General features: G+C 32.8%; 8 protein-coding genes across 11 annotated transcripts; 5 read left to right on the forward strand and 3 right to left on the reverse strand.

Annotated features, from left to right (window-relative positions):
- The first annotated feature begins 16,652 nt into the window (after window positions 1–16,652).
- On the forward strand, window positions 16,653–20,711 carry LOC125846855 (caffeoylshikimate esterase-like). Its single transcript, XM_049526531.1, has 8 exons — window positions 16,653–16,803; window positions 17,451–17,480; window positions 18,142–18,265; window positions 18,349–18,495; window positions 18,872–19,002; window positions 19,080–19,217; window positions 19,478–19,576; window positions 20,493–20,711. Exons 1-8 carry the CDS (start codon window positions 16,660–16,662, stop codon window positions 20,709–20,711), a joined length of 1,032 nt encoding a protein of 343 aa, XP_049382488.1. The 5' UTR covers window positions 16,653–16,659.
- Window positions 20,712–24,267: 3,556 nt separating this feature from the next.
- LOC125846857 (protein ABA DEFICIENT 4, chloroplastic) lies at window positions 24,268–27,383 on the forward strand. Its single transcript, XM_049526533.1, has 6 exons — window positions 24,268–24,475; window positions 25,075–25,306; window positions 26,029–26,129; window positions 26,410–26,538; window positions 26,619–26,707; window positions 27,078–27,383. Exons 1-6 carry the CDS (start codon window positions 24,428–24,430, stop codon window positions 27,226–27,228), a joined length of 750 nt encoding a protein of 249 aa, XP_049382490.1. The 5' UTR covers window positions 24,268–24,427; the 3' UTR covers window positions 27,229–27,383.
- Window positions 27,384–28,032: 649 nt separating this feature from the next.
- LOC125846853 (uncharacterized) lies at window positions 28,033–36,951 on the reverse strand. 2 transcript variants are annotated; one of them, XM_049526528.1, is made up of 11 exons: window positions 36,734–36,951; window positions 32,176–32,368; window positions 31,976–32,061; window positions 31,608–31,692; window positions 31,190–31,268; window positions 30,929–31,062; window positions 30,734–30,820; window positions 30,531–30,634; window positions 29,888–30,018; window positions 28,716–28,826; window positions 28,033–28,384 (listed from the first exon to the last, which is right to left on the reverse strand). In XM_049526528.1, exons 1-10 carry the CDS (start codon window positions 36,790–36,792, stop codon window positions 28,717–28,719), a joined length of 1,068 nt encoding a protein of 355 aa, XP_049382485.1. In that variant the 5' UTR covers window positions 36,793–36,951; the 3' UTR covers window positions 28,033–28,384; window position 28,716. The 2 variants fall into 2 exon arrangements, with proteins under 2 accessions (XP_049382485.1, XP_049382486.1); XM_049526529.1 differs by lacking the exon at window positions 36,734–36,951 and adding an exon at window positions 33,761–34,015.
- Window positions 36,952–37,544: 593 nt separating this feature from the next.
- LOC125846854 (uncharacterized) lies at window positions 37,545–40,682 on the forward strand. Its single transcript, XM_049526530.1, has 8 exons — window positions 37,545–37,984; window positions 38,332–38,376; window positions 38,542–38,671; window positions 38,794–38,875; window positions 38,959–39,007; window positions 39,262–39,359; window positions 39,934–40,072; window positions 40,200–40,682. Exons 1-8 carry the CDS (start codon window positions 37,646–37,648, stop codon window positions 40,359–40,361), a joined length of 1,044 nt encoding a protein of 347 aa, XP_049382487.1. The 5' UTR covers window positions 37,545–37,645; the 3' UTR covers window positions 40,362–40,682.
- A 613-nt stretch (window positions 40,683–41,295) lies between these two features.
- Window positions 41,296–45,327, reverse strand: LOC125846851 (mannose-6-phosphate isomerase 2-like). Its single transcript, XM_049526525.1, has 5 exons — window positions 44,721–45,327; window positions 44,401–44,568; window positions 43,501–43,713; window positions 42,033–42,299; window positions 41,296–41,654 (listed from the first exon to the last, which is right to left on the reverse strand). Exons 1-5 carry the CDS (start codon window positions 45,084–45,086, stop codon window positions 41,346–41,348), a joined length of 1,323 nt encoding a protein of 440 aa, XP_049382482.1. The 5' UTR covers window positions 45,087–45,327; the 3' UTR covers window positions 41,296–41,345.
- A 4,152-nt stretch (window positions 45,328–49,479) lies between these two features.
- Window positions 49,480–54,339, forward strand: LOC125846852 (elongator complex protein 5). The gene is made up of 9 exons (XM_049526526.1): window positions 49,480–49,737; window positions 49,829–49,921; window positions 50,013–50,179; window positions 50,289–50,335; window positions 52,271–52,340; window positions 52,900–53,126; window positions 53,201–53,290; window positions 53,464–53,539; window positions 53,651–54,339. The coding sequence occupies exons 1-9, from the start codon at window positions 49,571–49,573 to the stop codon at window positions 53,842–53,844; spliced, it is 1,131 nt and encodes a 376-aa protein (XP_049382483.1). The 5' UTR covers window positions 49,480–49,570; the 3' UTR covers window positions 53,845–54,339.
- Window positions 51,721–58,494, reverse strand: LOC125846860 (uncharacterized). Of its 3 annotated transcripts, none has more exons than XM_049526537.1 (10): window positions 58,047–58,494; window positions 57,071–57,166; window positions 56,682–56,766; window positions 56,358–56,479; window positions 56,202–56,226; window positions 56,025–56,108; window positions 55,921–55,950; window positions 55,734–55,839; window positions 55,585–55,649; window positions 51,721–51,863 (listed from the first exon to the last, which is right to left on the reverse strand). In XM_049526537.1, exons 1-9 carry the CDS (start codon window positions 58,137–58,139, stop codon window positions 55,586–55,588), a joined length of 705 nt encoding a protein of 234 aa, XP_049382494.1. In that variant the 5' UTR covers window positions 58,140–58,494; the 3' UTR covers window positions 51,721–51,863; window position 55,585. The 3 variants fall into 3 exon arrangements, with proteins under 3 accessions (XP_049382494.1, XP_049382492.1, XP_049382493.1); XM_049526535.1 differs by lacking the exon at window positions 51,721–51,863 and adding an exon at window positions 54,570–55,218; XM_049526536.1 differs by lacking the exon at window positions 51,721–51,863 and adding an exon at window positions 55,273–55,420.
- A 3,099-nt stretch (window positions 58,495–61,593) lies between these two features.
- Window positions 61,594–62,840, forward strand: LOC125846862 (uncharacterized). The gene has a single exon (XM_049526540.1). The coding sequence runs from the start codon at window positions 61,848–61,850 to the stop codon at window positions 62,508–62,510; it is 663 nt and encodes a 220-aa protein (XP_049382497.1). The 5' UTR covers window positions 61,594–61,847; the 3' UTR covers window positions 62,511–62,840.
- The last annotated feature ends 7,282 nt before the right edge of the window (window positions 62,841–70,122 follow it).

The raw sequence follows: 70,122 nt of genomic DNA on the forward strand, positions 1-70,122 counted from the left end.
ATGAAACTTAGCCAACATACTTAGTGCCATTTTTATTGATTTAGAGAAAAGAAACCTAAATCACGAAGAGAAACTTATCTAATCATCGGCAAATTAATGAAACTAACTAAGACATTTGGTGCTGCAAAGACGATAATATATTGGACAAATTACTTAACTACACTCTTTTACTTACCTTAATATCCATTTATCCCTACTTATTTCAAAAATTTCAAAAATCCCTTATTTACCTATGTATTCCGCATGTATCACGTGCACAACGCTATGTGGAATGTATCAAACGCTATGTAACCCGTGCACAACGCTATGTATCCCATGCATAACGCTATGTATCCCGCTATGTGGAATGTATCAAACCTAATGTATCCCGTGCACAACGCTATGTATCCCGTTATGTGGAATGTATCAAACCTGATGTATCCCGTGCACAACGCTATGTATCCCGCAAACATCATTTTTAAGGAATTTTTGGTAAATAGAAAACTAGAAGGGATAGGATGTTATTTAGTACTTATAATATGTGGTTCCTATAATTTATACTAATATATTACTAAGTAAAAATCTCCGTAGAAATGGATACAAAAACCCTAAGCAGATGGATGGAGAAGAATCCATTTTGTACCATCTTACATATTTTCAAATTGTCAAAAATTGTGAAAACCCATTCCGGTGCATTTATAGAAGACAATAAACAAAACTGATCAACCATCAAGCCAACTCCTTAAAAAAAATATAAATAAAAATAAATTGCTTAAGATGCATAAAAAATACATAGGAAAATTCAAAATCTTCTCTTTATTGCTAATTAATGTCTAAATATTTTGTCTTCTTTTTTTCTTTTTTCTAGTAAAATAATTTCCCTTATTGGACATGTTTTTATAGTCAAATGATCATTCAGCAGATAAAGTTCTTGTTATTTACCGTTCATTAAGGAAAATTCAAGCCATAACCAATCATAATTTGCTTTAATTGTTGATGATGATAAATAGGTTAATTGTTTTTCAGAATGTACCGTTCAGCTATAACATCCTCATAGAAACATGAATAATTAAAAAGAAATTTACACCATCAGTGCAATTCATTACAATTTACACCGTTATTGGATATAAGTTAAATCTGTTTGAATTTTCATTTATGTCACAAAAGCGTTCATTTGAAGCAGTGGTATGAAAAAAACACCGGTAGGATCAGTGTAGAAAAGACAGACAAGGTAAGTGGGATAGTTGGTAAGGAAACAGGTGATGTATATATACACTCAAGTTCTCTACATTGATGAAGTTTGATATGAGGAAGACAGTTATAAACATTTAAGGTAATGATAACAAATGGCTGAATTCTTGTATACATGATTTACACATCAATAACTACTATATTTCGATTTTCCTATGATTTACCCAGATTTATTCCACTCCATTTATTGATGCTTACCCTAGATTGCAGCATTAGACCAAAAAACACTTCCATTAGGATAGTTTGTAGCATTAGATGCGTTTCGAACAACCTTAATTCTTTGTAGATACCTCAGGCTAAACTTCCATGCATTAGGATAGTTTATAGCCTTTTTTGCAAAAAAAATTCTACGCAATTACTAATATTTTTATATAATTTAACAACCAAATGGAGGGGACATAAAGCCTAACCTTCTTTTACATCTTGGACAAGAAAGATCCTATCCTATTAAGATTATATATGATCCAGCCATCTTTACAAAATAGAACAACTATACTAATGCATTTAATTAATCTACAATTGTTAATGCATATAATGAAAAGTATTCAAAGTGGATCAAATTGTCAGGTATTAGTCTTCTTGGATCTTCTTTGGAAGATGGGAAAATCCAATTTATTCATCCTAAAAAGACCTTTAGCCACTTCTGGAAGATCAACTTCCTGCAAAAAAAAAATCTTCGAGTCTTGAATTTAAGTGACATATTTTGCTAGAGCATCCGCCACTTCATTTGTCTCTCTATGTTTAACTATAAGATTAATATAGTCATCCTAACTTAATTGGAATTGTAGTGTAGTTATTTTTGTTATTGTAAGTTTCTCGCGTTGATAATGAACTCTTAGTTATTACAGACTTCAAATTAATTATGCTATTTAAATTTAAACTATGTAAAAAAAATAAAACACACCATACATTTCTCATTCTGATTTAAATATTAAATGTGAGTATTTTATTTTTCTATATTTCTCGTGTTCATTTAACTTATCTGATCCATCCTATATTAGGCCAACTCATGAGTCATGTCCCTAGCTATTCCTCCGCCAACCTGACTAGCGAACAATCACATGTAAAATTTCTCAATTTGATCCGAAATAAACATGGCCTGAAAAGTAAATCAGAAATAAAAAAAAATACGACATTTCAGTTCTGATCTCTAAAGTTTTCTCAGGCTCGATTTAATGGTGATAAAAAGAAATAAACTTTGGACCTAATTCATAGCATGTGGATTGTACAAGACCAAGGACCTTAATTGCCCACATCAATTTGGGACTTTAACAGACGGTAATAAAAATAGACATACATATCATGGTGGATTTTATCATAGATTATAAAAGAGGAAGTCTTCATCAAAAGTACTGTAAAGTTCCCACATCCACTCCATCAGCTCGAAGTCAAAATCAGCTCCAGTGGTGAATGATATGGAATCTTCTGGTGGAGGAATTTCCATCCATTTTTCTAATCCCATTAATGATGAAAAAGTTGAAGACAGTTCCCTTGCAGGATCAACATAAGGAGTAATTTCCATTAACTTCTCTTCATCTTCAGGAAAAAAGTCAGGAAACATAGAATCAAAATCCCTACCAGCATTTTCGTAACTAGAATCCCCTAGTTCCCCCAAATCGATTATCAACCCAAGCTCCTCGTAATCCTTGATATCCAATGGCGGAATGTCCTCTTTCGAGTTTTCATCTGAAGTACTTTTCTCCAACTTTCTCTTTATTTCCTCCTCAACATTATCTATCTCTACTTTGACCTCCTCAATAATTTTAATAGCTACTCTCACCTCCTCAACACTGCCCTCGTCAATAACAGGCCCCATAACAATAGAGAGAAGAAGAAGAAAAAACGGAGGAAACATAGCAAAGGAAGAAAAAAAGAAGATTGTTTTGTGCTTCAATTGAGTGGTGAAGTGAGTGTATATATAGTGAGGGAAGCATCTTAGTATTTTTGGATTATATATCTGCATGCATGACTCAGCATATAATCAGTCACACTATTAGCAAGGTGATTTTCCTCTCACTGTATTAAAAATGTGATTATATGTAACTGTTAATTACAAGAATCCATTATTAGTACTACTACTAAATAGTAAGCTAGCTTAAATAATTAAGATTGAAATAAGGCATGTAGTTAAATAGTGTCTAAATGAAATATCCTCATAAATTTATAAGACTTGATTATGTATGTTGCTTTATTTTATATTTATAATATCAGCGTTTTTAAATTAAATCCTAGAAATATTTGATAGTTTAATTGTTAGACGAAGAAAAAGTGTTCAATGTTTTTTTCAAACAGGTCATTACATTTGCCTCAAGGAAACCAGCAAATGGTTATTGGTATTATTATTATTATTAAAAAAAAACGCCAAGATGAGAATGCAAACAAAAAATACTAACCACTTTTTTGGGGCATCTGAATGAACTACACAATGTGAAAATACTTTTTTATTTTTTTTTGGCATTTTGCTAATTTAAAGGTTAAAGATTTTGCACGCACTATACATGTGGCCTCAGTGAAGGATCTAGAGTACTAAAAGTGTGTTTTCTATTTTACTTAGGATCCGTTTGGTCATAGATTTTCCAAGTAATATTTGAGGGAAAAGTTAGCAAATAGTGTTTGTCCATACAATTTGTCATTATTGGCAAATATCCCAAATTTCCAAATACTAGTTTTTTCTAGTATTTGGGCCAAATCTCATTATTTGGGATCTTTTAAAAATTGATTTTTTACGCCAAACTTTTATCTTTTACAAAAACATCATCTATAGTAGTTGTTGCGTTGCATTACATAATTTTTTACGTGAACACCAAACTAGTGATGAAATATTTAGTTAATATGAAAGTGATGATATGGTTGTTGATGAAAATGATGAACAATCGGCTCAGGATAACAAAGTCATGTGTTTTCTCTACTTCACGATATATGGAATGATGCTTGTTGCACTCACTCCAAACTACCACATAATTGTTCTAGTGTCATAGACACTACTTGTTATTTGTTGCAACGAAAATTCAATTGACTTGTAATACAAACTTATGGTTAGTTTTGATAGTTTTTAAAACTTATGGATATAAATCATATTTTTCTAAAAAAGTGAAATATGTTTCCCAAATACTATGGTCAAACAGATGGTGAAATTTCACCCAAATAATATTTGCCAAGAATATTTAGAAATATATAGCCAAACGCTAGCTGAATGTTGGATTTTAAAGGTGTGAATAGGAAATATGGACCCGGATAGTTCTTTTCTTTTTCTTTTCATCTTCTATTATTTCTGATTTGCTAATCTGAATACTGGAGATAACACTTAACACACAAGTTAAGACACAATTACAGTTTGTTTGTATTTGAGGATGAAGTTTCAAGTAGTTTGGTATGGTGATTCTCTATTGGCATAGCGTTAGTCTTTTTTATTTTTCTTCTCTGAAAACGTATAGTGCAAGGAGATCAATTGATAGTGTGGCAATGATAGTGTTAATGTAAAATTATTTGTGTGCTTTTTTGTAATATAATGGTGACGGTTTCAACATTAATTAGAAGAGTTTTTTTCACAATGAAACAAGAAACTAAATTCGAGGGAAGTTTAAGAAAGCAATTTTATTTAAGAAATGTTTATCAGCTCTTTTAGAAATTAGGTAAATCTGGGAAGAAGCATTAAAACCCCTATTTTATTTTTCCGGGGTCATTTCTTTTTTGGTCACGAACATCCCTGACATAACACTTAGCTTCCGATTCTTCCATAGAATTAAGTTACGTCTCACTTCTTTCAGTAATTTAGGTTCCAACGAAGAGAAACCTATCTGCCAATTGGGCAAATTAATAAAACTTAAGAAGATATTTAGTGCCGTCTTTGTTGATTTAGAGAAAAAGAATCTGAATGGTTAAAGCGCCCAATTCATAATTGACGAATTCGCAAGTTCAATTCCTACTGGATGCACGCCAAATTCAGAAGAGAAACATATATGCTAATTCAGAAAATTAATGAAATTAACCAAGACATTTAGTGCTGCAAAGGCGATCATATCTTATTATTATATGAAGATCTCCGCAGAGAAAAACACGAAAACCTTAAGCAGTTGGATGGAGAAGAATCCATTCTGTACAATATTACACATTTTCAAATTGCCAAAAATTATGAAAACCCATTCCAGTGCATTTACAGAAGGCAATAAACAAAATTGATCAATTATCAACCCAGCCCTTACATAAAAAAAAAATTGCTTAAGATGCATAAAATATATACAAGAATATTTAAAATATTCCCTTTATTGCTAATTAATTTCCAAAATTTTTGTCCTCTTTTTTTCTTTTTCTAGTAGAAAAATTTACCTTATTGGACATGTTTTTAACTTTTTATAGTCAAATGGTCATTGATCAGCTAATAATGATGATGATTGCATTGCAGCTATATCATCCTGTTAAACCACATACGAACATGAATAATTAAAAAGAAATTTCATTGGATATAAATTAAATTTCATTAAACTTTCATTAAATAATCTTCAAATCTGTTTTTGCATCTGGACCTTCACATTTGCCAGGTAATGATTTCAGAGAGCTCCTTAGTCTTTCGAAAAGGATAGAAAGGTCATTTAGTAATATTGTTGGTGCAGAAAGTGAGAACTTAACTACACACCACTTTTAGATAATTGTATAAATTTTTCAACACTGTTGGTGTACACAATAGTTAATTATGCACCGTTTTAAAATAAATATTCGATTTTTCTTACACTATTAATGCAAAAAAGTTAATTAAACACAACTTTTAAATAGTTATATAATTTTTTTGACACGATTATTGCACAAAAATTAATTAAACATTGCTTTTAAATAGCTACATAAATTTTTTACACGATTGTTGCACAAACATTAATTAAACACCCTTAATTTCATTGATCTTCTCTATCTCTATCTTCATAGCTCATATTGTGTTACAATCTCCTCGACGACGTTTGGGACAAACAATTTGGGACTTAGGATTAATGCATAATTCATCGTCACAAATTAAGCTGCTTAATTTAAATTGTACATCGGAAAAAAAATTGATAGATGATGATAAAAAAAAATATAAACGTTGGACCTAACTCAAAACATGTGAATTGTCCAAGGCTAAGGACCTTAATTGACACATTGATGTGGGACTCTAACAGACAGAAATAAAAATAGACATACATAAATCTACAAGCTGAGGAATTTTGTTAGGACTGAAAATAAGTAGGTGTAATGCGGAAGCTAGCAAAACAAATCTCGAAAGACCACGAGTAAGAAGATAAATGAGAAATATACCAAAAGACACAAAGATTTAACGTGATTCGGTCAATCGACCTACGTCCACAAAGGAAATGAGCAATCCACTATATAAATATGAGAGTACAAAATATAGAGAGAAACAACCTCAACCAATTCACTCGGAATACATGGGAGGTTCACACAAGTGATAGTGTATCAAGCTTGTGACCCACAAATTCTCCCCCTAACCAAAACTCTCAAAGCGTTTAAGACTACATTGTGAATGTTAATTAAGTTAGAAGGAACAAGTCTATATTTATAGAGTCCTAAAACCCTTTCTTACAAGAAAAGGACTAGCTACTCCTAAACCTTTTTCTAAAAGAAAAACCTATTTATGGTAAGAAATTCAGGGCAAATAAAACCCAACAAAATTTATCCTTGATGATAGAAAAGAAGGTACCCATCATAAGTGTAAGGTTCCCAGATCCACTCCATCAGCTCAAAATCCTAGCTNACAAAGATTTAACGTGATTCGGTCAATCGACCTACGTCCACAAAAGAGATGAGCAATCCACTATATAAATATGAGAGTACAAAATATAGAGAGAAACAACCTCAACCAATTCACTCGGAATACATGGAAGGTTCACACAAGTGATAATGTATCAAGCTTGTGACCCACAAATTCTCTCCCTAACCAAAACTCTCAAAGCCTTTAAGACTACATTGTGAATGCTAATTAAGTTAGAAGGAACAAGCCTATATTTATAGAGTCCTGAAACCCTTTCCTACAAGAAAAGGACTAGCTACTCCTAAACATTTTTCTAAAAGAAAAACTTATTTATGGTAAGAAATTCAGGATAAATAAAACCAAACAGAATTTATCCTTGATGATAGAAAACAAGGTACCCATCATAAGTGTAAGGTTCCCAGAGCCACTCCATCAGCTCAAAATCCTAGCTTGCTCGAGTAGTGAACAATGATCCCTCTCCGCCCATCTCTTCTGGAAGGAAAATTTTCATCCATTTTTTCCAATTTCATTAATGATGGAATAGTTGAAGACGGTGCCACTACAGGATCAACATAAGGAGTAATTTCCATTAACGTCTCTTAATCTTCAGGAAAAAAATCAAATAACATAGAATTAAAATTCATACCAGTATTTTCATAATAGTGCTAATATAGAATTATGTATATGTGTTTTTTGTAATATAATTATGATTGTTTGAACATTAATTAGAAAAGTTTATTTTTTACAATGAAACAGGAAAATAAAATCAAGGAAAGTTTATGAAAGTAATTTTATTTAAGGACCTTCAAATCTGTTTTTGCATCTGGACCTTCACATTTGCCAAGTGATTATTCCAGATTATTCTTTCAAAAAGGATAAATAGGTCATTTAGTTTACCAGATCGGAAAATAGCATATAGTATTTAAACATGTAATCCTTAAGAGTAGAAAAGGATAAAAAGGGGCTTCTTTTTTTTTACATTTTTGGTACACAAAAGTTAACTACGCAACGCTTTTAGATAGCTGTATAAATTTTTTTGACACTATTGGTGTGCACAAAAGTTAAATATGCACCATTTAAAAATAAATATTTAATATTTTTTACACTATTAATGCACAAGAGATAATTAAACACAATTTTTTAAATAGCTACATAATTATTTTTTTGACATGATTGTTGCACAAAAGTTAATTAAATATTATTTTTAAATAGCTAATGCAGAGGTTAAAGATTTTGCATGCACAATATATAAGTCTTGAATGAAGGTTTTAGAGTACAAAAAGTGTGTGTTAATTTTATTTATACTTGACATATTTGAGGATGAAGTTGAAAGTAGTTCAGTTTGGTGGTCTTCTATTGGCATGACATCGGTCTTTTTTATTTTGCTTCTTTGAAACAGTACAACGATAAACTCATAGTGTGGCAATGACAGTGCTAATGTGAAATTATTTATGTGTGTTTTTTATAATATAATTGTGACTGTTTGAATATTAATTAATTCGAAGAATTTTTTTCACCAAAGTTAATTATGCAGCGCTTTAAAGTAAATAAAAATTTTTTGACATTATCAGTACATAAAAGTTAATCAAACACTATTTTTAAATATCTACATAATTTTTGGCGCAATTAATAAGGTAGTTTTTTTCCCACTCTACTAAAAATGTGATTACATGTGGCTAGCTGCTCTTATTTTATATTTATAATATTAGTGTATATAAGTTAAATTATAAATATATTGAATAGTTAAATTGTTACTTAACTTTTAGACGAAGAAAAAGAGTTCAATTTATTTTTTCAGACAGGTCATTAAATTTGCCTGAAGGGAAACCATCGCATGGTAATTGGAATTGAATCTTGTAACGCTAAAATGAGAAAATGCAAACAAAAAATATCAACCACTTTTTTTTTCCACCTGAATGAACTTTACAATGTGAAAGTTTGCTTTTTATTTTTTTGTGTTTTGCTAATGTAGAGGTTAATGATTCTGCATGCACAATAAACCTGAAAGAGTGATTCAATTAACTTCTCTTCATCTTCAAGAAAAAAGTAAAAAAAAAAACATAAAATTAAAATTCATACCAACATTTTCATAACTAGTATCCCCTAGTTCGCCCAAATCGTTAATAAATTCGAGTTCCTAGTAATTCTTTATATCCAATTGTGGAATTTCCTCTTTCGAGTTTCCAACTAAAGTACTTTTTTCCAATTTCCTCTTCAATATTTTCAATCTCTACTTTCACCTTTTAAATAACTATATAATTATTAACACGATTTTTGCACAAAACTTAATTAAACACTGCTTTTAAATAGCTACATTATTTTTTTGACATAATTATTGCACAAAAGTTAATTTAATACTGCTTTTAAATAACTAATTTAGAGGTTAAAATCCTACATGCTCAATAAATGTGTCTTGAATGAAGGTTCTAGAGTACTAAAAATGTGTGAAAGTTTTTTTTAATTATACTTAACATACAAGTTAAGAGATTATTACAATTTATTTATATTTGAGGATGAAGTTGAAAATAGTTCAGTTTTGTGGTTCTCTATTAACATTACGTCAGTCTTTTTTATTTTATTTTACAGAGAATAGAAGAAAAAAATGGAGAAAACAAAGCAAAGGAAGAAAAAGAAAAGATTGTTTTGTGCTTCAATTGAGTGGTGAAGTGAGTGTATAAATAGCGAGGGAAGCGACTCAGTATTTTTGGATTATATGCCTGCATACATTACTAAGCACATAATCACACACTATTAACAAGGTTGTTCTTTTTCCTAATGTATTAAAAATTGGTATTGAATCTTGTAACGCCAAGATGAGAAAATGAAAACAAAAAATACCAACCACTTTTTTTGGCACCTTGATGAACTTTACTGTGTGAAAAAAAATTATTATTATTTTTTTGGTGTTTTGCTAATTTAAAGGTTAAAGATTTTGTACGTACAATACATGTGTCCTCGGTGAAGGTTCTAGAGTACTAAAAGTGTGTCAATTTTGTTTTATACTTAACTTACAATTTAAGAGATAATTATAGTTTATTTTCCAATTTTCTCTTCATTTCCTCCTCAACATTTTCAATCTCTACTTTCACCTTTCAAATAGCTATATAATTTTTTTTACACAAAAGTTATTTAAACATTGATTTCAAATAGTTTCATTATTTTTTTAAACAATCGTTGCACTAAAGTTAATTAAACACTGCCTAAATAGCTAATTTAGAGGTTAAAGATTTTGCATGCACAATTAATGTGTCCTGAATGAAGGTTCTAGAGTACTAAAAGTGTGTGTCAGTTTTGTTTTATACTTAGTATATAAGTTAAGAGATAATTACAGTTTCTTTGTATTTGAGGATGAAGGCTAAGAGATAATTATAATTTGTTTGTATTTGAGAATGAAGGTTAAGAGATAATTACAATTTGTTTGTATTTGAGGATGAAGGTTAAGAGATAATTAAGTTTGTTTATATTTGAGGAAAATAAATTCAAGTGAAGTTTATGAAAGCAATTTTATTAAAGGAACCTTCAAATCTGTTTTTGCATCTAGACCTTAACATTTGCCAAGTAATGATTTCAGCGAGCTCCTTATTTTTTCGAAAAGGATAAAAAGATCATTTAGTTTATCGGATCGGAAAATAGCACATAGTATTTAAACATGTAACCCTTAAGAGTAGAAAAGGATAAAAATGCCTGTTTTTACATTGTTGGTGCACAAAAGTTAACAACGCACCGCTTTTAGGTAAGTTTATAAATTTTTCGACACTATTGGTGTGTACACAAGTTAATTATGCACCGTTTTAATATAAATATACAATTTTTTTACACTATTAATGCACAAAAGTTAATTAAAAATAACTTTTAAATAGCTACATAATTTTCTTTGACACGATTGTTGCACAAAAATCAATTAAACACTGTTTTTAAAAAAGCTATATTAATTTTTTTGACACGATTATTGCACAAAAGTTAATTAAATATTGCTTTCAAATAGCTAATTCAGAGGTTAAAGATTATGCATACACAATATATATATCTTGAATGAAAGTTCTAGAGTACTAAAAATGTGTGGCGATTTTGTTTTATACTTAGCATACAAGTTAAGAGATGATTTTAGTTTGTTTGCATTTGAGGATGAAGTTGAAAGTAGTTCAGTTTGGTGGTTCTCTATTGACATGACGTCAGTCTTTTTTATTTTACTTCTCTAAAACAGTATAAGGAGATAAACTCATAGTGTGGCAATGAAAATGCTAATGTAGAATTATTTGTGCGTTTTTTTGTAATATAATTGTGATTGTTTGAACATTAATTAATTAGAAGACTTTTTTTCGCAAAAGCTAATTATGCATCGTTATAAAGTAAATGTAACAATTTTTTTGACATTATCGGTGCATAAAAGTTAATTAAACACTATTTTTAGATATCTATATAATTCTTTTTGGCACAATTGTTGCACAAACGTTAATTAAACACCCCTAATTTCATTGATCTTTCCTATTCATGCTTTACTTTTTTCTGTTGCTTCTCTATCTTCATAACCCATATAGAGTTACAATCTACTCAACGATGTTTGGGACAAAAAACTTGAGACGTAGGACTAATGGACAATTTTCATTGTCACAAATTAAGCTACTTATTTATTTTATTTTAAGTTGTACATCATAACATACAAGGAAAAAAGAAATTGATAGACAGTGATAAAAATAAATCTACTTTTGGACCTAACTCATGACATGAGGATTGTCCAAGACCAAGGACTCTAACAGAAAAAAAAATAAAAACAGACAAACATAAATCTACAAGCTGAAAGATTTTATCCTTGATGATAGAAACGGAAGTACTCATCATAAGTGTAAGGTTCCCATATCCACTCCATCAGCTCGAAGTCCCAGCTAGCTTGAGTAGTGAATGATGATCCCTCTCCTCCAAATTTGAACTCTTCTGGAGGAGGAATTTCCATCCATTTTTCTAATTCCATTAATGATGGAATAGTTGAAGACAGAACCCCTACAGGATCAACATAAGGAGTAGTTTCCATTAACTTCTCTTCATCTTCAGGAAAAAAGTCAGAAAACATAGAATTAAAATCTATACCAGCATTTTCGTAACTAGTATCCCCTAGTTCACCCAAATCAATTATCAATCCGAGCTCCTCGTAATCCTTGATATCCAATGGTGGGATTTCCTCTTTCGAATTTCCATCTGAAGTATTTTTTTCCAACTTTGCCTTCATTTCCTCAGCATTTTCTATTTCTACTCTCACCTCCTCAACACCACCCTCCTTAATAACAGACCCCATAAAAATAGAGAGAAGAAGAAAACGGAGAAAGCAAAGCAAATGAAGAAAAAAAGAAGATTGTTTAGTGCTTAAACTTGAGGGAAGTAAGTGTATATATAGTGAGGAAGCAACGTTGGTGTTTTGGATTATATGCACACACTATTAGCAAGGTAGTTTTCTCTCCCACGGTATTAAAAATGTGATAACATGTAACCGTTACAATAATCAAGTATCATGCATTAAATTTAATGAAGTGTTCTACTACTATTAAACAGTAAGCTAGTTTAGATGATTAAGATTGGAATAAGGCATAGGTCAATAGTGTTTACATAAAATATTTTGAGAAATTTAAGAGATTGTTAATGTATGTTGCTTTATTTTATATTTATAATATCAGTGTATATAAGTTAAATCCTAAAAATATTGGGTAGTTTAATTATTAGACGAAGAAAAAGAGTTCAATTTTTCTTCGAACAGGTCATTAAATTTTGTCTGAAGGGAAACCAGTGCATGGTAATTGGTATAGAAACTTGTAACGTAAATGCAAACAAAAAAAAAACCACTTTTTTTGGCACCTGATGAACTTTACATGTGAAAGGTTATTTTTTTTGTTTTTTTGTTTTTTTGGTGTTTTGTTAATTTAGAGGTTAAAGATTTTGCATGCACTATACATGTGCCTTGAATGAAGGTTCTAGAGTATTTAAAGTGTGTCAGTTTTTTTTATACATAAGATAAAAGTTATGAGATAATTATAGTTTGTAATTGAGAATGAAGTTGCAAGTAGTTCAGTTTGGTGGTTCTCTATTGGCATGGGTGCATGGCGTCAGCCTTTTTGATTTTTTTTTCTATTGAAATGAAACAGTGCAAGGAGATTATAAACTGCTAGTTTTTATAATATAATTGACTGTTTAAACATTAATTAGAAGAGTTTTTTTCACAATGAAACTAAATTTAAGGAAAGTTTATGAAAGCAAAATTTTATTTAAGGAATGTTGATCAACTCTTTTAGAAATAGTCGAATCTGGGAATAAGCACTAAGAACCCTATTTTCTTTTTTCTGGGGTCATTTCTTTTTTGGTCACGGACATCCCTGGAAAAGCACTTAGCTTCCGATTTTTCGACAGAATTAAGTTATGTCTCCTTTCTTCCATTAATTTAGAGAAAAGGAACCTAAATCACGAAGAAGAAAAAATCTGCTAATTGGGCAAATTAATGAAACTTAACTAAGATATTTAGGGCTGTCTTTATTGATTTAGAGAAAAGAAACCTAAATCACGAAGAGAAACCTATCGGGTAATTGGGCAAATTAATGAAATTAACTAAGATATCTAGTACTGCAAAGGCCTTACTAGATGAAGATCTCCGCGGAGATGGATACAAAAACCCTAAGCAGATGGATGGAGAAGAATCCATTTTGTACCATCTTACATAGTTTCAAATTGTCAAAAATTATGAAAACCCATTCCGGTGCATTTAGAGAAAGCAATAAACAAAATTGATCAACTATCAACCCAGTCCTTACATAAAAAAAATTGCTTAAGATGCATAAAAAATACACAGGAAAATTCAAAATCTTCCCTTTATTGCTAATTAATGTCAAAAAAATTTGTCTTCTTTTTTCTTTTTCTAGTAAACAGTTTCCCTTATTGGACATGTTTTTATAGTCAAATGATCATTCAACTGATAAAGTTCCTGTTATTTACAGTTCATTAAGGAAAATTCAAGCCATAGCAACCACAATTTGCTTTAATTGTTGATGATGATAAACAGGTTAATTGTTTTTCAAAATATACAGTTCAGCTATAACATCTTGTTAATTAAACCACATACAAACATGAATAATGAAAAAGAAATTTACACCATCAGTGCAATTCATTACAATTTACACAGTCATTGGATATAAGTTAAATCTCTTTAAATTTTCATTATGTTACAGAAGCGTACATTTGAAGCAGTGGTAGGAAATAAAAACACCAGCAGGATCGGTGTAGAAAGGACAGAAAAGGTAAGTAGGACAGTTGGTAAGGAAACAGGTGATCTATATATACACTCAAGTTCTCTGGTAGTCCTACATTGATGAAGTTTGATATGAGGAAGACAGTTATAAACATTTAAGGTAATGACAACAAATGGCTGAATTCCTATATATTGAAGACTCAAGGCGTAGGGTTTTTTTGTATATCGTGTGATTTACACATCAGTAACTACTATATTTCGATTTTCCTATGATTTACCCAGATTTACTCCAGTACTCCACGTATTGATGTTTACCCTAATCTACTATAATAGGTTAACTACATTGATTGTTTAAAAAATCAGTATTTACAACTTATATCCATTAACTTAAGCATCAAAGCTATTTGCAAAAACCACAGTAGGCAATTTGCAACATTTCACTGATCAACTACCTTGAGGATGCTAACTTTCTTAGACTAGATTCATGACCTTATTAGCTCGTAAATCCACGCACACATATGCCTCTCAAATTTAAATGATCTTTAGCAGTAGTATTGTTCTCGCTAAATCCATACATCATTGAGATCTCTGATATATATATATATATATACTATTTTTGAGCATGTAAGATTGCATCTAGCTTGAAATTAACAACCTTTACCAGATGAAAATGTAGATTTCCATGGGTGTATCAAAAATAACATAACCTCTGTATCTCTATGAAATAGGTGATAAGATCTGATACACACTCTATTCTCCTTAGATCCATTACGTACACTAGGTAAATGTTGTTGTAATTCTCATCTAACCTAGCAGAGGTTCCAAACCCTACCAAAACCCTCAATTCCTATTGAGGTAAAGAGAAGAAAGCAACAAACAAAGATTTTTAAATCTTAAAATGCAATTTGCTCAGCCCAGAAATATAAAGTAGTAGTAGTAGTAGTAGTACCTGTTTGAGAATGAGATCCAAAATACTTATGCACGGACTTTTGAATTCAGGGTCTCAGCTTGGTTACCGCTCCTCCATTAAAACCCCAAATTAAATACAGAAGGTTAATTCACTGTTTAATGCTCTGCAATAAAAATTGACGGAGAGAAAGAGAAATCACCTGAACGGAAGCTTTAAAACTCATTTCGAGTTGCAATTTACTCGATGAGATTTGGGACAAGCAACTTGAATCATAAGATTAGTGCCACAATTGATCGTCAGAATCAGAAATTAATCGGCCGGGAAACCGATTTAATCGGGAAACAACGGGCCACGGCTCTGAGAAACATAAACAATTCTCCATAAACAAAATTTTGGCTAAATCTGCTTAGGAAAAATAATTATCCTCATCAATTTCTCCGTCCCTTTTTACTTGTCTATTTTGGACTTTTTACTTTACTTATCATTTTTCGACAAATTAAAAAAAAAGACAATTTTTTTTATCTATTACTATATCTCAATTTATTGACAGAGTTAATATTTTTGAAAAAGTAGAACTTGAGTAAATTGATTTTGAAATTCTATCAATTAATAGGGGCAAACTGGTAAACTCACCATGTCAATTACTCTCTCTGTCTCTAATTACTTGTCCCTGCAATTTAATTAACTCTTAATTTATTACACTCTTTGTCCTCTGTAATTCCTAATTATTTGTCCAATTTTTTCTTTTTTACTTGTCCCTAATTACTTGTCAATTTTGACAAATCAAAAAAGAAAAAAAAATTATATAATATATCCTCAATTAATTAATTTTGAAAAAGGTAGAACTTTTAACATTTTAATTCATCCACTTAATAATTAATAGTGGTAAAATAGTAAACTCATTAAGCCAATCTTTATTTTCTTAATAGGTGTGTCAATGCGTAATTAAGGGAGTAACTCATATCCCTTTTTTGTTTATTACGATAACATTAATCCATTTCTTCTACTTGTAAGTGATGATGATTAATAAAGTCATCCTAACTTAATTGAAATAGAGTGTAGTTATTATTGATAATGAATTGTTATTATGGATTTCAGATTAATTATGATATTTTAATATTTGCTATTTAAATTTTGACTATGTAAGAAAAAAAAAACACCATCCATTTCTCATTCTGAATTAAATATTACCATAGTCATTAAATTAATCCATCCTATATTAGGCCAAAGTCATATCCATATTCCTCCGCCAACCTGACGAGCGACCCATCACTTGTAAAATTTGTTCATTAATCAACATTTCAATTCTGATCTATTAAATTTTCTCGTCAAAGGTATAATCCCAAATACTTTTCTTTTTTTCTTCTAAATTTTACACCTTCTAGAGAAGTGTTACATCATACCTTTGTGTTTCAATTGACTACTCATCATCAGATCCTATGTGCATTAAATTCCTAGCCCTTTTTCAGTTTCTTTCTGCCTAGAGCTTTTTTTGTTTTTATTTCTGGGAAACGAAAGGTCCATTAATATTTCAGTGAGGTTCAAGAGGGTTCTGTAATGGGGAATCGGGTGAAATTTCCAGGTATTAGTGATGAATTACAGAAGATGTTAGATGCAGATATGGACAACGTACACGCCAGGCGTTGTGCTAGAGAGGCATTTAAACATATTCAGCTTTCAATTGATCATATCTTATTCAAGGTATATTGTCTTGATTGCTCATTGTTAATATAAAAATAGACTTTTTGCTTCAAAATTTGGATTTTTATTGGTATTGGTCTATGGTGCAAACTGCAAAGGGACTCAAGTATTTGTGTGTGATCATACTATATAATAAAATGGTTCTTGCTCAATAGTAGGAAACAAACAACCTCTTTATAGCTCTGGGAATAATGTGCTCTTTTTTATGCTGGAGTCATAGCTAGCAACGTATTGGACTTGAATATGCCGAGCCTTTAGAAATTCTTGAAGCTCTAGCAGATCGATGGTACAAAACTACTTTTGAAAGAGAACCCTATTCCATCTACAGGAGATACTCGTTTATTCAGTATAGGACCATTCATAACAGTAATATCTATCTTCCTAAGTTATCTGGTTAAAATTATTTTATGTATGTCATCTTTGCTAATGCACCTTCTACTGAAAGCTTGTTATGTTGTCTTTGTTAAGATTGTTATAACTTTGGAAGTTTACACAGTTGAGACTTGTATACATATTTTACCTTTGTCGTATATTGTAATGGAGGACTGAGTGTTTCCAAATGGGTGTGATATCGTACGTGGAAGTAACATATTTCTTACTGATCTTTAATGTTTTTTTAATGATTGCTTCTTCTATCTTTGCACCAGGTGCCACATGATGGATTGAAGATGGAGGAGGTAAAGCTTATGCTCGTATTTCCTTTTTTCTAATGTTGTTGGAAATGTGTTGACGCCTTATTGCCTGATTTTCCGTACTGAACTGTCAATGTTGTTAGCTTGTTCTGTATTTGTGGTCTAGTAAGTTATGGCTTCTCTCTACTTTTTCCTTTTCAAAATGAGAGATGATTTTAATAGCTCAAAAGAATAAATAAATAGAAACAAAAACAGATGGAGCTAATGCGAGAACTTTGTATTGGATCTGCAGTTTTAGTATATGCTATTTGCGTCACTTCTTATTTGATGAACTGAGATTTAGCATAGGAATGATAGGATTCCATAAGAAGAATTAATTGGGATTTAGTTTCCTTATTTAACTGTCAACCTTCTATTTTGAATTATGAGAGAATTTCGTACTCATATTGGAAGGTGATATGTATTCTTGGTTCATAAGATTATAAGCTCCAAAATTTATAACATACTATCAGTAATGTAGACATTCATATATATCATACTCATTAAACTTTTAAAGCAAGTGACGAAGGGGATAGTTTGGGAAAGACGACTCAAAGCGAGAAAAGTTTATTTTAGTGTACAAGTTAAGTTATTGACATTTGGATGTTATAGCCATAATATTGTTGTGATTTACATTGTATAATTTTTACAACATTCTGTGGCACAGTCTTATGAGGTTAATTCTCGAGGGCTTGAAATCTTCTCCAAAAGTTGGCTTCCAGAGACACGTCCAAAAGCTGTTGTCTATTTTTGTCATGGTTATGGGGATACATGCACTTTTTTTGGTGAAGGTTTGTGGCTTGCAAAAGCATTAAAGTCTCCGACAAGTTAATTTTTTTATAAAAGAATTTGTAATGACTATCCTTACCTGTAGGCATTGCAAGGAAATTAGCATCTTTTGGTTATGGAGTAATTGCCATGGATTACCCCGGATTTGGGCTTTCAGAAGGTCTTCATGGTTACATACCAAGTTTTGACAAGCTGGTTGATGACGTCGTTGAGCATTACTCAAAAGCTAAAGGTATGACTTAATTGGATAACCAATAACCTACTTCATCATTAAATGGATTCTTCTGAGAGGTCAGGCACACATAATAACTTCTCCGTGTAAATTTTGGTATTTCGATTAGCATAAAGCAAAGATAGACGGAACATGACGACTTGACTTGGAATGTCATAGCATTTTCTTATTCTTCTTGGCACTCTACTACAGAAAAATCTGACAGTTAATTGTTGGTTGCAGAAAAGNTAACTTCTCCGTGTAAATTTTGGTATTTCGATTAGCATAAAGCAAAGATAGACGGAACATGACGACTTGACTTGGAATGTCATAGCATTTTCTTATTCTTCTTGGCACTCTACTGTAGAAAAATCTGACAGTTAATAGTTGGTTGCAGAAAAGCCAGAGTTCCGTAATCTACCAAGCTTCCTATTTGGGGAATCCATGGGTGGAGCAATAGCTTTGAAGGTGCACCAGAAGCAACCTAATTCTTGGAACGGTGCTGTTCTTGTTGCACCTATGTGCAAAGTATATCTCTGGAAATGCTTCTCTATTCTTACTGATGCCTCTGATTCATATAGAGTAATAACTGGTTTGTCATATAGATTGCAGATAACGTGGTTCCATCATGGTTACTAACACAAATTTTAATTGGCGTCGCAAAGTTTCTTCCAACACAGAAGCTAGTTCCAACACAGGATTTAGGAGAATTGGCAGTCAGAGATGCAAAGAAGAAAGAACACGTACGTATCACTTTGTTTTCTGTATAAAGCAGCTCTAAAAGGTAATAGTTCTTAGGAGATCAGGAAAGTGATAGCTTCAGAATATGAGAGGCAAATAGTGCTTGTGCCAGGAATGTCACTGTTACCTATCTCAATTGCATTCAGTGATGTTGATTAGCTTCTAGTAGGACTATCTTGATTGGTTGAACATCATATTTAATTGCACAGATACACCCCGCCCATTTCTCATATAAAATGTGACCTGTTTCTTCTGTGTGCAGACTGCCTATAATGTCATCTCTTACAAACATAAACCCCGTTTACAGACCGCCCTGGAGTTACTGAATGCCACAAAAGAGATAGAGGGACTACTAGAAAAGGTGTGTCACGTGTTTCAACTTTTCTTTGAATTAGTGTAAAAATTCATTGCCGTGTTAACTGTTTAAAGGTCAATATGTGAATATCTTCCATTTATGGGAGTTGCTCCACAGTCGGAATATATTTCCCTGTGTTTGTATTAATGAGGTTCCAGTTGCTTCTAATATTAAAAAACTTTTTATTTTTTTACTATTCTAGATGGTGTATCATCTTTTGCTCTTGTAGTTTAGGAAATACTTCTCCTCAATTAGCTTGATAAAGAGTGCCGAGAAATGTCCTTAACTGTGATAATTACAGCTCTTGTTAATTCGTATGCATATAAATGTGAATCCACTTCTGTTTTTGTACGAATCATTCTTCTCATTTATGATCAACATTTTTTCGACTCCTTCTTGAACGAATATATTTAGTCCTGTAGAAGTCTTTGCTAAGAGAAGGATCGTCTCATTCATTGTGCAAGGTATCAAGGAAAATCAATTCTGACTTCAAAAGGGATGTTCCTTTCGATATATAAATGGAAATTTACCTAGATTAGTTTGTACTGGAATGAAACTGACTTGAATTGAAAAGAACAGGATTCATGAGCAACCTTATACTGATAGGGAATCGAGGCATAGTTGAGTTTCTTGGTAACGCATATGATTGTAAAATTCCTTTGCTATGGAGATTATTAGTACCTGTGCCGAGGTGAATTGGACCAGTGAAATTGATGTCCCTGTTACTATGCCCTGCAGGATAAAAATGTACATGATTCTACAGTAGTCGAGTTTCTTTAGTAGTAAAAAAGTCGAAACATCTGTGTTTTATGGCCTCATCTATACTGCCAGGATAAGCATATGACTGAGTTCCAGCTTTCGAGCAATCTGCATTCATATATCAAATTGTTATCTACATATTGATAATAGTATTACTTTACAGGTATCTCTGCCATTGTTAATCTTGCACGGAAAGAGTGATCTAGTGACCGATCCATCCGTTAGCAAAGCACTGTATGAGAGGTCAATTAGTTCAGACAAGAAACTGTTCCTTTATGAAGATGCTTGTCACGCCTTGCTCGAGGGTGAATCAGATGAAATGATACTTCGTGTCTTTGGTGACATTATTTCATGGCTGGACGAGCATACCATCTCCTCCTAGCCATTTCTGCAATGTTCGTGTTTTATCTTTGTTTACTAATTTATCTTGTAAGATCTACATGGTAGAAAGACATCTTTGTTGAGTTGTGACTTGTACATGAAAATGAAATGAAAAGCAATGTAGTCATTCTGAATTTAACTTTTCAGGACATAATCAGCTTTCTTTAATTTCTCAATGTGTTCGATACGATACCGTAAGAGAAATGAGAGAGCACTATACGTTGTCGTGGAGGTAGGATTTTCATCGAAGGGTTCATCTTAATTCTACTAGAAATATATATTCACCTTTGTCTAGATTTATCAATTTTGCTTTTTCCTAGTTCTTAAAAACCTTTGGAATAAGGATAATCCGGAGAAAAGGCAAAAAGGATAAACCTGTCAGAAGTTGGACCAATAAAAAGTAAATCCAGGCTATGTAAATCCAGAATGCTTCCTTATAATGGTCCACATTCGTCTTATTTGAGATGATTTATTTATTTGTCTGGTATAAACACATGACATATAAATGGAAATTAATGGAGTATTTGTACGGCTCGCATAAAATATTAAAAATAGAATTATCGAATTAAATCGAAATATTTGGTAATTTGGTAACTCAACTGTTTGATATGATATTCGATAGTAAAATTTTAGAATTATGGTATTTGGATTTAGTATGAGACATCAGTACCATTTGATATTCGATATTTTCCGAATATCAAATTATTTACTTAATAAAAGTCATATATCAACATATCCATTACTCGTTAGTACAAGTCCAAAGAGAAAGTTAAAGAATAAGCATGAACAATCCAAATACATATATTTTTTAATTAGTTGTATCAATTTGTTTTTGATGTCTTCTTATTTATCGATCTTCTATTATATCGTACTTCCACATTAAAAAAAAATAGAAATGATTGGAGAAATATTATTACTGAATGTCGTATCAAATCAAAATTTAATTTACCGTTTACCGAATTATCAAATCGAAATTTAAAATTTTGATATTTGATATCTACTTTTAACTATCAATTACCGAATTACCAAACTCAAATTTTGGAAAACCCGAGTCAAATACCGAACACCCAAGCCTAAGNGTTCCTTTCGATATATAAATGGAAATTTACCTAGATTAGTTTGTACTGGAATGAAACTGACTTGAATTGAAAAGAACAGGATTCATGAGCAACCTTATACTGATAGGGAATCGAGGCATAGTTGAGTTTCTTGGTAACGCATATGATTGTAAAATTCCTTTGCTATGGAGATTATTAGTACCTGTGCCGAGGTGAATTGGACCAGTGAAATTGATGTCCCTGTTACTATGCCCTGCAGGATAAAAATGTATATGATTCTACAGTAGTCGAGTTTCTTTAGTAGTAAAAAAGTCGAAACATCTGTGTTTTATGGCCTCATCTATACTGCCAGGATAAGCATATGACTGAGTTCCAGCTTTCGAGCAATCTGCATTCATATATCAAATTGTTATCTACATATTGATAATAGTATTACTTTACAGGTATCTCTGCCATTGTTAATCTTGCACGGAAAGAGTGATCTAGTGACTGATCCATCCGTTAGCAAAGCACTGTATGAGAGGTCAATTAGTTCAGACAAGAAACTGTTCCTTTATGAAGATGCTTGTCACGCCTTGCTCGAGGGTGAATCAGATGAAATGATACTTCGTGTCTTTGGTGACATTATTTCATGGCTGGACGAGCATACCATCTCCTCCTAGCCATTTCTGCAATGTTCGTGTTTTATGTTTGTTTGCTAATTTATCTTGTAAGATTTACATGGTAGAAAGACATCTTTGTTGAGTTGTGACTTGTACATGAAATGAAAATCAATGTAGTCATTCTGAATTTAACTTTTCAGGACATAATCAGCATTCTTTAATTTCTCAATGTGTTCGATACGATACAGTAAGAGTAAGAGAAATGAGAGAGCACTATATGTTGTCGTGGAGGTAGGATTTTCACCGAAGGGTTGATCTCAATTTTACTTGAAAAATAAATTGACCTTTGTCTAGATTCATCAATTTTGCTTTTCCTACTTTTTAAAAATCTTTGGAAAAAAGACAATCCGGAGAAAGGGAAAAAAGGATAAACCTGTCAGAAATTGGACCAATAAAAAGAAAATCCAGGTTATGTAAATCCAGAATGCTTCCTTATAATGGTCCACATTCGTCTTATTTGTGATGATTTATTTATTTCTTTGGTAAAAACACATGACATATAAATGGAAATTAATGTAGTATTTGATCTAAAAATGGTAGAAAAATACACATATATTGGTTTAAAAGAATCATTTTTCCTATATTTGGTTTGGATAAAAGAATAGAAAGGAAAAATTCATCAATTTGAATAAACTCAAGAGTCACATTGCGAAAATGACAATAATGGTCCCTTATGTTTGAGGCAAGTTTCAAAATAGTCTTTCAAATATGCACCGAACAATTTGGTCATTTAAATTTATGAAAAGTTAACATTTTTAGTTTCCATCAAATATTCATCAAATAGTTTCTGCTAGGGCTGTTCAAAACTGAATTGAAATCGATAATTCGAATTGAAAAAAAGTTATTGATTTATCAGTATTGGGTTATTGGTTTAGCAGTTTTGATAATGGTTTTAATTTTTTCTTATCGGGTTATCGGTTCTTAACGGTTTGAGGTTTTTTCTTAACGGGTTAACCGATAACCCGATAGTAAATTAAATAATTATATAAAGTCCTTGACTTAGAGTTTGGTTTTCTACTTTTATTTATGGTTGTCTCAAACACTTGATTATTCTACAATGTAAAAATATTTGTGTTTGAGCAAGATGTAACTTGTGAATTCATGTGCATAGTTCATTTGGTTTGTCACCTTGTTTTTTTTTTGTCAAATCTTAACGGTTAAACCAATAACCGAACCAATAACGATCAAAAATCGATAAATCAATAACCAATAAGCCAATATCTTAATGGTTCGATAACTGTTTAGCATCTATACAAATCGATAACCAATAAGCCAAATTGATAAACTTTAAAACTGAACCGAACTGATCGATACGCAGCCCTAGTTTCCGCCAAATATTCACCAAATAGTTTCGGCCAAATATTCATCAAATTCTATTGAGAAGAACTATGGAAAACAAAAAAGAGGAAATAAGTGAGAACTCACACATAGAGATACAATTTTTTCTTTTTTGGAGTTTTTGTTATCTATTTAGTTTTAGAGTCTAGTGTAACTATTTGACGGGTAATTTCTGCTAATTTTTATGTATATTTATTAATGAAATTTTTTGTGTTTATATTTTAGAATTTAATGGGACTTTATTGGTGTTTATGATTTTTAAAAAAAAAAACAATTATATTTCATCAAACGTAACAAACATAAACTGTTGAATATTTGACGGATACTAAAAATTTAATTTTTTGCTGAACCAAAATTGTTCAATGCATACTGAAGGGACTATTTTGAACCAACCTCAAACATAAGGGACCATTTACTCAGATTTAATTTGGTAAAATTCTACTATTTCTATTTGAAGTTGGTCACTTTCACTCTTATATATATGAGAGTAGAATTCATCAAGAGGGGCAGGGGTCATGATCAATTTAGATGTCATTCTGTTGGTGAAACCTCTCCTTACTGTACTTGCTATGTTTAATTTTATTTTCCACATGGAATGAGGATGCCATTTTTGCTTTAATTCTTATTGTTATTGCTCCCAATTCCCATACCCATCAGCCATGGCCTTATCTTCTACTTGCTTTTGTCACTCTCAATTCTCACTCAAGGTATGCCCTTTCTGCTACTCTCTATTCATAGCTTGTAATATATGTTTTTCTTCATTAAATTGCTGTTTATTGTTCTCAGTTTTTTTAATTCATGCCTGGTATGTATGTTAAACTGATACACACACACACACACTATTTGCTACTTGGTGTGTCTGGTTAGATCTGAAGTTTCTCCATTGCTATATGATTACATTGAAATTGAAAATGAAAATTTGAGAGCAATTAAGATGCTAGTGAAGTCTTCATGTAGATAGTGCTGAGCAACTATCTATCATTTGAAGATATTTTGGCAATAGGGGATGTTTGGAAGAAAAAACTTCGAAGAATGAGGTGCTAGTGTTTGGAGGTTTAGTGAATTGAATGTCAATCTGGTACCGTTGAATTCTCATATGTCATTTGAATTATGCTATTAGAAATTAGGCTTGATGAATTGCATGCCATGCACATCTTCAATAAAATAATCTATACTTGGTAATGGAAAAAAGAAAATGAGGTTTTCCAACTCACTAAGCACTACCAAGTTTGAAGCTACAATGAAATGCCAACCCTGCTAAACGATTATGCTATTAGAAGTAATCAATCTCTACTACTTACTGTAGATGGACTGCTGGACACCTGCTCTGTCGTCAAATATCCTATGTTATATCAGGAGGAATCAGCCTCCAACCTCCACACTTAAAACAATAAGCCCGAACCTTTTAAGTCAACAAGTTCAGAAACGAAGAACCAAGCATGGCAATGGGTGGAGTTTCCTCGGAGGTTCAAGAGTAATGTGTCAGCCTAACCTCCAAAATCTTCCACAAAGAAGAAGCTACAGGGTGTCTGCTATGTGTAATCTTTTCTTCCACTGCTTATCTTTAGTTCTCAATTCGTGTCTTGCTTCTTCCTTTTTGGTTCTTTTTGGATAATTCTTGGGAATCAGCTATATGCAGTCAGGAATGTGATTATTTACAGTCATCCCATAATGATGCGCTTTAGGTTATTATGACACCTACCTGCCAACACATATGTTAATTAACAAACTAAATTCAAAAATTTATTACAATGCTTATTAACTTTGTACAAATGCTGTTATGTGCCCTTTTCTCAACGTGCTACTTGGCTTAATATCCAAATCTACTATCCTCCTTTTAGATGAACCAGGAAAAACAAATTATAAAAAAAAAAAAACTTGTAGAAGTATAACAATTTGCTGTCTTCTTTCAATCAGGTTGATAATAGAGATATATCCCACCTTGTGCCACATGTTCCATTGAAATCTCGTTTCTCTCATTACGTTGCTGGATTTTCTATCCCATGTCAATGAAAGAGTATCCTTACTTGCTAATGTCGATGTGTAAACTGCTAATGTCTTACATCTTATCCCAAGAGACAGTTTTGATGTATTGTATATGGAATATCAAACTGAATATCAAATTGATCTATTTTATTATAAATACATATGTATATGTATATAGACATATTTTTTAAGCTTCTTATTGTTTACTCTCTTTGCAAATGTTTCAGTATCATCTATTTGAACTTTTGGGACAACTGATCTCTTATTTTTACAGGGTTGCCTAGTTCTCAAATAGCTAGTAGTGTCTTTACGCTAGGAACAGCAGGCGTTCTTCCATTTTACACCCTCATGGTTGCAGCACCTAAAGCAGAACTTGTAAGTTATCTCAGTTCTGTAAAGCAACACTGTATTTTTAAAATTTTCTAGGGAGTATGCCCTCTGGGTATATTATCAACTTAAGAAGCTCTTGTTTATTTCTTTTCTTGGAAGACATAAAAAGTTATACCTGCCAAGTTCTCTCTCCTCATGTCATGCACAAAAACAGAAATCATGGGCATGATTTCAGTTGCATTGATTTGTCAGCTAATTGCAAGGTACTAACTTTGTGCCTTCCCAAGATATATTGTAATTGGGCATAATTAAATACTTAATGCAGACCAGGAAATTGATGGAAAGTGCCATACCATATGTTGTGCTCGGACTTCTGTACGCATATCTGTTGTACCTGTCTTGGACACCAGATACAATTGGGCTGATGTTTGCTAGTAAATACTGGCTTCCAGAGGTTTGTTCTTATGTTTAACAAATGATAGTCATCTTGTGCTGATTCCGTGATTTGGGTTGTTGACATTTCATTCTGTTCAGCTATCTGGTATAGCAAAGATGTTCTCCAGTGAGATGACATTAGCATCTGCTTGGATTCACCTATTGGCTGTAGATCTTTTTGCTGCAAGGTCTCTCTCTTTCTCTCTCACATACACACTTCATTATTGTTTATGTGTTAGATTGTCCCTGTTAGTTGAGGAAATAGCCAATTGTCTCCTTATAAGGTGTTGCCATGTTGGACAATCCTCACCTTATGAGCTAGCGTTCGGGATTGGGTTGTCCAACACTAGTTGAGGAATGGACTGTTCTTGCCTCATATTATCTTTGGCCATTTCTCAATTCATGAGCTAGCTTTTAGCATTGTGTCAGATTCAAGGCAATTTTCTTAACAGTATGTTTGTGCAGCCAGTTGTTGCTTTCTGATCCTATTGGGTTGAGCAAAAAGGAGGAAGACGCCTTATTAAACTATTCTAATGCTGTTTTTTTTATTTGAAACAGGCAAGTTTATCATGATGGCTTGCAAAATGGTATTGAAACGCGTCATTCTGTGTCTCTCTGCTTGCTATTTTGCCCCATTGGAATTGTTATTCATCTCCTCACAAAAGCTGTACTAAGTAGTGCAGAAAAAACAGTGCCTAGAACTCACTGACAAAGATTTAACAATTGTTGCCTGTTAACGACTAATGTAACTGTGAACAAAGTGTAATCCTCATTCAACTACGTAAGTGTGCAAATTTGTATATCATTGATCCAACACTGCTTGAAGCATTCAATTGATGAGATCTCCTTTTGCTTTTCAGTAAATCTAAATTCTTTTTAAGATGGCAGAATGTCAGGTTTCTTTCTTGGATCTTACTCCTGCCAAAAGAAAACGATTCTTCTNTGCTATTTTGCCCCATTGGAATTGTTATTCATCTCCTCACCAAAGCTGTACTAAGTAGTGCAGAAAAAACAGTGCCTAGAACTCACTGACAGAGATTTAACAATTGTTGCCTGTTAACGACTAATGTAACTGTGAACAAAGTGTAATTTTCATTCAACTACGAGTGTGCAAAGTTGTATATCATTGATCCAACACTGCTTGAAGCATTCAATTGATGAGCTCTCCTTTTACTTTTCAGTAAATCTAAATTCTTTTTAAGATGGCCAAATGTCAGGTTTCTTTCTTGTATCTTTACTCCTGCCAAAAGAAAATGTTTCTTCTTCTCTCATCCAATTATTGATAGGATGCAAATAACAATTTCTCATCTCATATTTGCTATAAACATTGCCTATAATTGACTTCTAAGTGACATGAAAGTTGAAATTTGTTCCAAAATCAGTGAAAAGTAACTCTTAATAAAATGTTGGGTACTCTTTCTGGTCTCTGAAGAATCGCTTGGGTCACCTCATGGGTTCATACACATGCTCACTATATTGTTTTCCTCATTTTTCATTCAAATTAATCAAGAACTGGTAGAGAAGAAAAGAGAAGGTCCATAAAATATGGGTAGTAATATATACTGTTTGTACAAATATTTCACTAACCCTGTTGGTCATATAAATCAAATCATAACACAAATTCAATGTAGATGCAACATGGCAACCATCAACGGGAATGGGCACAGAACTTTTCTGCTTGTTATATATATTCTTGATGTGCTCTCCATGATTCCAGATACTTGATATTTGGGCGTAACATGGGAAGTACTGATATTATAAATAGATTCAGGCCAATTACCACGACACAATAAGGAGTATCCGGAAAACATGTTTCTCCTCATTTGCATCACTGTTAAGAGTCAAAAGTATGATTGCTATTGCACCTGGACAGACAAAAACAGTGGAAGTTCAGAAGGAAGCACCAGTATTCTCGTGACAGGGATTTGAATTTCATTACTGCTTACTGTAGCCTTATAATGCTCAACGAAGCAAAGCAAATGCCACCAAAACATCATTCTTATTATATATTATGTAGCTTAAGAAACACTATGTTGCTAGTCGAGAAAATTTTCTTTAACTTCACTGGATAAGAATCCAGAGACATTAAGTTATTCAAAAGCAGATCATTGTAACCATCTTCCAGAAAGAGACATGGTAATAGCTGAACAAAGGTGAAAATAAATTAACCAAATTCTTTGAGAAATGGTTGCTCACATCAAGTAGGAAGTGGAGACATTTCAACTTGATCGTCCAAGATGCCATTGGAGATTGAGCCTTGGAAAGAATCTCTCCTAGAACGATCCAAGGATGTAGCTTCATATATGCCTACAAGATTTAGAAGTGAGACCAACTCACTAACCAATAAATGACTCAGGCAAAGTAAATATCAAGCAATAACATGTATTTGTTTGTTTTTTGAATTTTAGGTGAGGATGCAATAACATAAGATGATTCAATGAAAGAAATTCATGACTGATAGTGACTATAAAAGCAACAAAAAGTATTCCAGGTTTCACCTCAACATAAAAAACAAATGATGATCAACTTCAATTCTTCAAATTATTCTCTAATAACTCTACGTCATACTCATACCTGTGATGCAAAAACTATCACCCTAGAGAAGCTTTTGAGTAAATACATTATGAAAAACAATTTTTTCTTCATTTTGGTAAGGTAAAGTAATCCATCATGAGAAACAAAATAGAAGAGATTACATAATGAACTAGTTATCAAAGTTAGGTCGAACTTGGTTTTTTAATAAGAAGGTCAAACTCAATTTCAAAGCCAAGTGAATACATTTTTTGAGAAGCAATATTGGGATGGATGAAATATCTCACACATCTGAGTTGGAGAGCAACTCTTGGATAGGCATGTTAAATGCAGTAACCAACTCCATCCTGAACTCTGGGTGTCCACTTACAAGCCTCTTAAAAGTCCATCCAACTTATGAACTCTAATATTACAATAGTCTGCACATGTTTTTATTTTGATTGAAGAACTAGTTATGAGCTGTCTCTAAGGAATTGAATTTGAAAAAATGCTTCTTAATCCTTTAGGTGATAATGTTCATCTTGAGCATCTCTTCTTTTTCTGCTGGGATGTTAGTAAGTCTACTACAATTTGAAACAACAACGATCTTTTTTTATTCAGCATGGTCTCAGAACTTATTCATGTTCAACAATCATCATTTGACAGATTCGATTAGCAAACCAATCCAATATGCAGAAATAGCTGTGCAGGAACAAATTGGAAAAGATGAACCCCCACCCCTCTCACCAACAACAACCCCAGTATAATCCCACAAGTGGGATCGAGGTGGGTAGGATGTATGCATTACGCAGACCTTATCCCTCCCCACCCCGAAAAAAAGAAAGATTGCATCATACCAATTCCCAAGATGGAGGCACAAACAAGAAAGCCGAGTAACGAGAAGTCCATTTTATATACTATCTCCATGACAATGACGCATCCTGCCGCAACCATTAAGTGCCTTGGAGAAGAGAAAACCATATGCAACCTACAAATGGACAATAATGTAGAATTTCCATATGAAACTGTTGACTTGCAGGTCTAGGGAAGAAATAAAATGAACTCAATTACTATGCAAAAGGAATCAGAACAGAAAATGCTAACGCTATCAAAGACTATAAAAGTAATTACCAAGCATGAAGGTAAAACATTTACTCAACAAAAGTTGTTCTTACCTTACAATGGTCCACGACATAAAAAGTAAAGATGAAAAAATGAAATGCTAGCAGAAGAGAGGGAAATACATGCAAAGTAAGAAGTCATGAATCAATCCTGACAGGTAATTGCCAATAATGGGCGTACACCACCAAGATAAAAGTTATGGAGAAGATACAAATAAATTCATATTCCTTGCAGAAATAGAGATCTTTAGACAATCAGGTAAAATCGCTTAACTAATAAGGTCAGATAAGGACCAGACAGTATTTGCTATAGCAAACAGTTAAGAGTTTGTAAACTAAATAATTTTGCAAGGATCAGAGAGAGATCACAAAATATTACCTCTCTTCTGCGATGCTATCAATGTAAAATATCAATATCATCCCAAATAAAATGGTGCTTGAAAAAGCCCAGGCAGAAAAGGGCAGCTCTACATTGTTAGATCCCTGAATATCTCCACACAAAGAGGGAAAGCAATTTAAAAGAAGAAGAAGAAGAAGAGATCCTTAACAACATAGCTACTGAAGGTATCAAACTGTACTCACTATAATCATGTCCCACATGGCAACAGGAAACAAAAAGCATGTCGCAGAAGTAAGGGTTATGGCATGGAGTCGCCTCTTCAGTTGGTTCTGCGTAAATGAGATGGGAAATATTCAAGGATAGCTTTTACTCCCTCCTTAATGTGCCAGATAATAGAAAGTTGAGTGGATCAAATAGCATGATGGGACTATACAAACCTTAAGTGAGACCCGTCTTGCGATCACCCTCCGAAGTGCTGATAAGATTCCAGCAAGAATGGGAAATAGCATTTCCTTCATTCCCACTAGCTGTTCAGTATGTGCTTCATCATCAGAGGAGGCATTGCTAAATGGTATTTGTTTGTTAAGTTGGTTTCTACATAAGATTCAGCGAGCGAGAAATAGAGAAGGAAATTGAAGAACAAAGTGCTAATGCAGAATGAATTTGCTACAGCAAAGAGCTCAATATAGAAAGGATATGAAATGGAGAATATGTAGCCATCGCCCATCCTTGTGATAAAAAGTAGAAGGATGCAAGCATCGCAAGGAGTCCACCAACCTGATGATGGGGAAAATAGCAACGAATTACCACCCAAGAAAATGCAGAGTGAGGTAGAAAATTTTCCAACTGCTTTTCTTTCTAATAAGTAAGATCATTTCAATTGCTCAATCCCATTTTCTACCATAACATAAACTTACAGCACCTCGATCATAAAGAGAAGAAATTAAGTTTCTTAGTGTGAGTCCAATACGAAAGATACGCAATAAATTCAAAAGAGACGGATCCACAACAAGTTCATGCTTTCAATAATCAGAGAATTATATCACATGAAAATATGAGGATTCTTTTATAATTTCAAAGCAAATAAATAAATACAGTAGTTAAAAAGAAGTATACCTTTTTCCAAACATGGCCCCCCCTGCCATACAGTACCCCGGATAATACTCCTAGAACAGCACCAGAATACTCGCCCAATATGGCCCTGATTGAATAAGAATATTTAATCGCAAGGAGGCACTAGATAATTAACAGAAAAAAGAAACAATTTCAGACAGATGGCCCAAGCAGAACCATCATATGTTTTCATGTATAGACAGCCACAAGGGCAACACATAATGATGATACGAAAGAATTTGCTGACAAAAATTACCTACCATGTGGTTATTAGTGCCAGAGTTACTGAATAGTAAAAAGGAACAATGCAAAAACACAAATTCAAGAAAGGAAAAAAGTGACAGTTAAATATCACTCAACCTTGAACTTACCGAACAGGACCACAAGATTTAAGGCCCTTTCCCCACAAGATGAAGTAAAGAGCTGTTATACCACCATTTACAACTGAAGGTACCACCTGTCCAAAGAAAAATTATCAGCAAAAATGCATAAGTGACAATGAAATGACCTTCGGTTAGCTACTTAGCTTTTTGACATTTATTAAAGGAAGAAAATGATAGCTCTACTAGACCTGTGTATTAGCAAGTGCCCTGCCCTTCCAAGGCTTTTGCGCTACTAGAAACCAGATGCATGATGGAAGAAGACAGCAGAACATAAACAGAACAACTGAAGCCCCTGTCTGAGACAAATAGCGGTACATGGAGTAAACTGACCATATTCTCATAAAGTTCCCAACAACATGGATTATCTGCAAGGGGGTTTGCCTACATTGAGACAAGTCTGTCAGTAATAACTTCTAAGGTAATATGGAGCAAGACTCACAGACAGGAGGCAAAACTTAACACATGACTCAAAACTACATTAATAAATCCCTTTTTTCACCATTTTCACTTAAAGATCAAAAATTGATAGCCTTATTTACATAAGAGTGTTGGAAACTTGCTTCACTAAAATTTAAGAACTTAAAACTAATAATATAACAGGATTATCCATCTGTGCTTCTAACTATTTATGAACTTAGCCAACTCCTTGAGAATCCACGATGAGGAGAACCAGAGGTCTAAGTTCAAATCCCAATGGAGGCCAAAACACTAGGTGAATGTGTGTTGGTGGGAGGTAGAGGGTACCCCGTAGAATAGTTGAAGTATGCACAAGCTGACCCGGACACACCGTCATTAAAAAAAAATCTTGAAAAGCCATGATTTGGATAAAATGACAGTATTGTTCATTATGAAAACGAAGGTTGCACCTATGAGAACATAATATTGCTGGAAGGATCCGTTATTCTGCTTGGCCAGTTTTCAACCAACTTTTAGCAGGATGAACTCGAGCATTTTTAACTCATTCTCCAGCATGATTAGACTCAATCAGCTGATGAAAACAATGGCCCTATTTTGGTATGAGATAAAGAAGAGAAGCATTTCTTGGCGAAACTATTTTGCAGTGCTTGATTGCCAAAATTAAATTTGTACTTGAGGGAAAAAGTTTCACCAAACAGGAGGAAAATATACACCCGCCATAGGCTAAGCCATTTCCACTCCACTCTAGATTTCACTCACTACTATCAACATGTAACCACTATTTCTCCTCTTTCGTGCAAATTATTATTACCAAACCAGTATGCATCATCCCAATTCCAACCCCAACTATCTACTACTACTAAAATTTACCATCTTTATCCCTTACCAAATGCTGCAAAATAACAAGGAGATAACTTTCTCAACTTTCTCAGATTTTAAAAAAATTAAACTAAACAGGGTCAAAATATGCATGCTTCCAAATCTTGTTTGCCTCCGTAAAAAAAAAAATTGATACTTGAAAAACAATCGAATTGTTAACCAGTTAATACAATCGTAAATTGGACGTCGAATCAGCACATTTCTTTGGTAAACCCTCGAAACTCCAAAAATTGCCATGAGAGGGGAGGTCAATCACCTCAGTCTTAGGAATAGGAAAAATTCACATAAATTCTAAACTTTAAATCTTATCAATTAGATTAATTACAAAATGAACAAAGCACCAATTAGTATTAGGAAATGCCAAATCAAAGTAAGCAGAAATGCAGTGAATTTAAAAAACAATAATTTTAGAGAAAAATTATAAAATCAAAATATGCTTAACATTCGTGTCTTTTGCAAAAAGGATATTTGACATACCTCATGATAGCAGAATGAGATGAACCGCGATTTTCTGGAAGTGGCTTCGGAGACATCATTTTTGCAACAATTAATCTGTTTTAAGCTTCAATGAATCGATTGAGAATAAACTGAGTTTAGTGGTAAATGCAGAGTGAAGAAGAAAGTGAATGCGAATCTATGAGTTGAACAATGGAGAAAATTCATTAGCTTGGTGAAGGAGTGCAAGTCCATGAAAGGCGATGTTGATCTCGACAGAAAGAACCTCCCTCGATCCGCTTACGTGGAGCTTTGGGCTGAATGTTGTTGGACTTGGACAATTGGATCTCATTAATTGGGCCAAATCACATTAATGGCCCAACTGTATCGTCGGCCGAGCAAGTTGCACAGATAGCCTCTTGAAGGACCACTATTTAGGGCATAGCCGAATATTGCAAAATATTAACCTCGCCTATTTTGATTCAGTACGGAATTTACTACTAGAAATATTGTTTAATTTTATTGTCTTAAATAATAAAAATTAAAATTAAAAAATTGCTAAAAAAAGAAAAAAATCATTTTATAAAACGACTAAAACAAATTAAGTCAAACAAATTGAAACATATAGAGTATAATATTTAAACCATTTTAGAATCAATTCAAGACTTGTATTGAGGATTATAAAAGCCAAATTTTAGTCTGAAATTATTTGTATTTTGTACGTTCGAATTTCAAACATTTAGATTTGAAATTGGGTGATGCTAAATGGCCAGAAATTTAAAAAGTCTATAATATCTTTTTTATTTTTAAAATAAACTGATATTTTTTCCATTTTTAATTAAAAGGTATTAAAGTTAAAAGGGTAAAAATGTTCAAAAAGGTAAAATAACATGGTGTGAAATATGTTATTTTACCATTCTAGCCAAAAGGATTTTTCCTTTGAAATTAGGCTTAGGCCTCATTTGTTTGCATAGGTCTAAATCTTAATTATTCAGATTCAGCACATTAAGTGTGTTTGGTTTTTAGGTCTTCAGCCCATTAAGTCCATTTGTTTCTTTTTTCAAAAAGCCTCTTAGTGGATCTAAAAAGGTCTAAACAGATCAGATTTGTAGGAGAATCTTAACAACATTCAGATTTATTTAATAAGTTATAAAATAATATCGTATCGCCTCTCTCAGTCTTTGCATAACTTTTGCTCTCACAGCTACAAACTTTATTCCTCTCTTTTCTCAAACAAACACCAATTTTCCTCTTGAACTAGTAAATTTTCATAATTTTTACAAGTATTTTTTTTTATATTAATAGTTTTCTTAGTGTATTGATGTTTGTCAAATATACTCATTGCAATAAAATTTTAGTGTATTGATGTTGATCAAGCTTTTTGAGTGAAAAAAATACTATCCATAATTAAAAATAATAATCATGTATACATATTTGAGGTCTCTTATTAGAATTTATCTTAGGCCAATAATTTTATTGAGACTCTTTGATAATCAAACCTATTTGTGAGACAACACTAGTATATTATTGTTGTTGAACTAGTTGGTGACACAAATAATGAAGCTCCTAATAATTTTTCATCTCAATCTTCAACATCCTAATCTTCAGTTTCAGCTGGAAAAAAAATTTTGGGAAGAAAAGAAAAACTTATTAGTCTCAATTGGAAATTGATGAGAAGATCATTACTGCTTTGGAGTTATTGATTAAAAATATAGTGCACCCACATTTAAAGAATATATGAAAAAATTAGATGAACTTGAATGAGAAGAGTCATTATACAATACATATGTTATGGGGAAAGTAACAGCTACAAAGAAGTATGAATGACGTTAGAGGTTCACAAGTTAGAGAATTGGATTAAGGTTATTGAAAAAAATATAGGAATTCTTTTAGTTTTTTTAATAGGTAAAATATATGTTAGGCGCTAATAATGTGATACCTTATTTATTATTTTTCAACTAGTATCTATCATACTTATTGAACTGTTTGATATTCTATTGTGCCTATAAAAAAAATTAATTCGTGAATTTTTTTTTATGATATGTTGGAGGATTATGATGTTTTTTATTTTTATCAAAAAGTAATATTTTTTGTTAAAATGAAATTTTTGTAACATTTTATTAATTTAATGTTGGATTTCATATGCACATTCAGATATTGAAAACAAATAATCTTAATCATTCAGGGGTCGTTTGGTAGAGAGTATTAGGAATAAAATGCATGCATTAGATGTGTGTATTAACAATATTTTGTTTGGTACACTTTTTCATGCCATGTATAACTAATGCAAGCATTAGTTGTACACTCTATTGTGTATTAAGTTGTGTATTACTAATACTAAGGAATTTTAGGTATTAGTAATACATAGCATTTTAACACTTGCATTAGATTAAATAATTACAAAGCTACCCTTAAAGTCTTTTCGTTTTCTTTGTTGTCATAAGTTTTTATTTTTATGTTGATTTGTTTTTTAGTGTCTTTTAATTTATTGGTGTCTTAATAGGCTTTATGGCCTCTTAAGTATCTTTAAAAATAATCTAATTTAAATATAATTTAATAAAAAATTTTACTATTGTGACGATAAATTTTAAGCAGCCCACTGCCTCACCCCAACTTATTAACTCAAAAAAAACAAAACTTATTCTTTTTTCACATCCGTTATGCTTTTCTTAATTAGTAGTACATAAATTCATCCTTAAAATATGATAAAAAAAAATGAAGGTAGAATTTTTTTGTTGTAAAAGAATCTGATCTTAGTTGATTTAGTAATAATTAGATGTGAACAAGTAAATTACTATCTTTTTCTTGAGTTGATTGCATTACTTTCCTGTATTTTATTAGTATTTGATGAGAACCTAAATGTTTTATTTTTAATGTAGACAAAAAAAAAAAAATCTTTGCCAATTTATTACAAANCACTGAATTTTTTTTAAAAAACCAATAATTTCAGAGAAAAATTATAAAATCAAAATACGATTAACATTCGTGTCTTTTGCAAAAGGATATTTGGCATACCTCATGGTAGCAGAATGAGATGAACCGCGATTTTCTGGAAGTGGCTTCGGAGACATCATTTTTGCAACAATTAATCTGTTTTAAGCTTCAATGAATCGATTGAGAATAAACTCAGTTTAGTGGTGAATGCAGAGTGAAGAAGAAAGCGAATGCGAATCGATGAGTTAAACAATGGAAAAAATTCATTAGCTTGGTGAAGGAGTGCAAGTCCATGAAAGCCGATGTTGATCTCGACAGCAAGAACCTCCCTCGATCCGCTCACGTGGAGCTTTGGGCTGAATGTTGTTGGACTTGGATAATTGGGCCAAAGCACATTAATGGCCCAACTGTGTCGTTGGCCGGGAAAGTTTCACAGATAGCCTCTTGAAGGACTACTGTTTAGGGCATAGCCGAATATTGCAAATGTACTAAAAATGTTGCTTAATCTCGTTGTCTTAAACATGTCATGTAAAAAATTACAAAATTAAAGAATTATTAAGAAAGAGAAAAAAATCATTTTTGTAAACGCATTAAAATAATTAGGTCAAACAAATTGAAATAAATTAAGTGTAATAGTTAAACCATTTTAGAATCAATTTCAAACTTGCATTGAGAATTATCAAAGTCAAGCTTTAGTCTGAAATTATTTGTAGGTTCGAACTTCAAACATTTAGATTTGAAATTAGACTTAATAATCCTCGATTTCAGACCTATATATTTGAATTTGAGCTACCTAATTTAACTTCAAAAAACAAAATTGTATGTGTGATTTTAATGTTCAAATTTGAAGTTGGCAAGTACATTAAGCTTGGTAACAAAAAAAAATAAAATCGATACAAGTAAAAAAGAAACAAAAAATTTCTAAGTGATAAAGTGAGACAGAGGAAGAGAAAAAGGGTAACAGAAAGCAGTTGGAGATCCTACTGAGAAACAATGGCTACACTCTGTACTTTGATTCTTCCCAAATTTCCTCAATCCAGAGGAATATCAACAACTCGTGCTGTGTTAACGAGGGATTCCAAAATGAAGGTTCCTTATGAACTGAAGCAGGGACAATCTCGTCTTTTTCACAAGCTTCCCTCTGGTCTAAACATGGAGGTTCTCTTCCAGAGAGGCAGTGACCCAAATGAGGAACAGAGAAGATCTACTAAAAACCCACCTTTAGTATTTGTTCATGGAAGCTTTCATGCTGCTTGGTGTTGGGCTGAACACTGGCTCCCCTTCTTTTCCCAAAATGGATATGATTGTTATGCTCTAAGCTTGCTGGGACAGGTACTCTATATGTTTCAACAACTGCAATTACATGGATAAAAAGATGTAAAATAGGATAAAATTCTTAGATCTCATTGTAAACTGCTTAATTTCTTTTAGTATCCAGATAATGCTTTATTTAGTACTGATGATCGATTAGCCGACTGAACTAGCTTGCGGTTTGATAAATGTTGGAAGAATTGTAATCTCAGATAAATATCCAGTTTTAGTTTACTTACTCAAATAGATTCCACTAGTTACTTCGCGAAGATATTTCATTATCATTTAAATGGTGAAATAGCAATGCAACCCTATCGAAGTAGCAAAGGTACGTTATTAATGTATATGTACCCTTTTGACATTGCCAGGGAGAAAGTGATTCACCTGCTGCTGCAGTTGCAGGTACCCTCGAGGTATTTTACATTTCTTTCTGTTAGATTCTTGTTGGTTGTCAATCAGGAAGTTGCCTGAGTAATGACATTTACGCTGAGCTGACATTTCTCATTCAGGTTTCTCTTAGTACATTGCTGAAACGGTTTTCAGTTCCTTCTAATTCTGTACTTTGCTGCATTCAGTAGACACATGCTGGTGATATTGCCGACTTCATCCACAGAGAGATCAAGTTGCCACCAGTATTGCTTGGACATTCATTTGGGGGGCTTATTGTTCAGTATTACATTGCAAATATTAGAAGAGAAGCAGTAAAAGGTAATCGTGTATTTGTTATTGTTTGCAAGCTAAGGAATACTGCATTTTCTACTCCAAATCCAAAAGTTCCTCAAAGTGGTTACTTCTACTCAATCATACAGTTTCCTCTTTTGGTGCTACAGGTTCTGATTCAGAAAAGAAAAGCTTATTCCCCAATCTTTCTGGAGCGGTGCTCGTTTGCTCGGTACCCCCTTCGGGTAATAGGTGACTTCCTGTACTGAAAAAGCATGTCTTCCATACAAACTTTGTTTTCACTCAATAACTTGTTTCCCTTTTATATTATTCAGTGGTTTAGTATGGAGATATCTCTTCTCCAAGCCTCTTGCTGCTTTCAAGGTTTGTCTATTTAGTTTAAAGAAACCATATACACACTTATCTCAGCTACAGACTAGCATTTACAAGGGCATACATATGTACATATTGAAGCCACTTGGACCCATTCTTCCTGTTTCAATTTTTCTGTGAATACTATCGATGATAAAAAAGTGATTATAACCTCATTAAGTGGGTGAAACGTCATCCGTTTTCTTTTTGCCCTGTTTGCACATCCCTTTTTTTTTTCAAATTGATGAATTTGATATTTCGAGCAGGTAACTCGGAGCCTGGCAGCCAAAGCTTTTCAAACATCTTTACCTCTTTGTAAAGAAACATTCTTCTCAGCAGGAATGGAGGATCAGCTGGTTGCACGGTCAGTCAAATTAGAACTTAGATGGTTATTGTTTTAGATATCAGATGAAAGAGTAAATGACTTATAGACAAAGACCTTTTTCGTAGAACTCATTTCTATGTTCTCCTATCACTGGTATTAGGAGGATTTTGAAGATGCCTGTGTACTACTAGACAATTTAAGAGTGGCAAAAGTTGACTTCAAACATGTTCCCACTTGAGTTATTCCTACGACTTCCCAAATATTAGTAGCTTGAACTGAAAGTTTCCTGGTCGAATTGTAAAGATCTGGTAACTGATGCATATACTATTCTAATAATCAGCTTGAGGATTCCTCTTTTCAAATATCCATTAATGTGAATTTTCTGAGTTATCAATCTCCAGTTCAAATAGTAGTCATCGAGTTTATGTTAACATTTTGTTCTGTGAAGTTTGTAAATTTGTTTGAATATCAATCTTGAGAGTTTTGTTTTATATTAAACAGAATAGATGATCTCGCTATGCATCTTGTTCCAAGCATTATATGTTTGACTAAATCAGCTATGTGTACAACATCATCTTATGGCAACATTTGCCTTTTCTTTTCTCCTTTTTAGTTACCAACAGCTAATGACTGAAAGCTCAAGGATGCCTTTGTTTGATCTAAGAAAGCTCAACACATCTCTTCCTGTCCCTCGACTTGAGGATCCTGCATTTAAAGTGCTCGTAGTGGGTGCAAAGGATGATTTCATTGTGGTAAGTTCTTGGACAATTTTGGGAAGTATTTGTTAAGAAATGTTTCCAAAATTTGAGGCATTTTGTGAACTCTAGAGATAAATAGTCCTAGTGTTCTGAAAGTAACATATGAATGTGATTCTCTCAGGACATGGAAGGACTCAATGAAACAGGAGGATTTTATGGCGTCCCAGCAGTCTGTATTGAAGGGGTTGCTCATGATATAATGATAGATTGCTCATGGAGAAAGGGTGCACAACCGATCCTATCATGGTTAAACAGCTTAAATAAAGCTGGGACACAAATATGAAGGAAAATTGCTCCCTGTTAATGTCCGGATTTTGTCGATTAGTTGAAACCTCTGATTTGGCCTTTGATTCAATCAAAGATTGAGAAGTTAAGATAGGATAGGATTGAGTTTGTACTCTTTTTATATTGGGTTTGGAGATCTGTTGGATATAGATTGATGTCGAGAAACTAGCAAAACAGAAACAGCTGGTTCGGTAAGATGAAAATTTTTGTTAGAAGAAGTCGAGAAGTTCATAAACAACCTCTTCTTGGTTTGGCTTTGATATTCATCTGCTGTTAAATCTTGCAAATTTTGAACAAAATGTGAGTTTTGGTTCCAAAATGTTATGAAAAGAGACACTTACATGGCTTGAGAATTATATTTAGTGGTTTCTTTTGAGCTTTCACTTTCATGAGAATATTGACATTTTTTACAAACGAGAGTGCTTCAACTGTGGTGCAGCTATTGTTGTGTATCCCAAAGAGATGAATGACAATGCCAAAGGGAAAAGGGGGTAAAATCCATCAGACAATCGCAGCAATATTATCAAAAATATATCAGCAAGGATTTTTGCACAACCAAAAATTAAGGTTAAAATGAATACAATGGAATTTGGATACTAACAAGTCAGCGCACACCACCTAGTCCCAATTTACTCAACAACATATCAGTATGATCCAGTATGGTGGGATCTAGAGAGAGTGGAATGTATGCAAATCTTGTCCTACCTAGTCCCAATTTACACACTTGAGTACAATTCTTTTTCCTGCATTTTGTACTTTCCTAATCCTTAGCATCTCTGCTTTCTTAAAGTTGATATTAGACAATAGAAGAGACAAAGTACAGCAAAATTCCAACCTTTCCAGTGATGTCTTGTACTTTCAAACTACACTAATTTAAGCGGTTATATACCTGCACATGCTAATAATACAAGGTGGAACAGCCATTGCAACAGAAATTCACTGTTTTATTAGCAAGCATAAGGGGGCTACAAGGTTACAACTATCATTCCTCAAAAAATCTGCTGTTTACACCTGCTCTATACAAGTGCAAACCAGAGGAGGTTGCAATGGTAATATTGGTGTTTGCAGGTGCAAATAGGACATCACCTTCAGCAACAATCACTTCTGCTGATGTGGTCATTGTTCCCTCTCCTCCCATGACCACAAACATGGACGGACCAGGAGCAGAAGGGAAGGCAACAGTTGAATATGGGGGAAGAATGCAACGATCCACCTCAAATTCATCAAAAGGAGGGAGGTATCTCATTGTGTATGGATTTATTGCCGTACCGTGCAGAATTTCAGGGTTACCCTGTAACAGAAAAACACTGATTCAGATCATAGATCAAAGATAGGGAATGCCATGTAACCTACATGTTAGGTAGTCTTGCCAGACATCTGGCCTGCCTTCCATAACCAAGAAAATTACCTCCTAAGGTGTACTGGGAGGTATCCTAACTGTTGCTAACTAATTTCCACAAGTGTTGTTAGTTTAGGAACTTCTTTGTCTCAATCGACTAGACAAGTGATTTGAACATGAATTTAGGCCATCTTGGTAAATACTGGACTGTTATAGTACGCTCAATCTGAAGGATATTCACCTTCAAATGAACTCATTCTCCACTATACCATAACGGTTAATAAAACATGGAGAACAAGAGAACGCCTTTAATAACGACTCTAATGGTACCTGTCTGTACGTGAGCATTGAACAGAGAGTTCTAACATCCCGGTGCTTGGGAGTTAGGCCAGCGCGTACCACATTATCCGAGGTTGCCATACATTCGACACACTCCCCATATACATATGCATGGGGTTCATTTGCCCCTAAATATAAAGCTTCACCAGGATTGAGTTTCACGTAGTTAAACAAGAATGCAACTAAAACACCAACATCAGCTGGATACTGCTTCTCAAGTCCTAGGACCAGTTGTTCCTTGTCGGTTAGCTCCCTTACCTAAAACATCAAAGTGTAAGCAACTTTCTTAATAATAAATGATGTAGTAAGCAACATGAATATAAACAGCACAGTTCCAGATAGGCTTTAGAAGACAACGCAATATGCGGTTAAGCTCCAACAAATCATTTGCAAAAGAAAATCTTATGTCTCCCATGTTAAAGCAGAAATACTGGAAAATACAGTTTATACGCGAGCTTCCTGAATGTGGCAAAAGTTATTGTATTTTTGTTGATGAAATCAAGGTGTAAGTAAAGCAGGAAATACAACAAAATTAAACCACCGCCAACCAATGGTTTAATTAAACCAGAGGTTAGCTCCATGGAGGAATTTGAATAACAAATGCAACTAATTGTAGGTTATGCCGAAATTGGTATTTAGCACGCCCAGCTAAACCCTGATAAAATAGATCAAAATTAGAAGTTCAATCTTCATATTGCCACACTCATCACCGAAAAAATCCATAGTGCCACCACTAGCCCAACTTTCACTTTCAACCATTAAAAATCAAGATAAAGGAGAATTAACCGAGCATTAACCAACATTGAAATTTAAAGAAACTGCCCAGATCAGTTCATAACCATCACCCTTAGTTGTCTGAAGAGTGAAGATGTACATTTTTGTTTACTTTGTTTTATGTTGTTTCTCATTCACTCTTTTTTATCAGCTGAGATGGATTTTTTTTTTTAAATGGGGGGAGGGGGGAGGAGAGAAGGCCAAGACAGTCGGGGAAGACGGCCTGGTGTTATATAGGTGACCCAGCTGAAGTGTATTCACATCCATATTCCTTGTTCTTTCCTTCTTTAGATACTAAATAATTTCTTTCCGTCAATAGAACTCGTTGGCCAAAGTTACACAATGGGTGGCAGCAAGTACCCGTTGGAATAGAGAGGTGCTCAAAAGTTGGTCCAAACACCACCGTTATCCCAAACAAATGTAATCAGGGGGCACATTGGAATAGTGTCTTTAAATTGGGAAATGGGTAGAGAGGTGTGCAATAAGACACAAACAATTGACTAAGACAATGAAGAGGATAAGAATTCACAATCATTGAGAGATACTGCCACATAAATGAGTCACTGCCATACAGAAGCACAGAGAGAGATTAAATTTCCGAGGGAAGTCTTAAAACTTTCATATAATCATGGTGAAAAAAAAAAGTTTCATATAATCATCGAAGGATTATGCTTTAATGCTTTACCTTGTTTTTAATGTTCAGGCGACTAATCAGCTTAGCAAGCACTTCCGTGATCACATCCTTGCTAGCTGACATAATCTCCGTAAATAATTTTCTGAGCACTAATTTACCTTTCTCCTCTTCATCATCCTCGTTCAAGTCCAATACTAGCTCTGCAAGCGCATTACCAACCACTTCAACAATCTCAGGCACAGTCTGAACAATCACTTTAAGCTCCTGGAAAAAAGAAATCATCATCACGTCCAGTGTCCTTTTATTTTTATTTTTAGGTCCAACAGACATGGAACTGTAAGTTCACTCCATCGTCTCAAAGCCAAAAAGATAGGTTTTTTGTTTGACGAGAACCAACTACATGATGAAGTGTTAAGTACACCTATGTCCAGCCCCATTTTCTGGATCTTTACAGACTTGATCCCACCAAAATTTGCAATACAGATAATATAATAGATAGAGAATAATGAAACATTTACATGTTAGTTATTATACACATGTTCTAACTAGAGCAACCACTAATTAGTCTATTCCTTATGGAGGACAAAGAAGCTAATTGGGACCTTTTTCCATTACTTTATTCCAGTAGTTGAAAACAAAAGGTCCGGTTAATTATTAATCAAACAATAAAGGCAAACAAAACAAACTTTCAATATTAAAAAAATTCACATCATTGTTTTAAATTAAGTCAGACAGCTCTACAGTCAGCTTAGAGTCCCCACCATGCTCTTAGAATGAATATTTTCCGAATAAGCTGGAGCCTGATAAATAAACAGATTCAAACATTAGAAGCTAGTCCCAGACAAGTGATCTGGCACTAGAGCCTCTAGATTGCACCGACAATTACTACAGTAAAACAAGTTGCTTAACTCTATTGGAATTTCTTGAAATCTAGCACAACTTATGAAGTACCTCAAGACTTATGAAGCCACACAAGGCCTCAAATTCGGTCAAGGCCAAAGCCATCTCGGGTTTGTGGTTATCATCCTTGTAAACGAGTGGCTGCTCCTTATGCAGAAGAATTGCCAGATCCTTGTCTGGATGAGCTTGTATAGACAAAGCTTTCTCAATAGAGAGTACCTATAACACAAAGCCTTGAATTGATCAGGGAAACCTGGTTCCTTATCCAGTCATAATATGAAAAATCATAATCTGCCGACAACCCAGTATTATTTTGCATTGACATCATGATAACTTAGAGCAAATAAAAAGCAATGAAGAGAGGAAACCACCTTGAAGAGAAAGGGAAGCTGGGTACCCCATTTGCTAAGAACAGTTTCACCAAGTACACTAGGGTTCTTCTCAATCCAATCTTTCAAAGTACACTTGTTTCTAACTCCCCCACCATTAGCATACCCATTCTGAATTCTTCCTCCTTCTTCCACAATGTAGGATGGCCCAGAGTCATGAGTTCCCATCCAAAACTCCGCATATGGCTGTTTTTCATCGATTTTCCTCCCAGAATTAAGCCTATACAGACGTCCAACACAAGATTCCTTTGCCGAACGGCCCCAATCATAATTCTTGACAGAACCCATTAACCTGAGTAACCCCTTAAACCCTTCCTCCATTGTTGTTGACAGACCATCAGCCTCCATGGAAAGAGAAAGAAAGAAGCAGAAATAAATAAAGAAAAAAGGATGTTGAAGTTGAAGAGAATGTATGGAATTGAATGTTGCTTCTACTTTCCATTCGGTTAGTTTTTGAAGGGGCAAATTGTTGTGAGGAGGAGGGGAAGTTGGGGGTTGGAGTGTAGGATTTGGACAAAGCAAATGACGATGGGAGAGAGTAAATTGATCAGGCGGTTATCGTAGAATTGGGTCACTCCTCTGTAGTGTGCTGTTAAAGGACTAGAATTCAGTAAAAGGGCAAATTTCCATTGCTCAACAGTCACGCAACGCCCCTATGATCTCATCGCAAACGAGGTCGGTGGGGATCGTCCTTTACTTCTTTATGTGGTCACCACTTTTTTTTTAATATAATAATATAATAATACGGTCTTCCCATTACAAGTTGAATTGATTGAAGTTTTTTTAAAAAAAAAAAAAAGTTTAATTTTTTATATATATTTGTATGTTTCATTTATTGAAATTGATATTTTTTATGAGATTAGTTATACTATTTATGATCCGGATAATAATGAAATTATGGTTTTTCTTAAGATGTGTTGTTCCCAATAATTTTTAATGGTGATAGAAAATTAATGCCATCATGATAAAATATGAATAAATAAAAATATTTTATTAATTAATCAAATTTAATGGTGATAGAAAATTAATGCAATCACAATAAAATATGAAGAAATAATAATATTTTATTAATTAATCAATATAAGTATAATTATTTTTCACTCTTGATTTTTCTCTCATAAGACCATTAGTAACATTCGAAATAATATTTCATGAATTTGCGGAATATTTGAGATGTTCACCATTTATACAGGCATAAATTAAGGTTTAGGGTAGAATAACCTCCAAGAACCTTAACTGGAATTGAATAGTATATCTTATAAAATCTCAACTAGAATTAAACACGTCTAACATAAATTTTCAATATTTATATTGTGTACATTAACTCAAAAATCCAGTTAATATGAAATAAGGAAATAATAAGGTCCAAATACTCTGGAAAGCTCACGGGATCCATGATTTGGTTTTGATTTGTGGGGACTTAAATAAAATTAATATACTTACTAGTCATGCAACATGTCATTTTATAGTACTAATTTCTGGTTTTGATTTGTGGGAACTAAATAAAATTAATATACTTATTATTCATGCAACATGTCATATAGTACTAATTTCTCTTAGAATCTATGTGTTGAATATTCGAGATATAAGGTGAAATCGAAATATACGTAGTACGTACTTAGTAAATATATAAAAGAATAAATTTAAATAGACAACTCATGTATACCAATTCATGCATTATTATTCTGTTATACTTGAAAGAATAATTCTTATATTCTTATTAATTGTTGTAGTACAATTTTGGCGCAATTAGAACGTGAACCAAATGACTCCTAGTCTTTGTTAATTATAATTTGTGCAAATGCAAACTCCGTTCCTTCTTTTTCTGTAACAATGAACGAAAATTTAATACTTTGCGTTATCAACATGTTTTTTTATAGAAGTAATCTTGAAGGATATTTTATATTTACTGATACATTAAATTAAAAATATCATGTGCGAATAAATTAGTATCTATCCTTTCTAGACTTGGATCGTCTTATATAATTAGTTGATCAATATATTAAAAATAGTTATTTCATATTGATCACATTACTAAATCAAGAAAGTATTAATTAATTTTTTCTTATATTATTCTTGCAATTAATTATTTTTAAAAGTTTAACGTTTATTTGTAAAATTAAGTTTTTTAAAGGGTGAATTAATAAAAATATCTTCTTATTTATAATTTTTTAAGTATCGTGCAAATGAAAAATAATTAACTATTACATTCGTCCACTTTTAATTGTCATGGTTTCCCTTTTTTAAAGTCAAACTATAAGAACTTTGACTAATATTTTACGATATATTTTTTAATCATATTGATATACAAAAAAAAATAATATTATAGTACTTATTGTATAGTTTTTGAATATCTAAATTTTTTGTTTAAAATATCAAATTAATGTAATCAAATTTAATTTTAAAAACAGGCAAATTGACTTTTGAAAAATGTAGCATGACAATTAAAAGTGGATGAAGAGATAGTATAAAACAAAAAGGTCACATGATGTCAAATGTTACATGGAATAATGTGCCCTCTTGAGATGTGAGAAGCTAAATTTGCTAAAACTAAGAAAACGATATGGAAATTATGGTTGGCAAATTATTGGCATTTTAAGGCATGGACAAATGACATAGAAATTAGAAAACGTCAGTTAGATTGGGATGAACCTAGTATACTGCCACACTGCACACTCATCCTTGGCGAAATTTTGAGTCTTTATAAAACTTGGATTTTTATTTAGTATTTATTTACTCCAATTTATGACGTGTATTAATTTCGACTACCACTTTTATTTATGTATCGCAAATTGCACAAATCTGGACAATGAATTGGAATATATTTGCGTGGCTCAGCAGTCAGTAGTTTGGATTTGAGACATTTATGTTGGAGGTCTCAAATTTAAAATTTCTTGTTAATGAAAGTAAGGGATTTACCTTTTAGATCGAGTTTGTCGCACCGGAGTGTTAATTATATTTTTTGTGTGATTTGTGAGCTATTGCATAAAAGTAAAAATTTTATCTTGTGCACATTCAAAGGGTAGCGTTTGTGAATTTCTCTTCTCATAAAATAAAAAATAAAAAATACTATTGGGATTAATTAGATTTGCTTTGGTATATCTTAAGTTTTATTTCTATATTCGTACTTAGAAAATTTCTTTCCTTTTCGATCGACGTGAAACGGATTATAATTTTTTATATTTAATTAGATTTGCTTTGGTATATCTTTTAAGTTTTATTTCTATATTCGTACTTAGAAAATTTCTTTCCTTTTCGATCGACGTGAAAAGGATTATAATTTTTTTATTTTTTTTTAATATGAGATTTTGTTTGATATTCTATAATTCTGATAACCTAACTAGTATAGGGTACAAATTTTTTATTTTAGCAGCATATTCTTTCAATCCTAAATAATCCTTCTAAACGAGCATCATCAACTTGAATCTTAAAATTAATATTACAGGGTAAAACTTACTCGCATCGAGTGTATACATCAAGTCAATACATGCATGTTATGTGTTTAAATTTATAGTACATTTTACTTAATCATAATTAATTAACATGTGTTTTACTTCATTAAATCACATACTAATAAAAATTGCATTGTTTTTTCTTATAATGACTTTTTAGCGTAAAAATACATACAAGACATGTCACGTTCACGTATATACTAGTGCTAATTGTGGTACAAAGATAATTAATTAGGTGACAACAACTTAATATTCTCTATTATTTTCATTCTTTTACAATTCCACTCTATCATAAATTCATAATCATGTCATAATTTGATGGACTATGTTAACCAATGCATTAAAGCAACCTCATTATTGAGAAAGAAAACATGGCATGTATTCCTAATAGTAGGGTACACTTTTAAGGGTTTGTTTGGTGGATATTTAATAATACGAAAATTAAATAATGATAAAAAAATTTAGTGAATATATTTTCGTAAGCAGAAATTTGATTTAAAATAAAATAAACGTGATTGACTGTTTTACATTAAATAAATGGGATGAATTACCCTTTTACATACTTGTATTATTAAAAATCATGATACTTCTTATAAATTACATTATTGAAATAGAGAGCAAGTAATGTTCTGAAAGATTAGAGAGGTAAACATATTATTAAAGTAATTAAAGTCTCGTAAAGTAGTTCATAAATCAACGAAAACCTAACATCCCTCTAATCATTTTGCTAAAACACATTATTTTCCCTTAAATTATCCGTCTAGCCATCAAGTAAAAAGAAGAATATTAAGAGGGCATCATGCCAACTTAATTGTTGCTTTTAGTTTTAATTAAGTCTTGAGAAAAGTTTAATCATGCACTTACCTGTAACTAATCTAAATTACTAGAGTAACAATTATGGGAGATAAAAGGTGATTGGTACTTCAATTTGCTTTGGAGGCATGCATATTAATATGTTAAATGGTTGGTTAGTCTAAATACTATTCTCACCGTCACAATAATAAGATGTGAATAATCAATGACAATATTACTTATCTTTTAAAATTGTGTTTAAATTTATGAATATTATGATATATTTTGATACAATGCATCATTATTATAAGTCGAATTCTTTACTATCTCATAATTTATAGGACCAAAGAGGAAATTTGAGAACTTATAATATCTCTCTTTATTTAACGGTTAAAAGATGAGGTAACTTTAATTAGCAGGGCTGTGTTAATTAACTCGTGTTGGAGGAATAAGAGAAAAGGATTGGGTGTTGAGTGAATAGTATCAAAACCCAGGGGGCCAAAATAAACATTACAAGTTTCTTCAAACCCAGGGTTTTTCTCCGCCATTTTTTCCCTCTCCGGAATTCGCAGTTCTCGGTGTTCAACAATGGCCGAAACAATTTGTAGAGCTCTTCGTGATGGAGCATTCGAAGGAGAACACGCTCCTGCTCTAACTATAAAGGATACTATCGACACGCCTCTGGGTTCCTTCGTCTTCAACCATATTCTTACGCAACTTACTTCCAACATTCTCGCCGGTAAATCACAAGCTAGGTCAGTTCACTTCTTCATGAAATTCACTAATAGTTATCAAACTTCTTTTATGTGATAATTTGATAAATTCGTTGATTGATGGGTCATACAGAGGTGTTGTGCTGGTCGCTTTATCACGGCCTCCATCGTTCTATGCTGAACTGTTGAAGGATAAAGGTTTCGACGTTTCTTCATCGAGTAAATGGTTAGAAACTTCCTTCTTTTAGTGAGTAAATTTTAACTATGAGGATAAAATATGTTATTTTTTTATGTACTGAATTTTGCTCACAAATCAGGCTAAGAGTTCTAGATTGCTATTCGGATCCTCTTGGATGGAAAAACAAGTTAATGGAGAGGGGAACTGTAAGAAATCCCTACGAAGAGACCTTACTGAAAACTAGTTTATGTAAGAACTTGAAAGAATTGGACAAGGTTTTGTCATCCATTATTGAACTTGGAAAAGGTAAGGCTTTGAGAAGTCTTGTTAATTTGAGCACTCCCAAAGTTTAGGATAAACTTTTGTTGTGCTTTGGTAAAATTCAAACGGATCTTGTTTGTTGCAATTATTGCAGAAATTGTTGAAGAGGGAAAGGGGAGATTTGCAGTTGCAATAGACTCGGTAATGCTAGTTAATTTTAGTTTTGGTTCAGTAAGTGGAGAATGGATGTTGCTCATGTGTGGTGATTTTTTCGTTGATTGGGATTGTTTGGTTTAAATTTCACTTCTAGATACTGTAGCTTGTTGCAAAGATGTGTAGTTATCACTAGATAGCAAGCAACCAAAAAGTAGTTTGTCCTAGTTAGTTTTTGTTGAAGGAAACTTCTCAGAAGGCCTGCTGGAATTTTTGTCCAGCATTCACATAAAAGGTTCTCTTCTCTTATTACCGCAAAATAGGAAGCCTGATCTAGGTAAAAACTTGCACCTTTTAGTCATCAACTTCTACAAAGGATGAAAAATTACTCTATCCATTTCTCTAGAGAATGAAACATCAATCACATAAAAAACAATCAAACATGACAATCAGCAGCCTTAAAGTTCTGTTGCACCTTCTATTTTGTCAGTATGCTATTGGTGTCCATGACAGAAATGTGCGCACATTTATCGAGGAAACTTCCTAGATTTTTCTTAGATTAGTTCTTCTACCTTGCTTTCTAGTTACAAGCCATGAAAGTTCTCCTGTCCCTTTGTGAATGCACACTCAGTATTGGGCACTTATACGCGAGGAAACTTCTCTAGTTTCTTACTTTACCTACAGTATTGAACCAGAGCTATTGTTTTAATACTACAACCCACAATCCGTAGGTTTGCATAGTGGCTATACCATCTTGACAGTTTTTATCATCTCCATCAACTGATCCCCATGTTTCGTTGCATTGAGAGTGATGCTCAATGCAACCACTGAAATTTTCAGGTTTAATAATTCCGGGTTCCCGTTACACAATGTGTCAAATTATGGAAAAGATAAATAATTGCCTCGTCTAGTTGACTGGGAAAATCTTCAGCCTATGCAGTCGAACAGCAGTTGCTTAGTCCAATTCTCAAGTAATATAGAATTCTAGTTTTATCATTCTTGATTTAACAGTCAACTTATGGGAGCAAACAAGATATGGTTCCTAAATAGTTGCATAACCTTTTAAACAAACTCTGAACACTTCTCTTACTCATAAGAACTGTTTTACCCGACTGGATCGAGATATTAGATGAGTTTGTGCAGAAACGGATACTTTAGAAATAGAAAGTGTGTTGATGAAGGCATTTATATCTCACTGTAGCATGGCGTTCAATTAGATGTCTCTTTTAACTTATTTGCGTGTCTTCACCAAATAGGAGGTGAAACATAATTTGTCTGTATGACTTCTAATTTCTGGATTATCCTATATTTCATTCAAAATAATATCACTAGCTCTGTGACATTGAATCAGTTTATAAGTTCCAAAATGATAAGAGTTTCTCTTGAGAAAGGTTGAGCGGAGGCTGTATATCTAAATTGATAATTTTAAAGTACAAGTCCATTTTGAGATGCTAGTTGACAATGTATTTATTGCCTAAATCTTTCTTTATTCATTAACTAGAAATATCCTCCTTTTTGAGGTAAAATGATGTTCCGAGTTCTGATGTATCATTCCAAATTCTAATGCAAAGTTTTCCTGTCACCAAAAGGTAAAATTTTAATAAAACAAAAGTAAAGAAAGCAAAAAGACCACCTAAAGTTGTACTTAAGTATTAACTCTTAAGATTAATCTCTTTAAGAAGCTACTGCTTGGCAGTGAATCAACTATTTAAATGTTTTATCATTACAAATAGATACTAAGGCACGAAAAATTTGAAGGCTATGATGATAAAATAAAGAAGCAAATTACTTTTTGCTTCAGTTGTTGAAAGAGAATTAACTGAATTTCCAGTAAGATCTATACCTTTTTAATACTAAGAAATCCATTGAATTCAGTTTGAACATTTGCATATTACTGCATTTCTAAACAGAAAATGTCTCCCTTTTTGTGATTCCTCCATTTCTCTTAATACCATCATATTAACTTTCTAGTTCTTTTTCCAGGTTAGTGAGGTCTTGAGACATTCATCTCTACCTTCCGTTGCAAGAATCTTAAGTCATCTTCGCAGTCATGGTAGGCACAGTTATTTTTGGCCATCATGTGTTGTAGCTTAGTAATGAAAATTCTGTGGTGCAAATGTTATGCCAGCTAACTATGAAATCAAGATTTGCTGTTGGCTTCCATCTGTTATAAACACCTCGCCACAATTATATGTTAACCTAAACAACTGGATATTCCTGCTGGAGAAATCATGATATCTGCATTTCCCAGATTTGGGCACCAAAATTTTCCTTATGCTAGATGATGAAGTTTCCTTCTTGTGGTTAGGTTTAGGAGATGTCGTGCTGCCTTTACAACTTTGTACTGATTTCTACCTCGTACCCCTGCTATCTGTAGTAAATTGTAATTTGTTCTTGTCACTGCCTACTTTGCCTGGATGTATATTGTTCTGGATATGTTTACTCCATTATTTCTGTCTACCTGGCATAAACACAATGTATAACCCATTGAGAACATTGACAAAAATAAGTCCACTAGCTTGGTTTATGCTGTCAAACAGAACCAATATACTCTTGGCATGTTCTTGTATGCATCGTGAGGAGTTGCCTAAACTAATTTATCTTGCTCGCAGACCAGGTCTCATGCATATTTTGCTTGTTGCATGTGGACCTTCATGAGGCCAAGGTGGCTGCCACTCTTGAATATTTGTCCACTATGCATGCGGATGTGGAACCAATAGTTCAAAGAACAAATGGACAGAGAAACACCTCAGAGGACCTCCCAATGGTGGAACAGTCCTTTAAAAGAGGAAAATTTCATGTACGCTTTAAACGCAGAAATGGACGTGTCAGAGTGATGGTAACCTCCTTATCTGTTCCCCTCATAAGATAACATGAACACTTCATCTTACACTGTTAAAAATCTATTTTTAGAGGGAAGAGCTTTATGTTGAGGGATCAGGCATCAAAATTACAGAAGTTTCATCTGAAGATGGATTCACTGCCCAAAGTCTTGTTCCCAAGGTGAGTTATTTTGCAGTTCAAACCTAATATAGTAAGTACTGTACTAGTTTCTTCCCTTTTCTTTCAATGGTGCAAGCGTACTTACAGTGGGCTCCAATTCTGATACATGCACAGATTTTTTGGGAGAAATTGGAAGTTAGATACATTAATGCCAAAAGTATTTTTTTTGATAGGTGCAATTCAATTTAGATTTGTCAGAGAAGGAAAGATTAGACCGAGCAAAAGTTGTACTCCCATTTGAACACCAAGGTATGCATGGACCTTGAGTTTAGTTTGTTATCACAGATTCGTTCCTCTGCTGTGAAGATAAAGTGAAAACTCAGTTTGGAAGTAAAAAAGTTGTTGTTTTGCCTCTCTCAGGAACTGGTAAACCCATTCAAATCTATGATGGTCGTAAATCACTTAACGAGAGCGAAAATGAGGAGAAACAAGCTTCAGTTGAGAAACTGCAAACAACAGAGGATTCTGGGAGGGGTGAGATAATATATTTTCGCGATTCAGATGATGAGATGCCAGATTCAGATGAGGACCCTGATGATGATTTGGACATATGATTGTGTGTATCATCACTTTCAAGCATCATGATACCAAAATTTTCAGATGAAGGCTTCTTGTGACCACCTTACAATCTAAATTATTTCAAATGGTCAGGCTGCCATCACCAAGCCCATGTCCCAAATGTTTTGCTGGCAGTCTACTTATACAAATCGGTGAAATGGAATATTCTTGACCTCTCTAAGTTTATAGGTTGACTGGCATGGCCAGCCTCATAGTAGGTTTGATTGATCCCTGCGAGTATTTAAGTGCAACTTATCTTGAAGTTGTAGTGTGCACTGTGTCATGGCTGTAGCCTTTGACCACACTTATAAGGGTACAAGGGGTTGTAGTAGAATGAATCAAACCAGTTGTAAGGTGGTAAGTTTTTTTGGTGGCTTTCTGGTGGGATTACTACGGGATAATTTTGCTCATATATAAGATTGTCTAACCCCTTTGTAACTTGTATGACTTGACCATACGTTAGTTTGTTACATATGTTATCTGAAGCTTGGTTGTGTGCTACTTTATCTGTTCCAATTGTCTATCTCTTTGCATATACAGTATCTATTTGTCCAGTGCTGGAGCTAGATCTGTTAGAATAAGAGTGCATAGTTTCATTCCTTTGTTTTGCCAACCTGGTACATAAACCCTCAGTTATGGTTAATTTAGAATGCTAAAACGAGGAATTATCGGAACTTGGGAGAATTTGCAGGTCGTATTTCAAAGGAATCGATTGGAAAAAGACTATCCAGGCGATATTTCAACAACTCCCAGTTTTCCAAAAGCCAGACACTTTGTCAAAGTTGGAAAACCAATCAAGTTCTTCAGACTTGCTTAAATCTAGTTAAACAAAATATAAGGGTACACATCATGTTCAGGCATCAAACAACCCACTGCTCATTGAATCTAGACCAATTTACAAACTAATGGATGTAAACAAAGAGCGTCCCTTCAACTAAAAGGGGTTGGAATGCATGTATGCCTAATCTATGCAGAGTGAGTGCTCTATTCAGCAATAGAGGATATTTCTGCCTAACTTCTTGAAGAATTTCTCACACAAGCTCTTTTTCTTGAATTTACTTCTCTGAACAACTCCAATCTTCGAAGCAACATGTTGTCTAATTGAACCACGACTTACAAATGTCTGCAAAGGTTCTGGCACAGGAATCAGCTGAACGGGATACCATGGTACAGTATTTGATTTTTGCTATACAAATACAAGTCACAACTGTACTAACCCCATCTCATAGGGGATAAAAAGAATGTGCTCACTGGGTTGAGAACAAGACAAAAATGAATGTAGCATCTAATATTTGATGAAATACTACACAACAGACGACAGGAACTCTGCTCTGCCATATTGCAAGGACGTTAAACCCATCTGCAAAGACCTAAACAGGTGGAAAGAATTAGATTCAGAGGAAAACCCAAAGCTAAAAGCTTCATAATGCACATAAGTCTAGCCCCTTTGGTCCACAAGAAGAATATAAAACAATTATAAGTCACTGAGAACCTAAGAACAAATCAAGCTTTCTCATAACATCTTCCATGTTTCTGTATTAACAGTTGGCTGGTATAACTTCATTTCCCTCTCTTCAAAACAAACAAAAGTTGATCACTAACGGATTACAAGTTAACAAAACTAGAAGTAATACTCAGACTTAATGAAGGCCATATACAAATCCGATAAAACACTCATCAGAGAGAACTGATAAAACCGTAGAGATAAAAAGAGGAAGTTTGCAGCGAGGAAATACCTCAAGATAAAAGGGCAAGGCCAAGGTACATAGCTCCAAAAAGAAAAGCAAAAGATATCATTCCCCTATAAAATTGTTCACAGTAAGTGAATAATATATAACCACAAAATGATGAGAAGAATCAGCTCTTCTTTAAAACTATCACTAACCAAAGGACTCCCCAAAAAGGACCAGCACAACAGCATGGACAAAGTTCAGCAAATTTCTCAGCATCACTTGAGTTCACTCTTCGAGATATTAAGTCATCATAGATATCTGCATTGTCAGGTTAAGTTAGGCCATGTCATATCGTCAATGGAGGATTCTTATTTCACAAATAGAAAGGACACTTCATACCATATACAGAAAACAAGCTGTTCATAACACCTGCAGTAAATGAGAAAACCCTTATAAGCAACACAACAAAATAGAAAGGAGAAAGGACGAAGATAAGCCCATACCTATGAAGAGAATTACATAACGGAGCATACGAACTTCCGTTTGTATTTGCAGCGCCCAAATTCCACCAATGAAAATGATGAATCCTGGAAAATCCAGTCTGTTGCAATCAATGACTGAAGACAAAAAACAGTTGTATATCAAGTACTAAAACTTATCAGGATCCTGAATGTACAAACCAATGCAAAGTCCGCGAAGTGTCCACTGTTCAAGAGAGAAAAGCAAGGTTAGACTACACAAGTAAAAAGAAAATTTTAAGATACAAAAAATTTAAAGACCTGTTTATCTGCAGTCATTGTTCAACATATAATGCAAGTTTTTTCTTAGTTTCATACATTTTTTGCAAGGCAGAGCACGATAAGCAAAGCGGCAATAAAACAACCAGCTGCTATCATTGCACTGAGAACGTTTGTCGATGCAAGTATGAGAACCATTCCCCAGAAAGATGAACCCAGATCTTTAGGCAAAAAAACAAAAAACAAAGAGCAAAACAATAGTAAGTGAAAGAAAAGGTTTAGACCAAGCAAACTACAGTGGAGGAGCTAACTTTGAAATGCATATCAATTTGGAATTTAAGAAGATACTTCATTTTGTCTTTAAGGAAATGAAGCCAGGCGCTTAAAAGTATATTCGAAATTGTTTCAAGGAAGGGTAATTACATCCAGCAGGCAAGATCACCCAAGAAAGACCACCGCGAGTTTGTGTCACTCCCCCCTCATTGGCATGAACTTTTATGCCCACCACCTGTACTAGTAAACCACAATAAAAGTTATGATAAAAACTAATGTGTAAGTTATTTATTACATTATCAACTTCTATTGTTCTGGGAAACCAATTCTGCACATGACAATCTAGCATGAAGCAGCACCCAAACCATCTCTTATCATTCACCACAAGCCACATGATACCAGGGTTTAAGGCAATTCACTTTTTTCCATTGCACTTTTGGTGTATATAGTGAATGGAATTGGGTTGGTATAAAAGTACAGATGGTTTTGATGAAATTCCTAAATCATTTACATCTATAGAATTGAAGAGGAGAGATTACCTCTCCACATGTGAGCTTACAAGCAATTGCATGGCTTACTTCATGAAGAAACACAGTAATGAGCTTGAAAGGTGTTATAATAAATGTTCTCCATAACTGTTTCAATTGTTAAAAGAAAAAAGCAAAAATTAATATGAAAAATCTTGAAGGAAGAAACAACAAAAAGTATTTCAGAGAAAAACTAAAACAACAATTGGTTAGTTTCTGCCATATGCAAAGAAATCTTGTCAGATTATTTGCAAATTACATGGTATTGCATTCGCGAATATAAGCAAATTTGGCATTTTATCTTACTCTTAAGAAGACCAGCAATGAGTCGAAAAGACAAGCTGATACGTATAGCCTTATACACACATCAAGTTTTTTTCTCTACTGGAAATTATCAACTCAAAATCATAACATGTATTCTTATTATATCAGATGTCATATTCACACAGATGAAATGGAGCATGTGTCTACCAAATTTTGTGTATTAAGCTTAACCACATGGAGGTAAAGCAGCACGTTTCTGAATTCAGCTTATTTAATCAATTTCCCTAGGAACTATCTTAATTATCCAATTTCATGTGGACTAATATTTAGAAGTATTCAACTTCGATTGTAACATTTTGAGCTGCCTAGTGAACAACACTTTCTCTCGGACCTTAATTATGTCAGCCCATTGAAATTCTTGCTAAAGAAATCCATGAAAACCAACCTATAGGCATCATTAATAATGCTATGACCTAATTTATGATAATAGATCAGCTAATTTATGCTTTGTCAATTATTGGATCGTCAAGCATTCAAGGATGTGACCTAGTTGTTATTTAAGTGAAAAAAAGCCATAGAACTACAGAGTTACCCAGCACCAATTGGAACAATTGAGGGGGGGGGGGGGGGATTATTGGATCTTCTAAGAAAGTTGACATTTTCCATGATAGTAAAGCATTAGATAGAGACATCAAAGAGGAGAATTTGAGAGAGAGAAGGTTACGATAAAAATGAAGACGGTGTAGACACCAATGGTGACAAGGAAGATGACTTGGTCATGGTTACAACAATCCTTCACCTCCCAATTCGCCTTCATTTTTCTTAAATTATATCCAACACAATCAAATTGAATTTCCAATCTCCCGATTCGCAGGCGTGATTCTATTTTTTCCAACGAAGAGGTTTTTGTTGAAATTGGTTAGGTTTTGTGCATTGCACGCAACGCTTTAACAATTAGAGAGATAATGGAAGCCAGAAGGAGGCAGCGCGAGTTTGTTGGTGGAACTCCTCCAACTTCCCGGCCGGTGACTCTTCGTCGTTGATTCTACCGGCAGAATTTTGTTGGTTTTTTTTCGGATTACATTGTTGAGGCAGTAACAAGAGGAACTTGAATCAACATTCCGTTTTTCCCGCCTTTATTTCTTTATCCACTTGGCCCACTTTAGTCCAACAGTTTCTGAATCATTTAAAAATAAAAAAAACCCAGAGAAGTTTTAATTAGTAATACAATTTTGTTTTATCTTTTTGATTATTTTCTCTGAATTATATTTCGTGGTTCGAGTGTTAGATTAGCATGTTTCTTAAACGTATCTATTGTGTTGTACTTCAAATTAATCTCAAGGAATAACTTCTCTTGATATCTCATTTGATGTCAAAAAATTTATAAACTCTTAAAATATTCAATAAGAGATTAATAAATCATCTTAAGTGGCATTATTTTAATTTTGGCTTCATTTCAAAAAATAGATTTGTTTTCGGTATTTAGTAGCAAAATTCTAATGATTCGTCATCAATTTTAAATGGATGGTCAAAACATACTTCACAAAGCATATCAAATTGATGAGCAACCTTGACTTGTCATAAATCCTACTCCCTCCATTCCATATTAATTTAATTTTTGAGGTGTTTCACACCCTTTAAGAAAAGTAGATTAAGACATAATTGAACATAGTTTTCCATTTTTATCCTTATTAATTATTGTCAAATTTATGATTAAAATAACTAAATATTAATTAATCACTAATTTCAATACTATCTAATGAAGGGTAAAATTGGAAGAACACTCTAAAAGTAGTCTTGAAAACTGAACAATTAAGTTAATTCGAAAAATGAAAAATGCCTCAAAAATTAAATTAATATGGAATGAAGGGAGTAACAAATAGCTAGAATTTGATCATAAAATCATTGCGGCTTGTCATAATTTACTGAGTAAAATTTTAATACGATTTTATTTCAAAATTGATCCAAATAACTTGGCATTTGAACCTTCTAATACTAATTCCAATAATTTCTATTGGCTTAAAAACGCCTAAAATAAGTTGATCCAAACAGATTCATCGTACCCTCTTCATACTTGAGCGAAGCTAATTTTCGACTAGTGGCTATTCATTGATATGCTAATAAGTACTCGTGTGGTTGTGAGTTTTTTTTTTTTACCCTCCCTAGGAGCTCCCACCCCGTTTGCTCCTTTGGTGACTCGAACTCGCAACCTTCGGGTTGGAAGTGAGCGGTGCTTACCATCCGAGCAACTCCCTCTCGTCATGTGGTTGTGAGTCGAGATTGAGCGAATTATTTTTTTTGGATAATCATGTCATGTCTGATCTCATAGCTTTGGATAATGTTACTTCATGTGTCATGTTTCATTGTTTTTATATTAGTACTTCATGTGTCATGTTTCATTGTTTTTATTAATAGTACTTCATGTCATGTTTCAACTTTCATATATAGCTTCTCCAAAATAAAAGAGCATAACATGATGCTAATTGGAAAATACATCAATACATGTGCAAATGTAGAAACTTTTGGTTGGGAGGGTTCTTGAAAGTATTTACATCCAATCCTATGTTACCTTGTGCAAAAAACATACAACTCCAAAAAAAAACATGAAAGTGTTTAGAAGAACCATTTTAGGACCTTTTTATTTAAAGAAGTTGTTTGCTTTTTGAATAGAAGGACATGAGAGAGCAGAGGTTATTTCAGTAAATCCATGTATGAGGTAATACTCTTGTGTTCTGTCGATTCTCTGAAACAAGTAAGAGCTCGTAGGAAGTCAGAAACAAGCAAAAGTAAAAGGCGGATAAACTCACAAAAGCATAGGGGTATTATTCATGATAAGAACAAAATGAGAGCAAGAATTTGTGTAATGTTCATCAAAAAATGGCTGAAGACTTAAACATTAATTAGTAAATAAGCAGCTAATGACAATAAGAATTGGACCTTTGATCGTAGTTTGAAAACATATCAAACATAAAAGTATACTAGTAAAGTCATATTTAAGGCTATGGATTGATGGCTAATGAATAATAGACAATAAAAAGTAGTAAATGTCAATGAATAATAAAGAATAGTTAATTAATGGTTCATCATGAATATAAATGATTATGACTTATTAATAGTCTATTTACCATTGCCAGAATTGATAATAAAATTAAAATATGACCAACCCATCTCATTGGTATGAATAAAATTAGCTAGACAAGAATTTAAATATATATTTTTTGATATTATCACATGAATTTTTCCACCAAAAATAAGAAGAGAAAAAAAAAACACGTAAATGATCCTCCTTTTATGACGTTCTGCGAAAGTGCTAATCATTATCCAGAGATACTTCGACCTTTTATTTAACAGAAGGAAAAAAGGATTTTGTTTGACCTTTTTAGCATGTGTTTTTTTTATTTTTTTTGGTTTAACATATGTTTTTCTTTTTACTAATTTCAAATAAAAATATAAACTGTACTGATTGCCCTTACCAAAAATAAATAAAATATACTGATTGCAAAAGTCAAATTGATTCAACTATGAAGTCTCCAAGAATCCATCTTCGCCTGCCTTTCGGTGCCTCCTCATTACTTCACCCTTTTTTTCCCAACACATTCCCCAAACGTAGTGACAGAACCACGATATTCATTAAGAAAGTTCAACATCTGAAAAAGTAAATATACGAACTAATTAAAGAGGGTAGTTTTTTGTCGCAGGGCGATTAGATGAATCCCTAATCATAGTTGTATCTTTCTTAGTCAGAGGTTCTGATTTTAAATTTCATGTATAGAAAAATCTTTGTTAGAGAGGTTTCTCCTAAAATAGGCCCTATGCACAGAGGCGGGCCAACCTTTGAGGTAGTGGGCACACGTGCATCCGTTAACTTTGAAAAAGTTTATGTGTATGTACACGTATATTCCTAAATAAGGATCATATAATTAAATGTACACACTATAACAAATAAATTAAACTGAGTTGGTGTAGTGGTTCATCACTATTTGTTCGCTTCTTTGCAACTTGTGTGTCTCGAGATTGATTCTAGGTGTTGCATTTTCTAGTGTACAGGGGTCAAGATCATCCAATCATAGAATGAACTACGTTACATTTCGTTTAATTTATATTTATATAAGTACTATTTTCTGATAAAGTATCCGTTTTTAGTAATGCTTTCGTCATCTTCAAATCTTGAATTCGTCTTGCATATACAACATAAATCTGAATAAATCGAACTCTAATAGAAATATGAAAGTGAAATAAGAGAACAAAAAGCTTTCCGTGTAGCAAAATTGAATACTCCACTCCACTTTTCCCTAGTAAATAAATACTAAATTAAATTAATCAAACTTGTTTTTTTCAATGCATGGGGTCAGTTTGACGGTTGCAATTTTCATTAGTGTAGTAGTTAGATTTGGACTTTTTCAAACTTTGCTAACCCTAGGCCCCTCCTTTACGACCCCATTTGTTTAAATTCATCTTTTCCATAACCTATGCTTTCAAATTCTTCATAGTATCAGAGATATTTTTCTTTTGTTAGCCAATTACAATGGCGATTGAACTATGTTCAGACGATTCTAGTCCTCGCTTTTCTTTCTCTCAGGACATTTCACAAACAGATTCTGTTCAAATTCCATCAACTAATTCATCCTCCTCTACTATTGATTTTGATTTTTGTGTATTTCATCAAACCTTTGATCTTCAATCTACTTCAGCTGATGAACTTTTCTTAGATGGAAAAATTCTCCCTATTGAAATGAAAAGAAAAAATATCCCTCCATCTCTTCCACCCAACAAAAATTCAGATCAAAACAAAAGTCATAAGTTGGGCATACCCAGTTATAACGCAAGCGTCAAAAATGAAAGCTTATCAACAGATGAAAAACAGAGCTCAAAGTCATTTTGGAGATTCAAGCGTAGTAATAGTACCAGTAGTACTAGTAGTTACGTAAGAACTTTATGTCCTTTGCCAATTTTATCGCGAAGTAATTCAACTGGTTCAACTCCAAACATGAAACACAAACATCATTTCCATAAATCATCATCCTCTGTTTCTTCTTCGAACGGTCATTATCAGAAACCTCCATTGAGGAAAGTTCCAGGTTACATCAATGGGATTAAAATCAGCCCAGTATTAAATGTTCCTACAGCAAATTTGTTTGGTTTGAGCTCTCTCTTTTCCAGTAGCAAGGAAAAGAACAAGAAGAGGTGATTGATTAGTATAAAAGATATTTTTTATTTACTAATAGTTGTATTATGTTATTTAAATTAGTTTATTTTCTCAATTATATTAACATTTATTTGGGGCCAGTGTATGGACAGAAGTTCATTTTCATGCTTTTGTTGTGTTTGTTTGTTTGGAAGAATAGGTAAAAATTGCTATCAGTGTGTGCCCCATTTTCTGCTTTGATATTTTGTTTTTGTGCTTTTGGTTGGTTGCACATGCTGGGATTCTAATTTTATCTAATTGGAATTTGGTTCTTCTATCAAAAGAGACTATGACAAAAAGTGTAGTAGTTGTTAGTTGGTTGTTTATGACTTATTATGAATATTTAATTGTTTCTTCTAAGATAAAAGATGAATTACATAAGTTTGCTTTAATTTTTCTTACCTTTTGACAATAATGGGTTTTACTTTTTAGTTGTTTATTGCTTGGGATGGCAGGACTAATAGCAACTACCATTTGGTAGTAGTTGGTATACTGAGAAAGCAATAGATAGTTTTGGGATAAAATTTTAGTATTGCTTATGTTTTGTCTTGAAATAAGTTATATTAGAACTAGTACTTAATACTGAAATAAGTTGTGTATTCCATAAGGTGTGATAATAGCATTGGAATTTGTTATTTCGGAATAAAATAATGAAGATGATAAAAATTATTCATAAGGGTCCCCAAACCCTTTTTCTGTTAAATAAGGTGGAGGTTATTAACAAACAACTATTTTCTTAAAAAATTGTGCAATATATATCTATCTATGTTACTTTTAGTATAACAAATCAAACCGTCAATGAAAGATAATACCAGAGTAACTAAATTTAGCAACGAACTCTTATGATTCATGATGAAATATATACTTCATCTGTCTCATTTTATATGAGTTATTTTGACTTGACACAAAGTTTAAGAAAAAAATGAAGACTTTTAAAATTTATGGTCTAAAATAAGTGATAAATATTTGTGTGACTATAAATTATTTCATTAAGGCAAAATGAATAATTTAAAGTAAAATTATTACTTAATATAAAAATTTGTCATTTGTTTTTACTGACTAAAAAGGAAAATGAGTCATATAAACTGAATGAACTGAGAAATATTAGGTATCACTAATGAGAGTTAGGACTACAAGTTTAGTGTTTATTTTAGAGTTTTTGGCCAAATTAACTTAAACTACATCCTCAAATTATTTTTCTTAACAGAAAACATCCCTTAATAGTGTGAACTGTACATGTTTTTGCGAAGAATTTGCTAATTTTTTGACATATTTTAATAGAAGGATGAAAATTGTTAAGTTTTAAACATATTTTAATAGAGGGATGGAATTTGTTAATTTTTTGACATATTTTAATCTTGGTTAAGAAACATAATTTAAAGATGTAGTTTAATTTGAAGGTATAATTTTGTTAGATTAGGTCTTAGGCCTAACTCACACCCCAAAAACTAGCTCAAAGGGAGGAGGATTGCCCAAAACCTTATAAGGAGTCCACCCATCTCATTAATCACCAATGTGGGACTTTTGTCATTCTTTAACACCCCACCTCACGCCCAGTGCTTAGCATCTGGTGCGTGGGCAATTTTTGAATTTTGGGGCCCCAACATCGGGTGAATCGGGCCCTGCTCTGATACCATGTTAGATTAGGTCTTAGGCCTAACTCATACCCCCAAAAACTAGCTCAAAGGGAAGAGGATTGCCCAAAACCTTATAAGGAGTCCACCCATCTCATTAATCACCGATGCGAGATTTTGTCATTCTTCAACAAATTTTAAGATGTTTTTAGTCAAAAACTCTCTATTTTAAGTAATAGTTTCTTGACTTTTTAGAATTCAAAAGAAGAACCAAAAAGAAGGATCAATATAGTCAAATTTGTCAGGATTTGAAATTTGATAGATATACTTCCATTCTGATAAGTTAATTATTTGTTAAAGCTTCATTATGCATTTCCCATTCGATTTGCAGTGATCACCTGCTCTTCGAGATTTGCTTATTGGCATAACGAAATATACTACCAATGTGAGATTTGCACAAATAGGTTTATTTCACGTCACTATTTAAGTTTTGAACTAGTTTTAAAAAGTTTAATAAAACTAAATTACTTGTCATAATTTGGAGCTTATGCATAAGAAGCACTTAGTTGGATAATCCTGACGAATTATCAAAAATTTGTACAAATTATTTTACAATTTTATAATAAAGTTCACATCTCCCGATAGATCGATGACGAAAACATTCCTTGCCACACGTCTTGAGTATCACCAAAACTTTGTTACAAGTTATATCATTAAAAGAACATTAGAACATATGTGAAACGTTAAAAACGAAATAATTAGAACGAGTACTCCTATCATAATAGACTGTGGTCCAAATGAGCTGTGTAGTCTACAATCTAAGGAAAATGTCCCACTCGACCTAATTTACCTTTTTTTCTTCTTTTTTTTCGTCCGGCATTTAATATTTTTATTCTCAAAGAGTTCGAAGTCAAACCTTCTTGTTGAGGGTGGAGAAATCTCTGTCGGATTTTAGCAAAGTGTGAATGAGAAATTGTGAAATGTAGGGGAACCAATTTGGAGAGAAAATGAAAAGTCATTGAAAATGAACAGTCATTTCTCTCATATTGGCAGAAGAAAGGAAAAATGTTGTTCTTATATTAGGAAACACTTCATTTAACTCTTAAAGGGTTAAGAAGAAGGTTTCCCTCGTGCCGTCGTCGTCGTCGTCGCTCGCTTGATTTCAGATTTGATGTGATTGATTGATAATTTTAGGCAAAATTTATTTAATCAATCTCATTAATTAATTTCATTTTTCTTAAAAATTAATTCAGAATGTTAATTAATTAACAAAATTAATAGACATTATTTTTCCCAAAAGACACAACGTTCTGGAAAGACATGTCTGGACAGATGCGTTCACACCATTGTCCGAACAGACGTGCTCCTTGCTGCAATTGACTATAAATAGAGAGGTTTTTCTCATTTTTCAAAAAACAAAATTTTTTCTCTCTTCTTCATACATTTTCTTACAAATCAAATTGTCAATCGACTGAGTCTGTGTGTGCTCTCGTTGTTGTTCTTGAGTTTGCTGAAATTATGGAAGTTTGAGGTACCACTACTTCTCTAATAGTTAATCTGTTTTATCTTGAGAGGAATTAATCTACAACCTCATGTACTTGAGGGGATTAAATTTCTAAAGGAAACACAGTGGGTTCTAGGGGGGGGGCGTTCGATTCTTCGGTTCGGTTTAATCAAATTTCGGTTCGGTTCTTCGATGTTCGGTTTTAAAAAAGTGTGCACCGTATTTCAAACCAAACTAGATCGGTTCGGTTCGGTGTTTTCAACTTCGATTCAATTAATTTTGGTGTTTTTGAAACGATTTTTCGGTGCAAATAAAAATAAAGAGGAAATATGATAAAATAACAATTGTTGTTCCCTTCACACTTCAAACTTCAAAGTAACAACTAACAATAAAAAGTAATAACATCAATTTGTTGTTCACACTTCAAAGTAACAACATAAAATGATAAATTCATAAAGTAGAAACACCAAGTTGCTGCTCAAAACTTGAAACTTCAAAGCAACAAACTACAATACTGCCTTAGACTCTTTAGGGTTTACTGTTTTGTCATTTATTTTTTTGTTATTTAAGTTTAGGCTTCAAAATTTAAAATTTGAAATGGATCGGATAAAGTTAAAATCTTAAAATATTTTGAGTCAAAATATATAAGTATTAAGTAATATAATTTAAATATTTTTAAAATTTATTTAATAAAACTTCAATTTTTCGGTGCACCGTAGTTTCGGGACCCTTACACCGAATATCGAACCGAAGTTTCCAAAAAAAAAAATCGACACCGAACAGAAACACCAAAGAACCGACACCGAAGAACCGAATTAGTTCAGTTCGATTCTGTTTTTCGGTTTTCCGATATTTATGTCCATTCCTAGTGGGTTCTGTGGACTCGAATTATTTATTTTCTATCTATTTCATCTTCTTCTGTTTCTATTTTTTCTAACCTGAATACTTGAGATAACAATCTCAACCATCTCATTGTAACCAAATATTAATCGACCAAGTTTACTAATTCCTTTCCTCTCCTTGTGTTTTTGTTTTCTCCATTTTGTTTTTTTCTTCCATTATTTTCTTGTGTCTTACAATTGTGAACTTAACTGAGTGTCCAGCTAAAGACAAAGAAAAATGTTGGCAATGAGTTGGACTTCATAGTTTGAAATATTGTCGTGTTACAATATATTTAATGCTACTTCTGGTTAATGTCTCCATCGGTGAAATTTTATTATATTATATTATTTGTGTATGTAAATATTTTGAAATTTATATTTAATAATTAAAGTTAAATTTACTTTAAATTTAAAAAGAGTATCCTTCTTTCCAAAATAATTTTAAAATATAGTGTCAACCGTAATGATAAATGAAATGATTATGTTCAAGTTGACTAAAAATAGTTTTTCAAGCTTTTACTTCTTTTTTTTGTCCTTTTTCTTCTTCTTAGTTGGCGATCTTTTTGAGTCGTTATTTACACTATGATCACGAAGAAAAATGAGAACTTTTATTACTCTCTTTATTTCATTTTGTTTGGTATTGTAGTACTTTTTATTAATTTATTTAAATAATCTTATATTTTTAAAGTATTACATAAATATTAAGAATATTTAGTAAAGTTTTTATACTAACATAAAATAATATGATGTTTTAAATTATTCTTTTTTATACCCCTCAACTTTGTGAATTGTTTGTATAACGGTAAGGATATACATGAATCACTTTCATAACAAGGGACACATCAGTTTCAAATGACAAAGTTAAGAGGTATATTAAGCCCTTTTCCCTCGAATTAAATTATACTCTTTCATTTTCATTTGTTTGTCTTACTTTCCGTTTATGACAATTCTATAATTTAATTTATAACTTTCACGTGGTTAGTGAAGGAGCTGTTATGCAATTTGTATTCTAAACCAATACTACTGATTGCAAACTTTTTCAAAAATAGTAAATTCGAAAGTTTAAATCATGTAGTGAAGAACATAAATCAATTAACAGAAACTAATTACTGTAAAACATACTAGAATCTGTAACAGTCATATGAAACAGAAAGGAAGCAGAATCGAATCTACTAAATGCACAGTTTCCCCTTAAGGAAATTATTCTCCTTTAATATTCGAGGTTTGAATTGGAATATATCCTCTCAGGATAGAACGATTATATTCATTAGTGTACTGATACCCAAAACGCTGGTGTTAGCGAACTACTCAACAGCAACAAAGTACACGAATAAAATTTGTGCAGAAGAAGAAGTTCAAAAATTTTCGTAAGTAAAAAATTTGAGGATTCACAGGTATTTATAGCCAAGAGGAACTTTCAGAATCCACATGACCATTCATGAAATTTTGCGATCATTCATGAAATTTTACTGTTCTCGATCGATCATTTTCCGAAGCCGAAGCCGAGCGATGATGGTGGCGCGAGGGGGTCCCTCTTTCCAACCCTTTTAACAACTAGTAGAAATGTTTCTCTATTTAAACACTTCAATTTTTCTTTCCATCACCAATGAGGAAGAAATGTCTTTTATTAAAGTATAAAAGAATCTTTTCCAATTCCTCTTTTAATCTTTCCTCTTTTTCCCATTAACTCATGCTATATTCAACAGGAGTCACGCATTCTTGATAATTTATTTATTTTTACTTATATGTATTTTGATACCCCTTGGCTGCTTGGATTTACTTCTTTCATATTTTGATTTTCTTAATGAAAATTTTATCTCTATTACTGTGCATAGTATGCTTAAGACCACAAAAATTAAGTTTTTTTAAAAATATATTTTACATATTTTGAATTTAAGATCATAAAGTTAAAATTTTATTTTATTTTTAAAACTCTGATGTGAAATAAAAATAAAAATAAGAGAGTATTAAACAAATGCATTATCACCATAAATGGTTACCAAACATACAAATTTATGTCTATAATAATGGAAACAAAACCTATTTTCAAAGAATTAGTGGGGATCTTAGTAATAAATTTAGGGACCCAAAAGGTGATTTATAAGTTTTTAACCTATAGTATTGTACTAGCACTTCAATTAATTAATTTTGTCATAGTATGGGAGATTGGACAAAGCCACATTGTTGAACGAGAAGCAATATCCTTGGTCCGGTAAATCATTGCCGGCACTTTAACTTTCACGTGTCGGTCACTTTTATTTACTCAACTCTCTCGACTACCAAATACAAATATACTCGCTATGCTGGACTTACATGTGGAGTATGATCCATACTAAGAGAGTGTGTGATACACAGTTTGCTTAGCGCGTTGGATTTCAGTGTACATAAATTCAAATTCTACGCTCCAAGTCACGACAGCTTAGTATAACAGACAGACGTAGACTCGACGGTACTGTGAAATTACAGCTCAACTTTCACCCAATATTTACGAACGGAACAAATATACTCCGCTTGCGCAACGATAAAATTATCTTTCGTAATTTATAGTTATGATTTTATAGTCATAATGATAATTTTTACGACTTAAACTTGTAATTTATAGATCATACAATTTATCCTGATATTAATGACTCTTGGAATGTGGTACCTTTTTTAACTTTGCTAATACTCTATCTGTCCCTAATTATNATTACAGCTCAACTTTCACCCAATATTTACGAACGGAACAAATATACTCCGCTTGCGCAACGATAAAATTATCTTTCGTAATTTATAGTTATGATTTTATAGTCATAATGGTAATTTTTACGACTTAAACTCGTAATTTATAGATCATACAATTTATCCTGATATTAATGACTCTTGGAATGTGATACCTTTTTTAACTTTGCTAATACTCTATCTGTCCCTAATTACTTGTTCATTTTGATAAATCAAGAAAAAATAATTTTTTTTACCTATTACACCCTCAATTAATTACTTTGAAAAATGTAGAACTTTTTGAAATTTTTTAATTTTTAATTGATCCACTTCATAATTAATAGGAGTAAAATGGTAAACTTACTATGTAGAGTAATTGTTTTTTTTAATAAGTGTATCAATTTAAAAGTGGACAAATAATTAGGGACCGAGTGAGTATAGAATATTTTGGTCGTTTGGTGCGAGAGATAAAAATAAATAGTATGAATAAAATTTTGATGTCTTGTTTGGTTGTCAAGTTTGAAATAACTTATCCTATCATTTATAACTTAGTGATGAGATAAGCTATGTCAAGATAGCTAATTCCAGAATAATTAATTTTGAATAACTTATTCTCAACTAAACGACTTTTTATATTCTGAATCGCCTGTGTTAGACTGATTTTTATGAAAATGTTTTGCTTGAAATATAATTTGTTGATACAATTGGTAGTGTAACTGTGTAAGGTATTATTTCAGTGTTAAATGTTAAGCTGACAGAAATACGTTACTAGCTAGCGTTACTACTTATTCAGATTCTTAATCAATTCATCTCTATACTATTTTCAATGATTAGCTAATCGAAATATTTTTTTCGTTCCTAATTACTTGTCTATTTTTTAATTGAAACACATATTAAGAAATCAATTATTGACATAGTGAGTTTACCAATTTATTCCTATTAATTATGAAGTAGAA

Source organism: Solanum stenotomum, chromosome 12 (assembly GCF_019186545.1).
Source record: "Solanum stenotomum isolate F172 chromosome 12, ASM1918654v1, whole genome shotgun sequence".
Lineage (NCBI taxonomy): Eukaryota > Viridiplantae > Streptophyta > Magnoliopsida > Solanales > Solanaceae > Solanum > Solanum stenotomum.

Excerpts from the sequence above, each read along its gene's own strand:
- LOC125846855 (XM_049526531.1), top strand. The coding sequence starts at position 16,660 with ATGGGGAATCGGGTGAAATTTCCAGGTATTAGTGATGAATTACAGAAG. Across the intron at positions 19,003-19,079 it reads TTGTTGCACCTATGTGCAAA|ATTGCAGATAACGTGGTTCC; the intron begins GTATATCTCTGG and ends TTTGTCATATAG. Across the intron at positions 19,218-19,477 it reads ATGCAAAGAAGAAAGAACAC|ACTGCCTATAATGTCATCTC; the intron begins GTACGTATCACT and ends TTCTGTGTGCAG.
- LOC125846854 (XM_049526530.1), top strand. The coding sequence starts at position 37,646 with ATGGCTACACTCTGTACTTTGATTCTTCCCAAATTTCCTCAATCCAGA. Across the intron at positions 39,008-39,261 it reads AGCCTCTTGCTGCTTTCAAG|GTAACTCGGAGCCTGGCAGC; the intron begins GTTTGTCTATTT and ends TATTTCGAGCAG. Across the intron at positions 39,360-39,933 it reads GAGGATCAGCTGGTTGCACG|TTACCAACAGCTAATGACTG; the intron begins GTCAGTCAAATT and ends TCTCCTTTTTAG.
- LOC125846851 (XM_049526525.1), bottom strand. The coding sequence starts at position 45,086 with ATGGAGGCTGATGGTCTGTCAACAACAATGGAGGAAGGGTTTAAGGGG. Across the intron at positions 44,569-44,720 it reads AGCTTCCCTTTCTCTTCAAG|GTACTCTCTATTGAGAAAGC; the intron begins GTGGTTTCCTCT and ends TTTGTGTTATAG. Across the intron at positions 41,655-42,032 it reads CAATGCTCACGTACAGACAG|GGTAACCCTGAAATTCTGCA; the intron begins GTACCATTAGAG and ends TTTCTGTTACAG.
- LOC125846852 (XM_049526526.1), top strand. The coding sequence starts at position 49,571 with ATGGCCGAAACAATTTGTAGAGCTCTTCGTGATGGAGCATTCGAAGGA. Across the intron at positions 53,127-53,200 it reads ATGGACGTGTCAGAGTGATG|AGGGAAGAGCTTTATGTTGA; the intron begins GTAACCTCCTTA and ends ATCTATTTTTAG. Across the intron at positions 53,291-53,463 it reads CCCAAAGTCTTGTTCCCAAG|GTGCAATTCAATTTAGATTT; the intron begins GTGAGTTATTTT and ends TTTTTTTGATAG.
- LOC125846860 (XM_049526537.1), bottom strand. The coding sequence starts at position 58,139 with ATGAAGGCGAATTGGGAGGTGAAGGATTGTTGTAACCATGACCAAGTC. Across the intron at positions 56,767-57,070 it reads GTAAGCTCACATGTGGAGAG|GTGGTGGGCATAAAAGTTCA; the intron begins GTAATCTCTCCT and ends TTACTAGTACAG. Across the intron at positions 55,951-56,024 it reads TTATGTAATTCTCTTCATAG|GTGTTATGAACAGCTTGTTT; the intron begins GTATGGGCTTAT and ends CATTTACTGCAG.
- LOC125846857 (XM_049526533.1), top strand. The coding sequence starts at position 24,428 with ATGGCCTTATCTTCTACTTGCTTTTGTCACTCTCAATTCTCACTCAAG. Across the intron at positions 25,307-26,028 it reads CTACAGGGTGTCTGCTATGT|GGTTGCCTAGTTCTCAAATA; the intron begins GTAATCTTTTCT and ends TTATTTTTACAG. Across the intron at positions 26,130-26,409 it reads CAGCACCTAAAGCAGAACTT|ACCAGGAAATTGATGGAAAG; the intron begins GTAAGTTATCTC and ends TACTTAATGCAG.
- LOC125846862 (XM_049526540.1), top strand. The coding sequence starts at position 61,848 with ATGGCGATTGAACTATGTTCAGACGATTCTAGTCCTCGCTTTTCTTTC.
- LOC125846853 (XM_049526528.1), bottom strand. The coding sequence starts at position 36,792 with ATGATGTCTCCGAAGCCACTTCCAGAAAATCGCGGTTCATCTCATTCT. Across the intron at positions 32,369-36,733 it reads TCTCATTCTGCTACCATGAG|GCAAACCCCCTTGCAGATAA; the intron begins GTATGCCAAATA and ends GTCTCAATGTAG. Across the intron at positions 31,269-31,607 it reads GGGGCCATGTTTGGAAAAAG|GTTGGTGGACTCCTTGCGAT; the intron begins GTATACTTCTTT and ends CCCCATCATCAG.